This window comes from Hordeum vulgare, chromosome 6H (genome assembly GCF_904849725.1).
Source record: "Hordeum vulgare subsp. vulgare chromosome 6H, MorexV3_pseudomolecules_assembly, whole genome shotgun sequence".
In the NCBI taxonomy this organism is placed as follows: domain Eukaryota; kingdom Viridiplantae; phylum Streptophyta; class Magnoliopsida; order Poales; family Poaceae; genus Hordeum; species Hordeum vulgare.
In genome coordinates, this window is record NC_058523.1 from 437,658,733 (window position 1) to 437,730,821 (window position 72,089).

Here is a 72,089-nt window from a genome sequence, read left to right on the forward strand (position 1 = left end):
TGGGGCCGCAGCTCGCATGGGGCAACTCACTACTGGAATGGGGAGGCGCGAGCCGCCGCTACCCATGGGACAGGCCTGGCGCGCGGTGCCTAACGGGGCATTCATCCCCTCCACCCCCGTGCGGCGCAACGGGGACCATGGATGTGCTTATAGAAACCACCAGCCCAAGGGGTGGATCCACCACTACACCGCTCCTTGTATGCCTCCTTCCTGTGCTCCTCCGCTGTCCTCGAGCGAACCCGACTTTCACTCTTTACATGGCGCCCAACGGAGATACTACGAGCGCCGGAGCGCACGCGGGGCCCTAAGCATCGCTGTCGTCCCCCGGGGGCGGCGAGGTTCGGCTCCTGAGGTCAGTCCCAGTGCGCGGGTGCTGGGTCGCCAGCAATGAGTAAGTGCATCGTTGTTATCGTATGCCCTCGCAAATCCTGCTTGATCCGATGAACCCGATCGCCGAGCTTAAAGGGTGCCCGCGTCCAAGACGCCCACGGGCGGCTTGCCGGTGGCGCCACTGTGCGCGCCATCGGTTGGCGAAGCTTCTTCTTCGGTGCCTAGCCTGGCGGGGCCCGGGGGCCGTGATCCCAACCGAGACAGCGACGGAGCCCCAGGATCGCGCGACCAAAAATGGTGTGCTTGCCTGTAGGGCCTCGTGCGCGGGGCGGACGTGGCCCTCAGGGAAACCGCCGTCATCAAACGGGAGGCAATCGTGTCCCGACGCGAGTGAGGGGCCACCCAAATCGCCCGTAACCAGGAGGCAGAGCGTGAGCGCCTCGAGGCTTTGGAGAGGCGCTTATACGCTGGTGAGGGCATCGTTGTGGCGGCGCATGAGGAGGCCTTGATCGGTGCAAACATGAGGGTGGCTCGTGAGCAGTCGTACGTCCTGGAGGAGTACCACGGCGAGCTCGCCCGGTGGGAGACCTTCCTCCAACATAAGTACAACGTGCTTCATGAGGAGGTAAGTGCTTTAAGGGACCACCTGCAAGGGGCCCAAGCCGCCCTGGAAGCAGCCTCCAGAAGCGAGGGTGAGGCCAAGGAGGAGTTGAAGTCGCTCCCGGCCCAAGTTGGTGAAGCCGCTGATGGTGCCCAGGGGGCCAAGGACGACGTGGCGCACGTGCAATGCACGACAGCGCACTCGCGTCACATGGAGGAGCGGTGGGTCCAGCGGTCCGAGGAGTTGGCCCTATGAGCGGGTGCTGCGCTTCATCGCTTCATCAAGGACCCCCCGTGACACCGCGAGCTTATGGCGACGGGGACCACCCCGACTTTATCCTCACAATGGTGGAGGCCCTGGATTCGGGTGCTTCCAAGGTGGGGGGGAGGGGCGTCGAGTACGATGCGCACTACCTCCTGGGCAACGCGCTGACATGCGTCCTCTCCAGCCTAAGCCGCCATAATCTCGTGTTCGACCTCTCCCGTGCAATGGAGACAGTGCCTGCGGAGTTCCGGAGCTCCCTCAGGGACGAGGTGCGCAGGCACGTGGAATCCCTGGTCAGGTGGTTCGCCCAAGTGGTGCCTCCCAACGAGGGCGGTGGCCTCAGTGCTGCAGCCCTAAAGGACCACGGCGAGGACGACACGTCCTCCGCTTGAGCTTCCTCAGCATTCACTTACTGCACCAAAGAACCCTTGGCCACGTGGGGGCATCACACAGTTGTAACTTACTTTTGTTCGGGCGACGGTTGTCTGCCATAATTGGGATGTCTTTGTATCTTCTGCAATGCCTTCCTCTTTCCTTCTCGCATTCCCTGCGTCTCGGCTGATGAGATCCCGTTGCACACATCCCGTGAGGCCCCATTCTTGGCGTGCATCCGGGCCACGGCCCGGTAGCCCCCGAGCACTGCCCAACTTTGCGTTCCTTCGGGGCCCCCATCTCCCATGAAGTCCCCAGCAATGGTTATTCACGTGAACCTCACGAGGCCGGCACCCTCGCGAGGGTCCCATTTGAGCTGCCTGATGGCGCTGCTTCGGGAGCCCGGCTTCCCCTCCTTCGTGTCACCCTGATGTTCGCGGCGCTAGGGCCCAGCCCCCAAGCATGGGTGCGAGGGCCCCCGAAGTGCAACGCTCGGGGGCTCGCCCCCTTCACTCGGGGGGGGGGGGGGGGGGGGGCTCGCGCCTGTAGAGGCTGCTCGTGAGACACGCCTAGTGAGGCCCCTCGAGGGAAGTCCTGCAGAAAGAAAAACACCTGATCCCGACGGCGTGCACTTGCCCGCTTGCATTTTGGCGTCCCCGCTTGTATTCGGGCGTGGTGAGAGGACACAAAACCAAGGGACCTCCATGAAAAATGAGAAAACCAAGACCTCTGCTAGAAAATCGAAATCTAACTTGTTCGCGAGCCCAAAACAGGAGAGGCGCGGCTGCCGCACCCAACGTAGGCTAGCCCACCGAGCTCGCTCGCAAGTTGAAAATAGGAACGAATAAAAGCGATCGCCATGCCTAGCAGGGGCTAACCTAAAAGTAAACATGTACCCCGGGGAGTTTACTTCGTCGTCTTTCCAAGCGCGGAGCATGAGGACTGCCACTAGGACGTCGGAGGTGGCCCCCACCGCAGCCACCACGCGACTCGTCGTGGGGTTACACACAGGAGATCCCTGGGCGTATACAGCCCACTCGTTATTACGTGAGAGTGTCACATGCTTCTTCTCTAGCGCGGAGCATGAGGACTGCCACTAAGACGTGGGAGAGGCCCCCCACCACGGCCAGGACGTGGCTCGTTGTGGGATTACGGACAAGAGACCCCCGGGCGTATACAACCCACTCGTTATTACGTGAGAGTATCATAGGTTCGCCTCTGGGTGCCCGGCTCCAAGCTCCCACCTTTTGTCTGATGGAAGATGGAGGTGCTCGAGGCAGACATCACTCGGGACGGGTCTCCGAGTGGATCCGAGCTTCGCCAACTCGTCCGCCGCTTGGTTCTTCAGTCTTGGAACATGATGAAGTTCTAGACCTTCAAACTTCTTCTCCAGCTTCCTGACTGCATTGCAGTAGGTTGTCATAGTGGGGTTCCTTACGTCCCACTCTTTCATCACTTGGTTGAGCACCATGTCTGAATCACCGTAGACCATCAGGCGACGGACGCCGAGTGAGATGGCCATGCGCAATCCGTAGAGAAGAGCTTCATACTCTGCCTCATTGTTAGAGGAATCAAAGTGTATCTGAAGCACATACTTGAGCTTGTCACCCTTTGGTGATACGATCACAACACCAGCGCCGGATCCATTCAACATCTTAGACCCATCGAAGAACATTGTCCAATGAGCCGAGTAGATGTGAGTCGGTTGCTGTTGTTCTACCCATTCTGCTATAAAGTCAGCCAGGGCTTGAGACTTAATAGCTTTCTTGGCCTCGAACTTGATGTCGCAGTACAGCATCTCCATCGCCCACTTCGCCACTCGGCCTGATGCGTCCCGATTGTGGAGAATTTCCGACAACGGAGCATCAGAAACGACAGATACCGAGTGGTCTTGGAAATAATGAGCCACCTTCTTTGCAGTCATATAGATCCCATAGATAAGCTTTTGATAATGGGGATACCTCTGCTTGGAAGGTGTCAGGACTTCGGAGACGTAGTACACTGGCCGCTGAACTTTGTATGCTTTGCCTTCTTCTTCTCGCTCGACTGTAAGAACAGTACTGACGACTTGATTTGTAGCCGCGATATACAGAAGAAGGGGCTCTTTACTGAGCGGAGCAGTCAGAACCGGCTGGGTGGAAAGTAGGACTTTGAGGTCGTCGAACGCGACTTGGGCTTCGTCTGTCCACTCGAAGGTATCTGATTTCTTCATGAGTCGGTACAGAGGAAGTGCTTTTTCGCCGAGTCGACTGATGAACCTGCTCAAAGCTGCTAAGCAACCTGTGAGTCGTTGAACATCGTGTATTCTGACCGGCCTCTCCATTCGGACGATGGTCCCGATCTTTTAGGAAACGAAGAAACCGAGTAACTTTCCGCTGGGAACACCGAATGAACACTTGGCGGGATTTAGCTTGATATCGTACCTACGAAGGTTGGCGAATGTTTCTGCCAAGTCAGTCAGCAGGTCGGAACCTTTGCGGGACTTGACTACGATATCATCCATGTATGCCTCCACATTGCGACCGATCTGGTCGAGGAGACATTTTTGGATCATGCGCATAAAGGTAGCTCCTGCATTCTTCAGACCGAAAGGCATGGTGATGTAGCAGAAGCACCCAAACGGGGTGATGAAAGCTGTTTTCAACTCATCGGGACCATACAGACGGATCTGATGATAACCCGAGTAGGCATCAGGAAATGATAAACGCTCGCACCCCGCAGTCGAATCGACAATTTGATCTATGCGGGGGAGCGGAAAATGGTCTTTCGGGCAGACCTTATTGAGGTGCTTGAAGTCAATGCACATTCGGAGTGACTTGTCCTTCTTGGGCACCATGACTACATTGGCGAGCCACTCGGAGTGGTGAACCTCGCGAATGAATCTGGCAGCTAGCAGCTTAGCCACCTCTTGTCCGATTGGCTTCCTTTTGTGCGCGGCGGACCGGCGCAGGCGCTCTCGGACGGGCCGAGCAGCGGGATCCACATGCAGTCGGTGCTCAGCCAACTCCCTAGGTACACCCGGCATGTCAGATGGCTTCCATGCGAAGATGTCCCAGTTCTCACGGAGGAATTGGGTGAGCTCGGCTTCCTATTTGGGATCCAGGGTGGTGGAGATGTTCGTCGGGGCGGCAGACTCGTCCGTCGGGTGGATGCTGACCTTCTTAGTCTCTCCCGCCGACTGGAACGCGGACTGAGAAGCTGGCTTCTTTGAGCGCATTAAGTCGGCGGGGTCGACTGTCTTCTTGTACTCTTCGAGCTCGAGTACAGCCATCTGCTGGTCGGCGATCCTCGACCCCTCTTGCAGACACTCCTCGGCTCGCTGGCGGTTGCCGGTGACGGTGATAACGCCTTTTGGACCGGGCATTTTCAACTTCAAGTACACATAACACGGTCGTGCCATGAAACTCACATATGCCGGGCGGCCCAGAATTGCATGGTAAGCGCTCTGGAAGTCCACCACCTCAAACGTGAGCTTCTCCTTGCGAAGGTTCTTGTCGGAGCTGAAGATGACCTCCAATGCGATCTGGCCGAGTGATTTGGCCTTCTGCCCTGGGATGACTCCGTGGAACTGCATATTGCTCTCGCTGAGTCTAGACATCGGAATGCCCATCCCCTTGAGAGTGTCGGCGTACATAATATTCAACCCGCTGCCGCCGTCCATTAGGACTTTGCGCAATCGGACTCCTTCCACCACCGGGTGGACGACCAGAGCCTGCCTTCCTGGGGTGGGGACATGTGTTGGAAGATCCGACTGATCGAAGGTAATCACAGTCTGAGACCATTTGAGAAACTTGGGGGCAGTCGGAACGGCCATGTTGACTTCTCTGTTCACTAGCTTCAGTCGACTCTTGCTTTCGACGTCAGCGAAGATCATGAGGGTTGCATGGACTTGGGGGAATGGATCCTCCTTGTCCTCTGGACACAGTGCTGAAGCTCCACAAGACCTGTAGGGCGCTTGCACGTTCCTTCGAAGGTTCTGATGAACACTCGGGCTAGATCTGCCCAACTGTAAATGCTTGAGGGGGCCAACTGGTTCAGCCAATCTCGGGCCGAGCCGTCGAGCATCAGAGGGAGGTGCTTCATAGCGACATGGTTGTCTCCTCCTCCGATCTGGACCGCCACTCAGTAGTCGTCTAGCCATGTTTCGGGCTTGGACTCTCTTGAGAATTTACCGATTCCCGCAGCCAATCAGAAGTTGGGTGGGATATCAGCCGAGCGGATGGCTCGACTAAAACACTCGGGGCCAGATACGATGGCCCTGCTTCCACTCGGACGGTCCATATCGCGGCCATCGCGGTGGGCTCGACCCCTGTCGACTCTTCGCTGAGCAATTCGGCCCCTTGCGTCGGGTCTTGGGTCGTAAGTGTCGCCGACTGAATGCCGATCATCATGATGCCGGGACCCGCAGGGCCCACCCCGCGGAGGGGTGCGTGAGCGACGGCGATACTGATGAGATCCAGGGCTGTGAACCGATCTATGCGTGTTTGCATGGACGGAACTATTGTGGATCCGATTGTGTGACTCGGAGACTGCCGAATTCTGCTGCTGCGCCGTGCGCAACAGGGCTCCGATTTGTTCGATTCCCCTTCCTGCCTCTGAATCAGTCGGCTGGAGGGAATCAGCAATCTGGGCAGCCGCGGCAAGGTTGAGGAGAGGTGTGTGGAACACCTCCACGTTGCTCCGCCGAGTGTGTCGGCTGGCAGAACGACGAGGCGGACGACGCGCACCGGATGCTTCGCCAACTTCACCTCGGTCGGCCTGACGAGGATCTTCATGGGAGTTGGCCATGTGTACTTCTGCTGCAGGCCCACGACCCACGTACTCGGTATGAAGCTCAGTCGGAACCGAGTCCGAGCACTGGGAGCGTGCGGCTACTACAACAGACTCCAGAACTGCCACCTGAGAGGACGCGATCTGGCGCGCTCGGGCATGCTGCACCCAACGTTGGAGACGCGGACTGTGGGACCGCTTACTGCGGCGAGTGACGAGGGTGTAATCTGGAAATGGAGCCGATTGTTGGAGAAGAAGAACGCCGCGAGCGCCGGCATGGAAGTGCGTGGTCCCGCGACGGGGAAGCGCCTCGACGTCAATGGGTGCCTCCCGAAGCCACGCCGAATCGTCGACGACGAAGGAGAGAGCACCAAAGAGGATCTGGTGACCCATGGTCGAAACTCCACCGGACGACATGACGAAAGGAAGTAGTCGCAAACTCGCCGGAAGTCGCTTAGACGCCTGCCCCACGGTGGGCGCCAACTGTCGTAGGTATAAGCCTGACAGTAGATGTGTAGGGTACGAATGAGATGGGCAGAGTCCTAGCTACGGCGAGGTTGTATGAGTTCAGGCCCCTCTACGGTGGAGGTAATAGCCCTACGTCTCAGTGCTCCTGGAGCTTGTTACCGAGTGTAATATGGAGTACAATGTTTTTCTAACCCTTTTACCAGTGGGGGAGGGCGGCTTATATAGAGTGCGCTGCCCTCCACAACGGTTCCGATTCAAGGGTGGAGTAGTGGCGATTGAATGCATGCGTTACAGGTAACGTATGCTATAAATGCTAGTTAATGCACCCGGAAACGTACGGCGGTTTCCCTCCGGAGAGGTTATGACGCACCGAGTGTATCCAGTCGATAGGTCCGGTGTCCTCCGAGTCTTAGTCTCCGACTGGATGATTCAGGGCCCGTTACCGACTCGATGATGGGGGCACCTTAATACAGTCGGGCATACTTAAGGTCCTGTCCCTTGCGTGGGGTAGTCCTTGGGTAGGACCTGTAGGACAGTCCTATGACCCTACCCTAGGACTATGACCCCATCAGCGAACTCTCAATACCTTGGCGCTCGATGCCACTCCCCTGGCCCACGGGGGGCCACGTAGGGGCGCGCCCTCGTGGGCTCTCGGGCGGCTTCCCGTCGCACCGACCATGCCCGGCGGCCCCAGTCTAGAGTCCCCGAGCCCGATCCTATGGGGGTGCCCGATGTGCCCCTATGTCCGTGGGGGAGCGGGTGCCGTCTTGGGGCGTGTAGGCCACGACGCCAACGCCCGAAACAACACCCCTCTCATCCGGGGGTCATGGGCGCAGTGGCATGGTGGCGTCGATCGGGTTGCGCATGTCACAGGGGGACCCACGCAAAGTATCGTCTCGGAGATGGCCGCTGCCACCGTCGCCGCGCGGTCAGCGGACGTGGTCACCGAAGTCTCCTCTACGGTCACGTGTTGGGAAACGTAGCATGGGAAACAAAAAAATTCCTACGTGCACGCAATACCTATCCATGGTGATGATCATCTACCAGAGGGGAGAGTGAATCTACATACCCTTGTAGATCGCTAAGTGGAAGCGTATATAACGCGGTTGATGTAGTGGAACATCTTCGCGATCCAAATCACAGCCCTTCCCGCGATCTCGTCACGATACATCCCGCAATCCCATCACGATCCATCCCGATCTAGTGCCCAACGGACGGCACCTCCGCGTTCAGCACACGTATAGCTCGATGACGATCCCATCTTCTTGATCCAGCAAGAGGGCGGAGAGGTAGATGAGTTCTCTAGCACGATGGCGTGGTGGTGCTGGTGCTGAACTAATCCAGCAGTGCTTCGCCTAAGCATCGCCGAACTAAACTAGAGGAGAAAAATATCTAGAGAGAAGTAGAGGGAGCACGTGGCAATTAGGATTAGCCCTCACCTCTAAAACCTATAGTATATATAGGAGGGAGGGAGGGGAGGAGGCAGCCTCAAACCCTCAAGGTTTGGCCGAAATTGGTGGTGGAGGAGTGACGACCCACAAGTATAGGGGATCAATCGTAGTCCTTTCGATATGTAAGAGTGTCGACCCCAACGAGGATCAGAAGGCTCTGATAAACGGATTTCAGCAAGGTAATAACTGCAAGCACTGAAAGTAGCGGTAACAAGTGATCGTGCAGCGAGGTGAAACGTAGCAAGCAAAGAGTAACAAGTAACAAGTAGTAGCAACAGTGCAGCAAGTGGCCCAATCCCTTTTGCAGCAAGGGACAAGCATGAACAAAGTCTTATAGGAGGAAAAACGCACCCGAGGAGACACGGGAATTTCTGTCATGCTAGTTTCATCATGTTCATATGATTCGCGTTCATTACTTTGATAGTTTGATATGTGGGTGGACCGGCGCTTGGGTACTACCCTTACTTGGACAAGCATCCCACTTATGATTAACCTCTCTCGCAAGCATCCGCAACTACAAAATAAGAATTAATACAAAGTCTAACCATAGCATTAAACTAGTGGATCCAAATCATCCCCTCACGAAGAAACACATAGACTGGGGTTTAAGCTTCTATCACTCCAGCAACCCATCATCTACTTACTACTTTCCAATGCCTTCCTCTAGGCCCAAATATGGTGAAGTGTTATGTAGTCTACGTTCACATAACACCACTAGAGCAAAAACAACATACAGCATATCAAAATACCGAACGAATATCAAACTCACATGACTATTATTAACATGACTTATCCCATGTCCTGAGGAACAAAAGTAACTACTCACAAAACATAATCATAATCATGATCAGAGGTGTAATGAATAGCATCAAGGATCTGAACATAAACTCTTCCACCAAGTAATCCAACTAGCATCAACTACAAAGAGTAATCAACACTACTAGCAACCTTACAAGTACCAATCGGAGTTGCGAGACGAAGATTGATTACAAGAGATGAACTAGGGATTGGAGAGGAGATGGTGCTGATGAAGATGTTGATGAAGATGCCTCCCCTCCAACGAGAGGAGTGTTGGTGATGACGATGGCGACGATCTCCCCCTCCAGGAGGGAAGTTTCCCCGGCAGGATCGTCCTGCTGGAGCTCTAGATTGGATCTTCTCAAGTTCCACCTCGTGGCGGTGGCGAAACCACGAAAAAGCTCTCTTCTGATTTTTTCTCGACCAGGACGCTTCATATAGAAAAAGAGGGGGGCTAGTGGGCCGTTAGGGAGCCCACAAGCCCCTACTCCGCCACTAGGGGGTGGTGGTGTCAGGGCTTGTGGCGCCCTGGCAGCCCCCTCCGGTAGTTCTTTCGCACAGTATTTTTTATATAATCCCAAAAAATCCACGTAACTTTTCAGGGCATTTGGAGATGCGCAGAATAGTGGACTAGGATTTGCTCCTTTTCTAGTCCAGAATTCCAGCTGCCTGAATTCTCCCTCTTCAAATAAACCTTGCAAAATAAGAGAGAAAAGGCATAAATATGGTACCACAAGTAATATAACAGCCCAAAAAGCAATAAATATGAACATGAAAGCATGATGCAAAATGGACGTATCAAGGAGTCCCACTCCAATCCTACTAGGAGTAGGATTCCTCCTCTCCACTTGGAAACCCTTTCCACCTTTTCCACCTTTGGGTTTCTTTCCTTCCAAGCTCCAATCTGCCTTGGGCTTTAGTGGAGGCTTCGGCCATCCCACTAAGGGCTGGTCCAAGTCCTCCCACAGCCCATGAGACCCTTTGGGGTGGGTGGCCCCACCTGGTGGACCCCCAGAACCCATTCATCACTCCCGGTACACTGACGGAAATGCTAGAAACTTTTCCGGAGTTCAAAACCCACTTTCCTATATATCAATGTTTAACTCTAGACCATTCTGAAGCTCCTCGTGATGTCCGATATCTCATCCGGGACTCCGAACAACTTTCGGTTACCAAACTCACATAACTCAAAAATACCGAAACGTCACTGAACCTTAAGTGTGCAGACCCTGTGGGTTCGAGAACTATGCAGACAAGACCTGAGACACTCCCCGGTCAATAAAAAATAGCAGGACCTGGATGTCCTTATTGGCTCCTACATATTCTATGTAGATCTCTATCGGTTGAACCTCTATGTCAAGGATTCATTTAATCTCATATGTTGTTCCCTTTGTCCTTCGGTATGTTACTTGCCCGAGATTCGGTCGTCGGTATCTCCATACCTAGTTCAATCTCGTTATAGGAAAGTCTCTTTACTCGTTCTGTAATACAAGATACGGTAACTAACTCTTTAGTCACATTGCTTGCAAGGCTTGTTTTGATGTTGTATTACTGAGTGGGCCCCGAGATACCTCTCCGTCACACGGAGTGACAAATCCCAGTCTTGATCCATGCCAACCCAACAAAAACCTTTGGAGATACCTATAGAGCACCTTTGTAGTCACCCAGTAACGTTGCGATGTTTGATACACACAAGGTATTCCTCTGGTATCCGGGAGTTGGATGATCTCATGGTCATAGGAACACAAACATTGACATGCAGAAAACAGTAGCAATAAACTGACACGATCATATGCTACGTTTATAGTTTGGGTCTTGTCCATCACTTCATTCTCCTAATTATCTGGTCCCGTTATCAAGTGACAATACTTGCCTATGGCCAGGAAACCTTGACCATCTTTGATCAACGAGCTAGTCAACTAGAGGGTCACTAGGAACAGTGTGTTGTCTATGTATCCACACATGTATTTGAGTTTCCAATCAATACAATTCTAGCATGGATAATAAACGATTATCATGAACAAGAAAATATAATAATAACAAATTTATTATTGCCTCTTGGGCATATTTCCAACAACACGATCTCGGTGCCGATTGGTGCGCTTCCTGTTGAGGATGCTGACTGATACGTCCATTTTGCATCATGTTTTCATGTTGATATTTATCGCTTCTTGGGCTGTTATTTCACTTCACGGTACAATACTTATGCCTTTTCTCTCTTATTTTGCAAGGTTTACATGAAGAGGGAGAATGCCAGCAACTGGAATTCTGGCCTGAAAGTGGAGCAAAGTTGAGATACCTATTCTACGCAACTCCAAACGCCGCAAAAATCAACGAGGATTTTTTTCCGGATTAATAGAAAATATTGGGCCGAAGAAGCGCCAGAGGGGCGCGTGCAGGTGGACACAAGCCTGCACGGCGCGGCCACGCCTAGGCCGCGCCACGAGGGCTTGTGGGCAGCCTGCTGTTCCACTGGCCCCCCTCTTCTGCTATATGAAGGGTTTCGTCTAGAAAAAAATCAGGGAGTAGCTTTTTCGTGGATTCGCCGCCACCACGAGGCGGAACTTGAGCAGAACCAATCTAGAGCTCTGACAGGACGATCCTGCTGGGGAAACTTCCCTCCCGGAGGGGGAAATAGTCGCCATCGTCATCACTAACACTCCTCTCATCGGAGGGGACTCATCACCATCAACATCTTCATCAGCACCATCTCATCTCCAAACCCTAGTTCATCACTTGTAACCAATCTCCGTCTCGCGACACCGATTGGTACTTGTAAGGTTGCTTGTATTGTTAATTACTCTTTGTAGTTGATGCTAGTTGGATTACTTGGTGGAAGAGTTTATGTTCAGATCCTTGATGCTACTCATTACCTCTCTGGTCATGAATATGATTATGCTTTGTGAGTAGTTACTTTTGTTCGTGAGGACATGGGATAAGTCATGCTAATAATAGTCATGTGAATTTGGTATTCCTTCGATATTTTGATGTGTTGTATGTTGTTTTTCCTCTAGTGGTGTTATGTGTACGTCGACTACATAACACTTCACCATTATTTGGGCCTAGAGGAAGGCATTGGGAAGTAGTAAGTAGATGATGGGTTCCTAGAGTGACAGAAGCTTAAACCCTAGTTTATGCGTTGCTTCGTAAGGGGCTGATTTGGATCCACTAGTTTAATGCTATTGTTAGACTTTGTCTTAATTCTTCTTTCATCTTGCGAGAGGGGTTAATCATAAGTGGGATGCTTTTCCAAGTAAGGGCAGTACCCAAGCGCTGGTCCACCCAAATATCAAACTATCAAAGTAACGAACGCGAATCATATGAACATGATGAAACTAGCATGACAGAAATTCCCGTGTGTCCTCGGGAGCAATTTTCCTCCTATAAGACTTTATCTAGCCTTGTCCCTTGCTACAAAAGGGATTGGGCCACTTTGCTGCACTGTTGCTACTTTTTTTACTTGTTGCTTGCTACGAATCATCTCACCACACAATCACTTGTTACCGATAATTTCAGTGCTTGCAGATATTTCCTTGCTGAAACCCACTTTTCAGATCCTTCTGCTCCTCGTTGGGTTCGACACTCTTACTTATTGAAAGGACTAAGATTCATCCCCTATACTTGTGGGTCATTGAGACTCTTTTCTGGTGCTGTTGCCGGGGAGTGAAACGTCTTTGGTAAGTGGAACTTGGTAAGGAAACATTCATATAGTGTGCTGAAATTTATTGTCACTTGTCACTATGGATACTAATCCTTTGAGGGGCTTGTTCGGGGTATCTACACCTCGAACGAAAGCACAAATAGTTGCTCCTCAACCTGCTGCACCTACTGAAAATATTTGCTTTGAATTTCCTTCGGGTATGCTTGAGAAACTGCTGGCTAATCCTTTTACACGAGATGGAACATCACATCCAGACTTGCATCTAATCTATGTAGATGAAGTTCGTGGTTTATTTAAGCTTGCAGGTTTGCCCCGGGATGAGGCCAAGAAGAAGGTCTTTCCTTTATCTTTGAAGGATAAGGTGTGGACATGGTATAGGCTATGTGATGATACTGGATCATGGGACTACAATCGGTTGAAATTAGAATTTCATAAAAAGTTTTATCCTATGCATTTAGTACATCGTGATCGGAATTATATTTATAACTTTTGGCCTCGCGACAGAGAAAGCATCGCTCAAGCTTGGGGGAGGCTTAAATCAATGGTATATTCATGCCCCAATCATGAGCTCTCGAGAGAAATTATCATTCAGAACTTCTATGCTCGGCTTTCTCATGATGATCGCACCATGCTTGACACTTCTTGTACTGGTTCTTTTATGAAGAGAGATATTGACTTCAAATGGAATTTATTGGAGAGAATTAAATGCAACTCTGAAGATTGGGAGCTTGAAGAAGGTAAGGAGTCAGGTATGAATTTCACGTTTGATTGCGTTAAATCCTTTGTTGAGACAATTACCTTTAGTGATTTTAGCACTAAGTATGGACTTGACTCTGAGATAGTAGCTTCATTGTGTGAATCTTTTCCTGTCATATTGATACCCCCAAAGAGAAGTGGTTTAAATATCATCCTCCTTTAGAATTCAATGTAGTTAAACCCACTCCAGTTGAAGAGAGAGTCATTGCCTATAGTGATCCTGTTGTTCCCAGTGCTTACATTGAGAAACCACCTTTCCCTGTTAGGATAAAGGATCATTCTAAAGCTTCAACTATGATATGTAGAGGCTACATTAGAACACCTTCACGCCCTGAGAAAATTAGAGTTGAGCCTAGAATTTTTATTATCAAAGATCTTCTGTCCGACGATGTTGAGGGACATAATATTCACTTCTGTGAAGATGCTGCTAGAATTGCTAAACCTCACACTAGAGACAAACATAGGCATGTTGTTGGCATGCATGTTGTTTCTGTTAAGATAGGAGATCATTGTTATCATGGCATATGTGACGTGGGTGCTAGTATTAGTGCAATACACCAATCCTTATATGATGAAATCAAAGATGAGATTGCACCTGGTGAGATAGAGCCTATTGATGTCACTATTCAACTTGCCAATAGAGATACTATTTGCCCTGTGGGAATTGTTAGGGATGTCGAAGTCTTGTGTGGTAAAACAAAGTATCCTGCTGATTTCCTCGTTCTTGCTACTGCACAAGATAGCTTTTGTCCCATCATAGTTGGCAGACCTTTTCTCAATACTGTCAATGCTCATGTTGATTGTGAGAAGCAAACTGTCACTATTGGCTTTGAAGGTGTGTCACATGAGTTCATTTTCTCCAAGTTTGGTAGACAACCTCATGAAAAAGAGTCGCCTAGTAAGGATGAAACTATTGCCTTAGCTTCTATTGCCGTGCCTCCTACTGATCCCTTAGAGCAATACTTGCTTGAGCATGAAAATGATATGCATATGGTTGAAAGGGATGAAATAGATAGAGTTGTCTTGGAAAAATATCCTATCCTTAAGAATAACTTGCCTACTGAACTGCTAGGGGATCCACCTCCACCAAAGGGTGATCATGTGTTCGAGCTTCAACAGTTTCCTGATACTCTTAAGTATGCCTATCTTGATGAAAAAGAGATATATCCTGTTATAGTTAGTGCGAGCCTCTCAGAGCATGAAGAAAATAAGTTACTAAAAACTCTGAGAAAGCACCGTGCTGCTATTGGATATACTCTTGATGATCTTAAGGGCATTAGTTCTACCCTATGCTAGCACAAGATTAAAACTGATCCTGATTTCAAACCAGATGCTCATCATCAAAGGAGATTGAATCCTAAAATGAAAGAAGTAGTAAGAAAAGAAATACTAAAGCTCCTGGAAGCGGGTATTATCTATCATGTTGCTCATACGATTGGGTGAGTCCGGTGCATTCCGTCCCTAAGAAGGGAGGCATTACCGTTGTCCCTAATGATAAGGCTGAATTGACCCCACAGAGGATTATTACTGGCTATAGGATGGTGATTGATTTTAGGAAATTGAACAAAGCTACTAGGAAATATCATTAACCTTTGCCTTTTATCGACCAAATGCTAGAAAGGCTTTCCAAACACACACACTTTTGCTTTCTAGATGGTTATTCTAGTTTCTCTCAAATACCAGTTGCACAATCTGATCAGGAGAAAACCACTTTCACCTGCCCTTTCGGTACCTTTGCTTATAGACGTATGCCTTTTGTCTTATGTAATGCACCTGCCACCTTTCAAAGATGTATGATGGCTATATTCTCTGACTTCTGTTAAAAGATTATTGAGGTTTTCATGGATGACTTCTCCGTTTATGGGTCTTCCTTTGATGATTGCCTCAGCAACCTTGATCGAGTCTTTCAGAGATGTAAAGACACCAATCTTGTCTTGAATTGGGAGAAGTGCCACTTTATGTTAATGAAGGCATCGTCTTAGGACATAAAATTTCTGAAAGAGGTATTGAAGTCGATAAGGCTAAGGTTGATGCCATCGAGAAAATGCCATACCCCATAAATATCAAAGGGATAAGAAGTTTCCTTCGTCATGCTGCTTTCTATAGAAGGTTCATTAAAGACTTCTCTAAGATTTCTAGGCCTCTTACCAATCTCTTGCAAAAGGATATTCCTTTTGTTTTTTATGAGGATTGTGAGGAAGCCTTCGAAATACTTAAGAGGGCTTTGATAACTACACCTATTGTTCAACCATCTCATTGGAACTTACCTTTTGAAATCATGTGTGATGCTAGTGATTATGCTGTTGGTGTTGTCCTAGGACAAAGAGTTGATAAGAAGTTGAATGTTATTCACTATGCTAGTAAAACTCTAGACAGTGCCCAGAGAAACTATGCTACTACGGAGAAGGAGTTTTTAGCAGTCGTGTTTGCATGTGAAAAGTTCAGGTCATACATAGTTGAATCCAAAGTCACTATTCACACTGATCATGCTGCTATTAAGTACCTCATGGAGAAGAAAGACGCTAAACCTAGACTTATCAGATGGGTTCTCTTGCTACAAGAATTTGATTTGCATGTTGCCGATAGATAGGGTGCTGATAACTGCTACGGCAACACACAACAGCGCCAGAAATTGACACGTTGATGGAGTCTGGGCTTGCGTTGGTTTTTCCATTGAAGAGGAAAGGGTGATGCAGCACAGGAGCAGTAAGTATTTCCCTCGGTTTGAGAACCAAGGTATCGATCCAAAAGGAGGGTCTCGTCAAGTCCAGAGTACCTTCAATATTGTTTGCAAAGTGAGATCTGAAGGCGGGAAGTGCAACAAAGTAAAATGTGTAAGGCTGAAAATATGGTGTGGAGTAGACCCGGAGGCCATAGTGTTCACTAGAGGCTTCTCTCAAAATAGCAAATATCACAGTGGGTGAACAAATTACTGTCGAGCAATTGATAGAACCGCGCAAAGTCATGACGATATCTAAGGCAATGATCATACATCTAGGCATCACGTCCGAGACAAGTAGACCGATACTTTCTGCATCTACTACTATTACTCCACACATCGACCGCTATCCAGCATGCATCTAGTGTATTGAGTTAATGACGAACAGAGTAACGCCTTAAGCAAGATGACATGATGTAGAGGGATAATCTCAAACCAATGATGAAAACCCCATCTTTTTACCCTTGATGGCAACAACACGATGCGTGCCTCGCTACCCCTTCTGTCACTGGGTGAGGTCACCGCACGGTATGAACCCAAAACCAAGCACTTCTCCCATTGAAAGAATCATGGATCTAGTTGGCCAAACAAAACCCACAACTCATAGAGAATTACAAGGATATGGAATCATGCATAAGAGAGATCAGAAGAAACTCAAATAAGATTCATAGATAATCTGATCATAAATCCACAATTCATCGGATCTCGACAACCACACCGCAAAAGAAGATTACATCGGATAGATCTCCATGAAGATCATGGAGAACTTTGTATTGAAGATCCAAGAGAGAGAAGAAGCCATCTAGTTACTAGCTATGGACCCGTAGGTCTATGGTGAACTACTCACGCATCATCGGAGAGGTCATGGTGTTGATGAAGAAGCCCTCCGTGTCCGAATCCCCCCTCCGGCAGGGCACCAGAACGTGCCCCTGATGGGATCTTGTGGAGACAGAAGCTTGCGGCGGCGGAAAAGTACTTTCGATGATCTCCTGATTTTTTTGGCATTTTCAAGGAATATATAGGAGCAACCCCTAGGGCAGAGGGCGCCGAGGGGGCCCACAAGCCTGTGGGCCGCGGCCTCCCCACTGGTCGCGGGGTGGGGGCTTGTTTGGCCCCTGAGGCCCTCCTGCCTTGGCTCTCAAGCTTCCCGATCTTCTTCCGTTACGAAAAAAAATCTTTTCGGGGATTTTCTTCCGTTTGGACTCTGTTTCAAAATCTCCTCTGAAAGGGGTAAAAAACATGGGAAAAACAAGAACTGGCACTTGGCACTGACTTAATAATTTAGTCCCAAAAAATATATAAAAGGCATGCAAAACATCCAAAGTTTGACAAGATAATAGCATGAAACCATCAAAAATAATAGATACGTTGGAGACGTATCAAGCATCCCCAAGCTTAACTCCTGCTCGTTCTCGAGTAGGGAAGTGATAAAGAATGAATTTTTGATGTGGAATGCCGCCTAGCATAGTTGTCCTTTGCAACTTCTTTCATGTGACATGAATGCTCAGATTTGTAAGATTCGAAACAATAGTTTGCTATTGACATGAAAACAATAATACTTCAAGCAAACTTGCAAGGTAATCATGAACTTTCAAAATAACAAGGCCAATGAAAGTTATCCCTACAAAATCATATTGTCTGATTATGCTCCATCATCCTCACACAACTAATGTAAATCATCCACAACCCCAGTATTGGCCAAGTAATTGTTTTCGCACTCTTACTTTCTCAAACTTTTTATAACTATCACGCAATACATGAGCGTGATCCATGGATATAGCACTACAGGTGGAATAGAGTGTGGTGGTGGTTGTGAGAAAAAAGGGAGGAGATAGTCACATTGACTCGGCGTATCAAAGGGTTATGGAGATGCCCATTAATAGATATCAATGTGAATGAGTAGGGATTTCCATACAAGAGATGCACTAGAGCTATAAGTATGTGAAAGCTCAAAAGGAGAACTAGTGGGTGTGCATCCAACTTGCTTTCTCACGAAGACCTAGGGCAATTTTGAGGAAGCCCATCATTGGAATATACAAGCCAAGTTATATAATGAAGATTCCCACTAGCATATGGTAGTGACAAAGCAAGAAGCTCTCAATCATGAAGAACATGGTGCTATCATGAAGCACAAGTGTGGAAAAAGATAGTAGCATTGTCCCTTCTCTCTTTTTCTCTCTCTTTTTTTCATTTGGGCTCCTAGGCCTCTCTTTTATTCTTTTATCTTCTCTTTTTTTTGTCTCTTTGGCCTCTCTTTGTTTTTCCTCACATGGGACAATGCTCTAATAATGATGATCATCACACTTTTATTTACTCACAACACAAAACTCTAAATGATGACTCCATAGGAAATGCCTCCGGAAGTGTACCGGGATGTGCAACGATTTAGCATGGCGTATGACGTTGAAACATCCCGCTAGCTATCTTACGATCATGCAATGGCAATATGAGAGTGACGACACAAGTCACGAGACAGAACGGTGGGAGTTGCATGGCAATATATCTCGGAATGGCTATGAAAATGACATAGTAGGTAGGTATGGTGGCTATTTTGAGGAAGGAATATGGTGGGTTTGTGCACCGGCGAGACTTGCGCGGCACTAGAGAGGCTAGCAATTGTGGAAGGTGAAAGTGCATCCATACCATGGACTCACATTAGTCATGAAGAACTCGCATACTTGTTGCAAAAGTTTTTATTAGTAATCGAAACAAAGTGCTAAACGCATACTCCGAGGGGAAGGGTTGGTAGGTGTTAACCATCGCGCGATCCCGACCTCAACACAAAGGATGACAATCAATAGATCAATTATGCTCCGATTTCCTAACATAGCGGTTCACCATACGTGCATGCTACGGGAATCACTAACTTCAACACAAGTATTTCTAGATTCACAACACCCTACTAACATAGCTCTTAATATTACCAAATCCGCGTCTCAAAACTAATTGAGAGGAATCAAAACTTCTCTTTCTACTCAATGCACATGAAAATGGAGGTTTTTGCATCCTCTTTGGGTACCTATCACATTTGGGACTACTTTCATAGCATAAGCCAACTACCAAGTCATGCATCGCCATGCTCTAAAAGATATAAGTGAAGCACTAGAGCAAAAGTATCTAGCTCAAAAGATATAAGTGAAGCACTATGAGCATTCTAGCAAAATCACGATGAGTGCATGTCTATCTCTCTCAAAAAGGTGTGCAGCAAGGATGATTGTGACACAACAAAAGGAAAAGACTCCTACGATACAGGACGCTCCAAGAAAAACACATATCATGTGGTGAATAAAAATATAGCTCCAAGTAATGTTATCGATGGATTGAAGACGAAAGAGGGGATGCCTTCCCGGGACATCCCCAAGCTTAGGCTTTTTGGTGTACTTGAATTTGTCTTGGGATGCCTTCGGCATCCCCAAGCTTGATCTCTTTACACTCCTTATCTCTTTGTCCATGAAAACATCACCCAAAACATGAAAACTTCACAACACAAAACTTAAACAAAAACTCGTGATAACATTAGCACAAGAAAACCAACTACCACTTCTTTTGGTACTGTAGCAAACTTGTCCATGGCTAGTACCCCCCGATACTAACCATAGTTTCATCAAAACAAGCAACCAACTCAACAAAAACAGAATCTGTCAAAAACAGACCAGTCTGTAGTAATCTGTATACTTTGTATACTTCTGGTACCTCAAAAAATCTGAAAATTTACGACGGCCTGGGCAAAAGGCATATCAACCAGCAGAAAAAAGAATCAACTCAAAAGCTCTTTCTGAATAAAAATGAAAAATCATCTCGTGAGCGAAAATTTTCTGTCTTTTTCTAGCAGGATCAAACAACCATTACCAAGACTAGTCATAAAGGTTTTGCTTGGCTCAAACACAAGAAGAAACACAAAAAACACAATCACAATAGAATTGTGATGGCGTGGACGCAAAAAAACAGAAAGAAAAATATAAATTCATTGGGTTGTCTCCCAACAAGCGCTATTGTTTAACGCCCTTAGCTAGGCATAAAAGCGATAGAATCACGTATCGTCGTCTTTGGTGCTCAAACCATAAGTGACCCTCATCATGGATTCATAAGGCAATCTTATTTTCTTTCTAGGAAAGTGTTCCATGCCCGTCCTTAAATGAAATTGAAATCTAATATTCCCTTCCTTCATATCGATGATAGCACCTATAGTCCTTAGGAAAGGTCTACCAAGAATAATAGGGCATGTAGGATTGCAATCAATGTCAAGCACAATGAAATCCACGGGTACATAGTTCCTATTTGCAATAATAAGAAAATCATTGATCCTTCCCATGGGTTTCTTGACAGTAGAATCAGCAAGATGCAAATTAAGAGAACACTCTTCAATCTCATTAAAACCTAGAACATCACATAAAGACTTTAGAATCGTAGAAACACTAGCACCCAAATCACACAAAGCATTGCATTCATAGTTTTTTATTTTAATTTTGATGGTAGGTTCCCACTCATCATGAAGCTTTCTAGGGATATAGACTTCCAATTCAAGTTTCTCTTCAAGAGATTTTATCATAGCTTCGACGATATGATCGGTAAAAGCCTTGTTTTGGCTATAAGCGTGTGGAGAGTTTAACATGGATTGCATCAAGGAAATGCATTCAATCAGGGAGGAACTATCATAATTAAATTCCTTGAAATCCACGGTAGTAATTTCATTACTACTCAAAGTTTTAACATATTCTACTCCACTTTCAATGCTTTTAGCATCAAGATAGATGGACTCCGAACCATTGGGGTGCTTTTCAACCAAAGTGGATTCATATCCAGCCCCAAAATCATTAGGTTTGACACAAGAAAACAAAGATTCAATGGGAGTCACACCAAGCACTTTAAGATCTTCGTGATTCTCATCACGAGTTTCAGGTTTAGCATCCATTTATTGACTAAAGTAGCCTGCTTATCAGAAATCTGGCCTACCAACTTTTCAAGACGAGCAAACTGAGAATTTAGCGCAAGGAATTCTTTGGCCATATCATCAACTTATCTACTCATAAAAGCCAGAAAAGAATTTTGTTCCTTCATCTCACTAGGAAAGTAACTGTTGTATTCAAACTGTGTAGACATGAAGCCTTTAACACTAGTTTCAATCTCTTCTAACTTCGCATAGTGAGCATCAAAATCCCTTGGTTTGGCCATTCGGGTTTTAGCAGGAAGGCAAGCGGGCAAAGAGAAACGAGAAAAAGGGCGAACGAAAAGGAAAACAAAAAAGGCAAACGAAAAAAGTCAAATTGGTGAAGTGGGGAAGAGGAAAACAAAGTAAATGCAAGAGATGAGTTTGCGACACCTACTTGGATGAGTTCTTGACTTGATCTTCCTCCCCGGCAACGGCGCCAGAAATTCTTCTACTACGGCAACAGACAACAGCGCCAGAAATTGACACGTTGACAGAGACTGGGCTTGCATTGGTTTTTCCCTTGAAGAGGAAAGGGTGATGCAACACAGGAGAAGTAAGTATTTCCCTCAGTTTGAGAACCAAGGTATCGATCCATAAGGAGGGTCTCGTCAAGTCCACAGTAAATGCGCAAACACAAACAAGCTTGCACCCAACGCTTGAAAGGGGTTGTCAATCCCTTCAAGATTGTTTGCAAAGTGACATCTGAAGGTGGAAAGTGCAACGAAGTAAAAAGTGTAAGGCTGAAAATATGGTGTGGAGTAGACCCGGGGGCCATTGTGTTCACTAGAGGCTTCTCTCAAAATAGCAAATATCACGGTGGGTGAACAAATTACTATCGAGCAATTGATAGAACCGCGCAAAGTCATGACGATATCTAAGGCAATGATCATACATATAGGCATCACGTCCGAGACAAGTAGACCGATTCTTTCTGCATCTACTACTATTACTCCACACATCGACCGCTATCCAGCATGCATCTAGTGTATTGAGTTCATGACGAACAGATTAACGCCTTAAGCAAGATGACATGATGTAGAGGGATAATCTCAAACCAATGATGAAAACCCCATCTTTTTACCCTTGATGGCAACAACACGATGCGTGCCTCACTACCCCTTCTGTCACTGGGTGAGGTCACCGCATGGTATGTACCCAAAACCAACCACTTCTCCCATTGAAAGAATCATTGATCTAGTTGGCCAAACAAAACCCACAACTCGTAGAGAATTACAAGGATATGAAATCATGCATAAGAGAGATCAGAAGAAACTCAAATAAGATTCATAGATAATCTGATCATAAATCCGCAATTCATCGGATCTCGACAAACACACCACAAAAGAAGAGTACATCGGATAGATCTCCATGAAGATCATGGAGAACTTTGTATCGAAGATCCAAGAGAGAGAAGAAGCCATCTAGTTTCTAGCTATGGACCCGTAGGTCTATGGTGAACTACTCATGCATCATCAGAGACGTCATGGTGTTGATGAAGAAGCCCTCCGTGTCCAAACCCCCCTCCGACAGGGCACCAGAACGTGTCCTAGATAGGATCTTGCGGAGACAGAAGTTTGTGGCGGCGGAAAAGTACTTTTGATGATCTCCTGATTTTTTTGGGATTTTTAGGGAATATATAGGCGCAACCCCTAGGGCAGAGGGCGCCCAGGGGGGCCCACAAGCCCATGGGCCGCGGGGTGGGGGCTTGTGGGGCCCTTGAGGCCCCCCTTCCTTGGCTCTCAAGCTTCCCGATCTTCTTCCGTTACGAAAAAAATCTTTTCGGGGATTATCTTCCGTTTGGACTCTGTTTCAAAATCTCCTCTGAAAGGGGTAAAAAAAATGGAAAAAACAGGAACTGGCACTTGGCACTGAGTTAATAAGTTAGTCCCAAAAAATATATAAAAGGCATGCAAAACATCCAAAGTTCGACAAGATAATAGCATGAAACCATCAAAAATTATAGATACGTTGGAGACGTATCAATAACCCAGTGGCAGATAACTTGTCTAGGTTGGAGAACGTTCTTGATGACCCACAACCTATAGATGATAGCTTTCCCGATGAGCAACTGAATGTCATCAATGCTTCAATTAGTGCACCGTGGTATGCTGATTATGCAAACTATATTGTTGCCAAATATATACCACTTAGTTTCACATACAACAAAAGAAGAAATTCTTCTTTGACTTGAGACACTACTTTTGGGACGACCCTCACCTTTATAAGGAAGGAGTAGATGGTGTTATTAGATGTTGTGTACCTGAACATGAACAGGGACAGATCCTACAGAAGTGTCACTCCGAGGCCTACGGAGGACACGATGCGGGAGATAGAACTGCATACAAGGTATTGCAATCAGGTTTTTATTGGCCCACTCTCTTCAAGGATGTCTGTAAGTTTGTCTTGTCTTGTGACGAATGTCAAAGAATAGGTAATATTAGCAAATGTCAGGAAATGCCTATGAACTATTCACTTGTCATTGAACCATTTGATGTTTGGGGCTTTGATTATATGGGACTTTTTCCAAAATCCAATGGGTATACTCACATCCTAGTTGATGTTGATAACATCACTAAGTGGGTAGAAGCTACCCCCACTAGTAGTACTGATCACAACACCTCTATCAGGATGCTGAAAGAAGTTATCTTCCCTAGATTTGGAGTCCCTAGATATCTAATGACCGACGGTGGCTCACACTTTATTCATGGTGCTTTCCGTAAAACGCTTGCTAAGTACGATGTCAACCATAGAATTGCATCTCCCTAGCACCCTCAGTCCAGTGGTCAAGTAGATCTAAGTAACAGAGAGATTAAACTGATTCTGCAAAAGACTGTCAACAAGTCTAGAAAGAATTGGTATAAGAAGCTCGATGATGCACTGTGGGCTTATAGAACTGCCTATAAGAATCCCATGGGCATGTCTCCGTACAAAATGGTGTACGGTAAAGCATGTCATTTACCTCTTGAGCTAGAGCATAAAGCTTATTGGGCAATCAAAGATCTCAACTTTGATTTCAAACTTGCCGGTGAGAAGAGGTTATTTGATATTAGCTCGCTTGATGAGTGGACAACTCAGGCATATGAGAATGTCAAGCTGTTCAAAGAGAAGATTAAGAGGTGGCATGATAAGAGGATACAAAAGCGTGAGTTCAATGTAGGTGATTATGTCTTGCTATATAACTCTCGTTTAAGATTCTTTGCAGGCAAGCTTTCTCTAAATGGGAAGGTCCCTATGTTGTTGAGGAAGTATATCGTTCCGGTGCTATCAAGATCAACAACACGGAAGGTAATTGTCCGAGAGTGGTAAATGGGCAGAGAATCAAGCATTATATCTCAGGTACTCCCATAAATGTTGAAAGCAATATCATCAATACCATAACTCCGGAAGAATACCTAAGGGATATTTATCAGCTTGTTTCAGACTCCGAAAACGAAGAGGTATGTCATTCGGTAAGAAAACAGAGTCCAAAACTTTTCCAGTAGGAAATTTTCTCCGTTTTGGAATATTTGAAAAAATACAAAAATTGGAAGTAGTCCAGAAAGTGTGCGAGGAGGCGACAAGCCTGCACGGCGCGGGCCCACCCCCTGGCCGCGCCGTGAGGGCTTGTGGCCACCTCGTGTGCCACCCGGACTCCGTTTTCGTGCGGGGTACTCCTTGTGGTATGAAATAAAACATTATATATACTCCCGTTTGGCCTGACCCCTGCATCACGCAGATTTCCTCTGTTTTTCGTTTCGAGCCTGTTTTCAGCCGCAGATTTAGAGCAAGATGTCGTCCCAGGAATGTGTGGGGGAGAACAATCTTCGTCAAGTCTATGGAGAAGTGCATGCTGATCTGAAAAGGATGGAGGTCATGGAGGCTAAGGAAAGGCTACCTAAAGAAACCAAGGGCAAAGCTGAGGAGAAGAATCAGGCATGGGACGAGGTGCAATCTGTGCTCAACAAGGAAGAACTTGAAGAAGTGGATTTCCCCTAACCCTACCTCCACCTGCTGTCTCCATCCTTGATTGAACTCTTGAGGTTTTTGAAACAACTCGTGCTCGCAATACTTGTCTCAGTCGTGAAGTTGTTTTGCTAGAAAAACATATCGCAGATCTCCAAGGTATAAATCAAAGATTAATGGCCCTCTTGGAGTCAAAGATTGCAACAACTCCACCACTGTCACCACCAAAGGAAGACAATTGAGCATTGGTATGGGCAATCCCCTTGGCTTGTGCCAAGCTTGGGGGAGTTGCCTCGGTATCGTATCACCATCACATATTTTGCCTTTACCTTTGTTTTAGTTTTCTCTTTCTCTAGTAGATTAAAAGTCTTAGTGTTTTAGTCTTGAGTTTTGCTTTGTGTCACCCCCGATGTATTCAAGCTCGTGAGCCATATAATAAAGAGTGTCTTAGTTTAAGGGCTTTCCCTCTTGCCATGATCAAAAGAGTGAGAATAGAACAACAGCATGAAAGATCATATAATGATCTTATGGGAAGTGATGGCTTCACATATAAAAAGAATGAGGATTGAAACTTGTTGAGGGTAGGCAAACGTAGACCTTGGTCATTGTTGCAATTGATAGGAAGTGATAAGCAAGGACAGGTTCACATATAAATATATCATCTTTGACACCATCTATGATTGTGAACACTAACTAAACTATTGCATGCCTAGAAGTAGATGTTGGACACGGAAGACAACATAATGAATTGTGTTTGATTGGTTCCGAACAATGTTATATGATTAGAAATCCCTTAGAATGTGACGATTGCTTCCACCTCATATTAGCCAGAGATACTACTTGTGCATCCATAAACCATCAAACCAGTTTTGCCATGAGTGTCCACCATACCAACCTATGGATTGAGTAAGATCCCTCAAGTAAGTTGTCATCGGTGCAAGCAATAAAAATTTCTCTCTAATATGTATGATCTATTAGTGTGTGGAAAATAAGCTTTATACAAACTTGTGATGAGGAAGACATAAAATCAACAGACTACATAATAAAGTTCTTTATCACAGGAGGCAATATAAAGTGACATTCCTCCGCACTAAGAGGACACGCATCCAAAACTCAAAAGCGCATGACAACCTCTGCTTCCCTCTGCGAAGGGCCTATCTTGTATCTTTACTTTTTGCCCTTGAAAGAGTCATGGTGATCTTCACCAATTCCTTATCTCGCCTTTATCTTGACTAACGTCATATGCTTCGGAAAGATCTATATTCATATGTCAACTTGGAGGTAAGTATTCATGAATAATTATTGTTGACATTACCCTTGAGGTAAGCAGTTGGGAGGCAAAACTGTAAGCCCCTATCTTTCTTTGTGGCCAGCTGAAACTTTGATCTCATGAGTACCACGTGAGTTGTACCAATTCCTTATCTCGCCTTTATCTTGACTAACGTCATATGCTTCGGAAAGATCTATATTCATATGTCAACTTGGAGGTAAGTATTCATGAATAATTATTGTTGACATTACCCTTGAGGTAAGCAGTTGGGAGGCAAAACTGTAAGCCCCTATCTTTCTTTGTGGCCAGCTGAAACTTTGATCTCATGAGTACCACGTGAGTTGTAGCAATTGTAGAGAACGAAAGAATGATTGAGTATGTGGATTTGCTTTATAAGCTCTTATTTGACTCTTTCTGATGTTGTGATAAATTGCTATTGCTTCAATGACTAAAGGCTATCGCTTGTTACTTCTCGGTAAGGTTCTTGATCCATGATTTACTTTGTGAAGGAATTATCACTTTAGCATGAGAGATTATATGTTGTTATTGATGTTCTGATCACGATCATGATGCATGCATGTTCGTATCTTGTTTTGTCGACACCTCTATCCCTAAACATGTGGACATATTTATTGAGCTCGGCTTTCGCTTGAGGACAAGCGAGGTCTAAGCTTGGGGGAGTTGATACGTCCATTTTGCATCATGTTTTCATGTTGATATTTATCGCTTCTGGGGCTGTTATTTCACTTCACGGTACAATACTTATGCCTTTTCTCTCTTATTTTGCAAGGTTTACATGAAGAGGGAGAATGCCGGCAACTGGAATTCTGGCCTGAAAGTGGAGCAAAGTTGAGATACCTATTCTACACAACTCCAAATGCCGCAAAAATCAACCAGGTTTTTTTCCGGATTTATAAAAAATAATGGGCCGAAGAAGCGCGAGAGGGGTGCGTGCAGGTGTCCACAAGCCTGCACGGCGCGGCCACCCCCCCCTCCCCAGGCCGCGCCATGAGGGCGTGTCGGCAGCCTGCTGGCCCACTTCCCCCCCCCCCCCCCCCCTTCTGCTATACGAAGGGTTTCGTCTGGAAAAAAAATCAGGGAGGAGCTTTTTTGTGGATTCGCCGCCACCACGAGGCGGAACTTGAGCAGAACCAATCTAGAGCTCCGGCAGGACGATCCTGCCGGGGAAACTTCCCTCCCAAACGGGGAAATCGTCGCCATCGTCATCACCAACTATCCTCTCATCGGAGGGGACTCATCACCATCAACATCTTCATCAGCACCATCTCATCTCCAAACCCTAGTTCATCACTTGTAACCAATCTCCGTCTCGCGACCCCGATTGTTACTTGTAAGGTTGCTAGTAGTGTTAATTACTCTTTGTAGTTGATGCTAGTTGGATTACTTGGTGGAAGAGTTTATGTTCAGATCCCTGATGCTACTCATTACCTCTCTGTTCATGAATATGATTATGCTTTGTGAGTAGTTACTTTTGTTCCTGAGGACATGGGATAAGTCATGCTAATAGTAGTCATGTGAATTTGGTATATGTTCGATATTTTGATGTGTTGTATGTTGTTTTTCCTCTAGTGGTGTTATGTGAACATCAACTACATAACACTTCACCATTATTTGGGCCTAGAGGAAGGCATTGGGAAGTAGTAAGTAGATGATGCGTTGCTAGAGTGACAGAAGCTTAAACCCTAGTTTATGCGTTGCTTCATAAGGGGCTGATTTGGATCCACTAGTTTAATGCTATGGTTAGACTTTGTCTTAATTCTTCTTTCGTAGTTGTGTATGCTTGCGAGAGGGGTTAATCATAAGTGGGATGCTTGTCCAAGTAAGGGCAATACCCACGCGTTGGTCCACCCAAATATTAAACTATCAAAGTAACGAACGCGAATTATATGAACATGATGAAATTAGCATGACAGAAATTCCCGTGTGTCCTCGGGAGCATTTTTCCTCCTATAAGACTTTGTCCAGGCTTGTCCCTTGCTACAAAAGGGAGTGGGCCACTTTGCTGCACCGTTGCTACTTTTGTTACTTGTTGCTTGCTACGAATCATCTCACCACACAATCACTTGTTACTGATAATTTTAGTGCTTGCTGATATTTCCTTGCTGAAAACCACTTGTAGATCTTTCTGCTCCTCGTTGGGTTCGACACTCTTACTTATCGAAAGGACTACGATTGATCCCCTATACTTGTGGGTCATCACTGACCGTCTCACGTTCCTCTGTGTTGTGGGTGTGCATGTTGTGGTGGGCCTACAACTTGCCGCCAGCCTCATGAGATGTGTCGCCACAGGGAACCAACAGAGGTCCGAATCTGGTCCCCGGGACCCTGAGGAGCAAGAGCACGGCATGAGGAGGGGCCTCCTGGGGCCCCTCAGGCTGCGGGATGAGCGAGCTGCCACGCGGGGGTAGCTCGCTGGTCGAGCCAACTACCTCCGACGGCGGGGGTCAAAGCGGGGCGTAGGGCGCCAAGGCCCTCCTAGTGATGACGATGAGTTCGGCGACATGGTCCACCCATGCGTCGTATCCTCCATCTGTCGGGCAGTGGCAAAGTAGTTCGCTTGCCATGAGCAGCGCATCCTACGCGTTCACGTCCCCCATGTGAACGCAAGCCGAGGCAGAGGCCGCAGGGGACGCAGCAGGGCAACCTCCTTGATGCGCTGGTGGCCATAGGAAGCCCTGCTGCCCGTGTGTGGCATGGGCGAAGATGGTGGTGGCCACAACGCTGGCAGGCCGGTAACGGCCGTCCGGCGCCGACCTCCCGGGGTGCATGCAGTGAGCGTCAACCATGGGGTCGGTGATGCTTGCCCAAAACTGGAGCGGGAGAGCGACTGCGCACTCCTACCTGGCACACCAAATGTCGGAATCGGGCTCCGCAGACCCAAGGAAAGGTTTGAATGAAACTAACCCGGACTGACGTTGTTTTCAGCAGAGATGTTTGTTTGGTTTTCTTGTGCGCAGGAAAATGGATATTTAGATGTCCCAGGAAATTCCCATAAAAAATAGAGAAACTCCACGCACCGAAAGGAACCATGGGCCAGAAGATGGGCCAGAGGGGAGCCACAGGGCCCCCAGGCGACCTATGGGCGCGGCCTGCCCCCTCGCCACGCTGGTAGGCTGCCTCGGTGGGGCCCACCATGTTTGGTGCCCTACTTTGGCTCCTATTTTTACCCATGACGCAGAAATCTCACAACAAAAGTCGTTTTGCAAGTTCTCGACGCGGAGCCGCCGCCACCCTCGGTTCTTCTTCGGGAGAGCTAATCTGGAGGCTGTTTTGGCCTACGGAGAGGGAAAATCGTTGCCATCGTCATCACCATCACCACTCCACCATCCTTCCATGGCTTCTCCCATCATGTGTGAGTAATTCCCTGCTGTAGGTGAAGGGGATGGGAGAGATTGGATGAGTTAGATCATCTAATAGTTCGTCGGATTGTTAGGGGCATATTGCCTATCATCTACTATGGTGTTTATCATCTTTGCTACTACTTGTTACTCTTAATACTTGTCACTTTGGGCCCGAGTGCCATGATTTCAGATCTGAATACCTTATGTTTTCATGAATATAGTTGTGTTCTAGATCCTGTCTATGAGTAGTATGCACCTATTATAGTCGGGAACCGGCGATCCCAATGGTGACAGCTTGGGACACCAAAGGGGATGGACTGTAGTTTGAGGATTCCATGTATCCATTAATTGTTAATGCTTTGTTCCGGAGCTCTTTGACACGAGCACCTTAATCTCCATAAGTTCCTTTTGGCCTCGTTGATAGCGGGATGGTATTACAAAAGATGTTGTTCAAGTTCTTATTGCAAGCACGCACGACTACCTTGGGATACATGCCTAATGTTCGATATATGCCTAGATGATTATTACTTTTCTATGTGCCTTGCCCCAAGTTAAATACATGATATCTCTTATCCATGACCAACCATCCATCTCCCTAGCCTACAGTGTTTTAATCCTGCTGGTCACAAATTGCTTTACTTTCATTTTTTTACTTTTGTTGCTTTGCCACTATTATTTATGTTGCCACCATCACTTCCATATCACCGTTGCTACTAATATTTCGTTCCAAGCAAGTATCTTTCAAGTGCGGTTGAATTGACAACTCAACTCTTAAAGCTTTTAAATATTCTTTGGCTCCCCTTGTGCCGAATCAATAGATTGGGTTATCTTACTCGCAAAAACTGTTGCGATCCCCTACACTTGTGGGTTATCACACGCGCGCTCGGGCATAGCCCCAGGGATTCTGCACCCTCCACCTGGGCGAGCCTTCCGGTCGAAGGGTGCAGGGGGCTCCCCCCTTGCTCGAGGGCTCACTTAGGGCAGGCCACGCTACGCCGCTACAAGCCCGGGGACCGCGAGCGCGGTGCACGCCCATGGGGCATGGAGCCCACAAAGCATCCCCGGGCCCCGCATCAACCCGTAGCACCTCAGCGCAGCCCCCGCGACGCCCCAGCGCCACCACTGCATCGACACTTCTTCATCCTTCAATTCTTCCGGAACCTACTTCTACCCGTGACACTCTCACGTAATAACGTGCCGAGGCTGTATATGTCCAGGGCCCCATGAGGACGCGGAAGGGGCCCACACCATGCCTAGTGGAGAAGACGAAGGAATCAACGCAGTCCCCCAGTGACTTCCGGAATCAGGCGCCTAATGCCTCGGGGGTAGGGACACTCACGAGGCCAAAGCGTCCTCACGATCTCCCATATACACCCCCACCGTGACACTCTCATGTAATAACGAGTCGAGGTTGTATACGCCCAGGCCCCCCCGAGGACGTGGAAGGGGTCCACCCCACGCCTAGTGGAAGCCCTATGCTCAGCGCTGGGGGAAACAGAGGTGGTGAATAGCTAGGATGCCGGACGTGGCTTTTTTATCATTTCTTCATTGTGTTTTAAGTTCAGGCCCACTAGGGCCTTTCCTTTTCTGTTGTATCCCGAGCTGTCAAGGGCTCGCAGGTTTCTGTGCGTCATGTTTTCAAAAGAAAAGACGGGTGGGGATCTTGTTTTTATATTCTCTCGTTTCGCTGAACTCGTGTTGTCTTTTCCCCTTTGCTCTGATTGGTATTTCGCGGGAACCTCGGGAGGTCTCCAGTTCTCCGGAGGCAATCGCAAAAAGGGGCAGAATGCGGAATCTCTCGAGTGCCAGAAAGGGGGCTCCTGGGCCCTGCCTTAGGAGCCTTACCGGTCATAATGCCACTCACCACTATCGGTGATGTCCGAGAGATCCGGTCAGCGCCGGGAGTGGTGGGGTGCTACGACAACAGACAACAGCGCCAGAAATTGACACGTTGACAGAGACAGGGCTTGCGTTGGTTTTTCCCTTGCAGAGGAAAGGGTGATGCAGCACAGGAGCACTAAGTATTTCCCTCAGTTTGAGAACCAAGGTATCGATCCATAAGGAGGGTCTCGTCAAGTCCAGAGTACGTGCCAAACACAAACAAGCTTGCACGCAACGCTTCAAAGGGGTTGTCAATCCCTTCAAGATTGTTTGCAAAGTGAGATCTGAAGGCGGAAAGTGCAACGAAATAAAAAGTGTAAAGCTAAAATATGGTGTGGAGTAGACCCGGGGGCCATAGTGTTCACTAGAGGCTTCTCTCAAAATAGCAAATATCACGGTGGGTGAACAACTTACTATCGAGCAATTGATAGAACCGCGCAAAGTCATGGCGATATCTAAGGCAATGATCATACATATAGGCATTTACATTAGTCAAGTCCGAGACAAGTAGACCGATACTTTCTGCATCTACTACTATTACTCCACACATCGACCGCTATCCAGCATGCATCTAGTGTATTGAGTTCATGACGAACAGAGTAACGCCTTAAGCAAGATGACATGATGTACAGGGATAATCTCAAACCAATGATGAAAACCCCATCTTTTTACCCTTGATGGCAACAACACGATGCGTGCCTTGCTACCCCTTCTGTCATTGGGTGAGGTCACCGCACGGTATGAACCCAAAACCAAGCACTTCTCCCATTGCAAGAATCATAGATCTATTTGGCCAAACAAAACCCACAACTCGAGGAGAATTACAAGGATATGAAATCATGCATAAGAGAGATCAGAAGAAACTCAAATAATATTCATAGATAATCTGATCATAAATCCACAATTCATCGGATCTCGACAAACACACCACAAAAGAAGATTACGTTGGATAGATCTCCATGAAGATCATGGAGAACTTTGTATTGAAGATCCAAGAGAGAGAAGAAGCCATCTAGTTACTAGCTATGGACCCGTAGGTCTATGGTGAACTACTCACGCATCATCGAACAGGTCATGGTGTTGATGAAGAAGCCCTCCGTGTCCGAATCCCCCCTCCAGCAGGGCACCAAAACGTGCCCCAGATGGGATCTTGCGGAGACAGAACCTTGAGGCGGCGGAAAAGTACTTTCGATGATCTCCTCGTTTTTTTGGGATTTTTAGGGAATATATAGGTGCAACCCTTAGGGTAGAGGGCGCCCAGGGGGGCCACAAGCCTGTGGGCCACGGCCTCCCCCCTAGCCACAGGGTGGGGGCTTGTGGGGCCCCTGAGGCCCCCTGCCTTGGCTCTCAAGCTTCCCGATCTTCTTCCGTTATGGAAAAAATCTTTTTTTTCCATTTGGACTCTGTTTCAAAATCTCCTCTGAAAGGTGTCAAAAACAAGGAAAAACAGGAACTGGCACTTGGCACTGAGTTAATAAGTTAGTCACAAAAAATATATAAAAGGCTTGCGAAACATCCAAAGTTTGACAAGATAATAGCATGAAACCATCAAAAATTATAGATACGTTGGAGACGTATCAAGCATCCCCAAACTTAACTCCTGCTCGTCCTCGAGTAGGGAAGTGATAAAGAATGAATTTTTGATGTGGAATGCTACCTAGCATAGTTGTCCTTTGCAACTTCTTTCACGTGACATGAATGTTCAGATCCGTAAGATTCGAAACAATAGTTTGCTATTGACATGAAAACAATAATACTTCAAGCAAACTAGCAAGGTAATCATAAACTTTCAAAATGACAAGGCCAATGAATTTATCCCTACAAAATCATATAGTCTGGCTATGCTCCATCATCCTCACACAACTAATGTAAATCATGCACAACCCCGGTATTGGCCAAGTAATTGTTTCTGCACTCTTACTTTCTCAAACTTTTTATAACTATCACGCAGTACCTGAGCGTGAGCCATGGATATAGCACTATAGGTGCAATAGAGTGTGGTGGTGTTTGTGAGACAAAAAGGGAGGAGACAGTCGCATTGACTCGGCGTATCAAAGGGTTATGGAGATGACCATTAATAGATATCAATGTGAATGAGTAGGGATTGCCATACAAGAGATGCACTAGAGCTATAAGTATGTGAAAGCTCAAAAGGAGAACTAGTGGGTGTGCATCCAACTTGCTTGCTCACGAAGACCTAGGGCAATTTTGAGGAAGCCCGTCATTGGAATATACAAGCCAAGTTATATAATGAAGATTCCCACTAGCATATGGTAGTGACAAAGCAAGAAGCTCTCAATCATGAAGAATATGGTGCTATCATGAAGCACAAGTGTGGAAAAAGATAGTAGCATTGTCCCTTCTCTTTTTTTCTCTCTTTTCTTTTTTTCATTTGTGCTCTTAGGCCTCTTTTTTTATCTTTTTTTGTTTTTGGGCTCTTTGGCCTCTTTTCTTTATTTCCTCACATGGGACAATGCTCTAATAATGATGATCAACACACATTTATTTGCTCACAGCTCAAAACTCACAATGATAACTCCATAGGAGATGCCTCCGGCAGTGTACCGGGATGTGCAACGATCTAGCATGGCGTATGATGTTGAAACATCTCGCTAGCTATCTCACGATCATGGAATGGAAATATGAGAGTGACGGCACAAGTCATGAGACGGAATGGTGGGAGTTGCATGGCAATATATCTCGGAATGGCTATGAAAATGCCATAGTAGGTAGGTATGTTGGCTGTTTTGAGGAAGGAATATGGTGGGTTTGTGCACCGGCGAGAATTGCGCGGCACTAGAGAGGCTAGCAATGGTGGAAGGTGAAATGCATCTATACTATGGACTCACATTAGTCATGAAGAACTCGCATACTTGTTGCGAAATTTTTTATTAGTAATCAAAACAAAGTGCTAAACGCATACTCCGAGGGGAAGGGTTGGTAGGTGTTAACCATCGCGCGATCCCGACCTCAACACAAAGGATGACAATCAATAGATCAATTATGCTCCGATTTCCTAACATAGCGGTTCACCATACGTGCATGCTACGGGAATCACTAACTTCAACACAAGTATTTCTAGATTCACAACACCCTACTAACATAGCTCTTAATATTACCAAATCCGCGTCTCAAAACTAATTGAGAGGAATCAAAACTTCTCTTTCTACTCAATGCACATGAAAATGGAGGTTTTTGCATCCTCTTTGGGTACCTATCACATTTGGGACTACTTTCATAGCATAAGCCAACTACCAAGTCATGCATCGCCGTGCTCTAAAAGATATAAGTGAAGCACTAGAGCAAAAGTATCTAGCTCAAAAGATATAAGTGAAGCACTATGAGCATTCTAGCAAAATCACGATGAGTGCATGTCTCTCTCTCTCAAAAAGGTGTGTGATACGTCTCCAACGTATCTATAATTTTTGATGGTTCCATGTTATTATCGTGTCAACTTTGGATGTTTTATATGCATGAATATGCTATTTTATATCTTTTTTGGGACTAACCTATTAATTCAGTGCCAAGTGTCAGTTTCTGTTTTTTTCGTGATTTTGACCCTTTTTCAGACGGAGTCCAAATGGAATGAAACTTTACGATGATTTTTTGGACCAAAAGAGACCCCCGAAGCTTTGGAAGAAGGCCAGAAGAGCCACGAGGGAGTCACAAGCCCATGGGGCGCGACCTACCCCCCTGGTCGCACCGTGCAGGCTTTTGACCTCCTCGTGGGCCCAACTGACGCAATTCCACCGCCATAAATTCCTATAAATTCAGAAACCCCCAGAAAGAAACCTAGATCGGGAGTTCCGCCGCCGCAAGCCTCTGTTGCCACCAAAAACCAATCTGGAGCCCGTTCCGGCACCCTGTCGGAGGGGGAATCCATCTCCGGTGGCCATCTTCATCATCCTGGCGATCTACATGACGAGGAGGGAGTAGTTCTCCCTCGGGGCTGAGGGTATGTACCAGTAGCTATGTGTTTGATCTCTCTCTCTCGTGTTCTTGAGATGTCTTGATCTCGATGTATCGTGGGCTTTTCTACTATAGTTGGATCTTATTATGTTCTTCCCCCTCTCCCTTCTTGTAATGAATTGAGTTTCCCCTTTGAAGTTATCTTATCGGATTGAGTCTTTGAGAACACTTGATGTATGTCTTGCATGTGTCTATCTGTTGTGATCAACTTGCGGGTTTGTGACAATTGGGAACCTATGCATATGGGTTGGCACACGTGGATTCATGTGAATACTCGATGTATGTTTTGGTGATCAACTTGCGGGTTCGTGACATTGGGAACCTATGCATAGGGGTTGGCACATGTTCTGACTCTCCGGTAGAAACTTTGGGGCACTCTTTGAAGTTCTATGTGTTGGTTGAATAGATGATTCTGAGATTGTGTGATGCATATCGTATAATCATGCCCACGGATACTTGAGGTGACAATGGAGTACCTAGATGACATTAGGGTCTTGGTTGATATGTATCTTAAGGTCTTATTCTAGTATGAACTCTATGATGGATCGATCAGAAAGAATAACTTTGTGGTGGTTTCGTACCCAACAATAATCTCTTCGTTTGTTCTCCGCTATTAGTGACTTTGGAGTGACTTTTTGTTGCATGTTGAGGGCTAGTTATATGATCCAATTATGTTATCATTGTTGAGAGAACTTCCACTAGTGAAAGTATGAACCCTAGGCCTTGTTTCCACGCATTGCAATACCGTTCGTGCTCACTTTTACCATTTGTTACCTTGATATTTTTTAATTTCAGAATACAAAAACCTATATCTACCCTCCATATTGAACTTGTTTCACCATCTCTTCGCCGAACTAGTGCACCTATACAACTTACCATTGTATTGGGTGTGTTGGGGACACAAGAGACTCTCTGTTATTTGGTTGCAGGGTTGCTTGAGAGAGACCATCTTCATCCTACGCCTCCTGGGGATTGATAAACCTTAGGTCACCCACTTGAGGGAAAATTGCTACTCTCCTACAAACCTCTGCACTTGGAGGCCCAACAACGTCTACAAGAAGAAGGTTGCGTAGTAGACATCAAGCATTTTTCTGGCGCCGTTGCCGGGGAGGCTAGGAAAGCGGCACTAACATCCCGTCAACAAAGCATTTTTCTGGCGTCGTTGCCGGGGAGGTTAGCGCTTGAATCTATATCTTTAGATCTTGCATTTGAATCTTTTTGTTTCTTGTTCTTTCGCTAGAAAACTACAAAAAAATGGAATTGAGGATGCCTCATATGCTCCATCTTTTCAATGTCTTTCGTGAGCATGATGGGAAGGAAAATTGTGCTCAAGTGTTGAAAGAAGAATTACATAGAATGCTTGGCATAGAATATGTGAATGATGAGCACGATTGCAATGTTGTTAGCATAAATTGTTTGAATACCCATGACGCTAATGATATGCAAAGTCACAAGCTTGGGGCTGCTATATTTGATGAAGATGATCTTTTTAGTTCTTCCACTTTGAATGATCAAAATCATTTTGATGAAAGCATGCCTCCTATCTATGATGATTATTGTGAGGATACTTATGCTTTGAAGAAGAGGGATGATAAAACTTGTCATACTTTCGAAAACCCCTTTGCTAAACCTTGCTTTTTCATTGTGTACACAATTTCTAGTGCTCAAGTCTTTTATGATACTCCCACTACTATTCTTGAGAATAGATTTCCTGATGTGGAGAGTAGTAAAATTCCTATGCATGTAGATCATGAAAAGAAAGCCTTAGGTGCTGGTTATATTGTTGAATTCATTCATGATGCTACTGAAAATTACTATGAGAGAGGATCGTATGCTTCTACTTATTGCAATAGTATCAAGCTTCCTCTCCATGTGTTGAAATTTTTGAAGCTATGCTTGTTTTGCCTTCCTATGCTAGTTGATTCTTGCTCCAATAAATTGTTTGATCACAAAATCCCTATGCATAGGAAGTGGGTTAGACTTAAATGTGCTAGCCATATGCTCCATGATGCTCTCGTTGTGTTTCAATCCTTACCTTTTTTGTGAGCATCATTGAAATCAATGCCTAGCTAAGGGCGTTAAACGATAGCGCTTGTTGGGAGGCAACCCAATGAATTTATTTTTGTTTTTTTCTTTCTGTTTTGCTTTTTCCACACCATCATAATTCTGTTGTGATTGTGTTTTTTGTGTTTCTTTTTGCGTTTGTGCCAAGTAAAGCCTTTATCATAGCTTGGGTGATAGTTGTTTGATCATGCTGGAAAAAGACAGAAACTTTCTTCTCACGAAATTATTTTTCATTTCTATCCAGAAAGATATTTTGAGTTGATTCGTTTTGATGCTGATTTATATGAAAATTTCCCTTACTTTCATAATTTTTCAGATTTTTTGAGGTACCAGAAGTATACGAAGTATACAGATTGCTACAGACTGGTCTATTTTTGACAGATTCTGTTTTTGTTGAGTTGGTTGCTTGTTTTGATGAAACTATGGTTAGTATCGGGAGGTACTAGCCATGGAAAAGTGAGAATATAGTAGCCCAACATAAATATAGGTAGAATTCAAGATTGCTACAGTACCAAGGGAAGGGGTAGTTTGTTTTCTTGTGCTAATGTTATCACGAATTTCTGTTTAAGTTTTGTGTTGTGAAGTTTTCAAGTTTTGGGTGATGTTCTCATGGACGATGAGATAAGGAGTGGAAAGAGCTCAAGCTTGGGGATGCCCAAGGCATCCCAAGCCAAATTTAAGGCATCCCAAGCCAAATTCAAGGACACCAAAAAGCCTAAGCTTGGGGACGCCCCGGGAAGGCATCCCCTCTTTCGTCTTCAATCCATCGGTAACATTACTTGGAGCTATATTTTTATTCACCACATGATTCATATACTTCTGGTACCAAGTAATGTTACCGATGGATTGAAGACGAAAGAGGGGATGCCTTCCCGGGGCATCCCCAAACTTAGGCTTTTTGGTGTCCTTGAATTTGGATTGGGATGCCTTGGGCATCCCCAAGCTTGAGCTCTTTCCACTCATGATCTCTTTGTCCATGAGAACATCACCCAAAACTTGAAAACTTCACAACACAAAACTTAAACAGAAACTCGTGATAACATTAGCACAAGAAAACAAACTACCACTTCTTTTGGTACTGTAGAAAACTTGAACTCCATCTATATTGGTGTTGGGCTACTATACTCTCACTTTTCCATGACTAGTACCCCCTGATACTAACCATAGTTTCATCAAAACAAGTAACCAACTCAACAAAAACAGAATCTGTTAAGAACAGACTAGTCTGTAGCAATATGTATACTTCGTATACTTCTGGTACCTCAAAAAATCTGAAAAACTACGACAACCTGGGAAAAAGGCATATCAACCAGCATAAAAAAGAATCAACTCAAAATCTCTTTCTGAATAAAAATGAAAAATAATATCGGGAGCGAAAAGTTTATGTGTTTTTCCAGCAGGATCAAACAACCATTACCAAGACTAGTCATAAAGGTTTTTCTTGGCTCAAACACAAGAAGAAACACGAAAAACACAATCATAACAGAATTGTGATGGTGTGGATGCAACAAAACAGAAAGAGAAACATAAATTCATTGGGCTGCCTTCCAACAAGCGCTATTGTTTAATGCCCTTAGCTAGGCATAAAAGCGATAGAATCACGTATCGTCGTCTTTCGTGCTCAAACCATAAGTGGCCCTCATCATGGATTCATAAGGCAATCTTATTTTCTTTCTAGGAAAGTGTTCCATGCCCTTCCTTAAAGGAAATTGAAATCTAATATTCCATTCCTTCATATCGATGATAGCACCGATAGTCCTTAGGAAAGGTCTACCAAGAATAATAGGGCATGTAGGATTGCAATCAATGTCAAGCACAATGAAATCCACGGGTACATAGTTCCTATTTTCAATAATAAGAACATCATTGATCCCTCCCATGGGTTTATTGACAATAGAATCAGCAAGATGCAAATTAAGAGAACACTCTTCAATCTCGTTAAAACCCCGAACATCACATAAAGACTTTGGAATCGCAGAAACACTAGCACCCAAATCACACAAAGCATTGCATTCATAGTTTTTGATTTTGATTTTGATGGTAGGCTCCCACTCATCATGAAGCTTTCTAGGGATATAGACTTCCAATTCAAGTTTCTCTTCAAGAGATTTTATCATAGCTTCGACGATATGGTCGGTAAAGGCCTTGTTTTGGCTATAAGCATGTGGAGAGTTTAACATGGATTGCATCAAGGAAATGCATTCAATCAAGGACAAACTATCATAATTAAATTCCTTGAAATCCACGGTAGTAATTTCATTACTACTCAAAGTTTTAACATCTTCTACTCCACTTTCAATGCTTTTAGCATCAAGATAGATGGACTCCGAATCATTGGGGCCCTTTTCAACCAAAGTGGATACATATCCAGCCCCAAAATCATTAGGTTTGACACAAGAAAACAAAGATTCAATGGGAGTCACACCAAGCACTTTGAGATCTTTGTGATTCTCATCACGAGAACACGCCTTTTTAAGCCATTCATGTCTAGCACGAATTTGGGCGCTTCTTTCTTGGCTCTCAATCATGGAAACACGCATAGCTTTCAAAGTTTCATCCATGTTGATTTTGGGAGGAGCACATCTAACTTTCAAAGCATCAACATCACTAGACATTCTATCAACGCTCTTAGCCAAATCATCAATTTTGAGTAGCTTTTCCTCTATGGACGCATTGAAAATCTTTTTAGAGTTGATGAACTCTTTGATATTACTCTCTAGATCAGAGGGTAATCTATTCCAATTTCCATGAGTATTGTTGTAGGAGTTGCCAAAGTTATTAGAGGAGTTACTAGGAAAAGGCCTAGGAACATAGTTTCCTCTAAAAGCATTGTTGTTGCCAAAGTTATTCCTACCAACGAAATTAACGTCCAAGCTAGCGTTGCTACTGTTAATCAAAGAAGACAAGGGCATATCATGAGGATCCAAAGGAGCACTTCTACTAGCAACCAAATTCATTAACTCGTCCATCTTAGCACTCAACGAGTTAATTTCTCCTATAGTGTGTACCTTCTTACTAGTAGGTGACCTTTCAGTGTGCCACTGAGAGTAGTTCGTCATGATTTTGTCTAAGAGCTTCGTGGCTTCCCCTAACGTGATTTCTATGAACGTTCCACCTGAGGTGGGGTCCAAGATATTTCTAGAAGCGAAATTCAAGCCTGCGTAAAAGATTTGAATAATCATCCAAAGACTCAAGCCATGAGCGGGACAATTTATAATCATTAATTTCATTCTCTCCCAAGATTCACTACAAGAAATATGCTCATACATGACGTTTTTTAAGACGTCGTTGATAAATTCGTCATAAATCTATGATGATTTCATCCGAGATTGTCGTAAACCGTTTGAGGGGATCAAATCTACATATAAATTACGAGATGTGAGTCAAAAACGTCGTAACCACATAAGATGAGATCGTCATAACTTTTACGACGATTATAAAATGTTGTAACACTCAGAACCCTTCCCACGATCGATGACATGGCGTCCATCCATCCATCTCTCCATCCCAGATCCATCCATCCACCTATCTACAAGGAAAAAACAGGAAAAAAAGATAACCCCACCCACAGCCCAAAACCCTAGCTCACATCCCCCATCCCACTCTTCCTTCCTCGTCCCCATGTCCTCGCAGCCGCCGCCGCCTCCTCCCCGTCCCCTCCCCCTCCCGATCCCCACCTCCTCCCTATGAAGAGACCCCTCCTCCTCCACCGCCGCCATTCCTCCCCTCCCTTCTCCTTCCTCGTCGTCGCAGCCCCTCTTCCTCCTCCTCCTCCACCCGTGGCCGCCGAGACCATCCCGCCACCCGCATCTCCTCCTCCCTATCCGATCCCGCCCACATCGACCCTCCACATCCACACCCACAGCCACCCGCAGCGGTTGCTCATCCGCCGCGTCCTTCAACGGCTGGGCCGACCTCCCGGCCGCCGACGACGGCCCGTGGGCCTCCCCTTCCTCCGCATCACGCAGCAGTCCCTCGCCGCCGCCCCGCTACTCCTCCTCATCCCGGTCTGGACCTTGCAGCCTGCGACAAGGTGGTCGTCGGTGTTGCGGTGGCCGCGGCCTGGCGCTGCTTCGGGGCCGGCGGACTCAACACCCTCGTCAACTGCTCCTCCTACGACAGTATGCACACATACACACATACACATGCTGCTAACAGACACCATGATACACATGCCCAATTTTATTTGTGACAGAATCACAAATGCACAAGCCCGACCCATCATCGTCCTAATCGATTCTTCAGAACTTCAGATCTTCTCTCCATCTCCCAGTCAGCTTAGCTGACCATCCACCTATACCATCCATGAACATCTTTGAACCATGAATGTTTTGCTTGCCTACTGTATATGAGCAGGGGAAGTGCAAGACTACATCAGCGTATCTGAAGATGAGTACAACAGTACCATGAAAGTCAATGTAATCACAACTTGGCTTCTGATAAAGGCGATGGCGAAGCGGTTCCGGGACGCGTAGTCCGGCGGTTCCATCGTGTGCTTGACCCAGATCATCGGCGCCGAGAGAGGATTGTATCCAGGAGCTGCGGCATACGACACGAGTTTAGGCGCCATTCATCAGCTTGTCAGAGTAAGCCTTCTTCCCTGTAATACCAACCTGAATGCCCACATAAATCCTGAATACTTGCACAAGTAACATAATGACAATGCTCTTCATTGTTCCTTCAGCTGTCGGCGATGGAGCTCGGCTAGCACAAGATCAGGGTGAACGCCGTCTGCCGCGGCCTGAACCTGGGGGACAAGTTCCCTGTCTCTGTTGGGGAGGAGAAGGCCGAGAAGGCGACTGGGGAGGTGATGCCGCTGCGGCGGTGGCTGGACCCAGACAAGGACCTGGTGTCCATGGTGTTGTACCTGGTCGGCGACGAAGAGAGTAGTTTTTTTTCTTCTTTTAAAAAATACATGTTGCAACATTACTGCCTTTGTGGTGTGGGGTATAAGCACTGCTGTGTAGTTGCACTGTCATGTTGGTAAAATGAAAATGATAAACATCTATTCCAATTCTGTTACTACAAACATATTTCTCTCCAAACATCACTGATTAGAGATACACAAGAGAAATTATTTGACCCCTTTCATGTCACCAAAAGGCACTTCAGCTTTAATAGATACTCAGGCCTATTGTCGTTTGTTTGATGGATGATATATGAATATGGTGCACCTGGTACTGGAGCAGCTTCTAATTACCATTGCTATACACCTGTATCTGTGTGTTGGCGCCAGTAGTTGACCGACGTGCGGTTACCTGACTTGTTACTCGATCAGACATTCTTGATTTTTCATTTTCATTATTACTCCTAGCTTCTTGGGTGACGACGTTCGTATTATAAGCTGTTGATAGCCCAGTAAATTGCAAGATTTTTTTTCAAAGTAACCTTCCTTTAGGCATCTGTACACTCAGCCATATGATAGAGAATTCGAGTTGCTACATATGCATCTTCAACTCCAGTTCCATGGTTGACATGACTTCAATCTGAACCAAGCATATGTTCCTTTTAACTCCCCATTTAAATATCTGATTGTTGGTGCTTTCCCAGGTCGGTCTCTATTGTGTATACCATGATCGGGGACGTCTGCCTGTACATTGTTGGCAAGGATGAATATGATGAGCTTGCTCATGAGTGTCATTGAGTTTCAGACATTGGTCGTGAGATCGTTTGGCAGGTAATCTTCCAGCTATTTTTCTTTGCCAGGACCTCAATTTTGAACCAACTGAATCATTCTCTTTGCCATTGTTGTATGCCTGTATTTTGACCTGAGTTAACCATGGTATTGTGTTCTAGAGGTGGTGGCAGCAGCAGGGGCAGGCGACAGCGCAGGGGTGAGGATTTGGTTCATCCTGTGAAGGTTAGCCTTGAGGAGTTGTATAATGGAACATCGAAGAAACTCTCTCTTGCCCGCAATGTGCTCTGCTCAAAGTGCAATGGGTATGTTGTCTTGTCCCTTGTGTGTGCAACCTAGCATTTAGCGTCTGCTTTTAACCATCTTCCATTTGTCCTGCAGCAAGGGTTCAAAGTCTGGGGCTTCCATGAAGTGTGTCGGCTGCCAAGGTGTTGGTTACAAGGTCCAGATCAGGCAGCTGGGACCAGGAATGATCCAGCAAATGCAACAGCCCTGCAATGAGACCAGGGGAAGTGATGAGACCATCAGTGATAAGGACCGTTGCGGGCAATGCAAGGGTGAGAAGGTGGTTCACGAGAAGAAAGTCCTGGAGGTGGTGGTCAAGAAGGGTATGCAGCATGGACAGAAGATCACCTTCCCCGGTGAGGCAGATGAAGCGGTACGGGTCAAACTTCTGTTCTATGTTACATTTTGCTCTCTGTTGTGCATCTTCCATTGTCTGATCTATTGCTTGTGTTGTGTGCAGCCTAATACCATCACTGGAGACATAATCTTCGTCCTCCAGCAGAAGGAGCACCCCAAATTTAAGCGGAAGGCCGACGACCTCTTCTATGAGCACACCCTGACCCTGACAAAGGCCATGTGCGGCTTCCAATATGTCTTGGCTCATTTGGATTGCAGACAGCTTCTCATCAAGTCCAACCCCGGGGAAGTTGTCAAGCGTGGTAAGTGTTGATGACTTAACCTGGAAGGAAGTACTTAGGTTGGTTTCGGTATTCAAACTGACGTTGATTGACAATTGTTTGTGTAGATTCATTCAAGGCAATCAACGACGAGGGCATGCCCATGTACCAGAGGCCCTTCACGAAGGGCAAGCTCTACATGCACTCTAAAAGAACCCAGAGAAGATTAATCTGCAGCAGTTTTCTCGCCAACTTTGGTAACGAGAGTATATCTGTTACTTCATGTTACTGAAGATCTGAACATTTTCTTTTATTTCTGCCTCATATTTTGTTTAAACCTGAGATGATATTTTGTTCTTCGAAAGACGTTTTACAATTTAGCATTGCCATCTAGTTCCTGCGCCTCAACAATACATTACTTTGTTTGGATGCAGGTATACTAGAGCCCATAAAAGCTGGTATCAGGGATGCAAAACTAGGAGTGGGGAAGCAAGAGGAGGATGACTTCTTCACATCGAGTGCTAATTTCTGTATTTTCTTTTGAGATTCTTCAGGGTTGATGCTTCAGCTGTGAAAACTGGTATCTGATTGTCAACTGTGAATCAGATGAGTTATTGTGTTATGTAAACCTGGGAGATGTATTATGTGATGTTATATGATGGTTGATTTTAATTCGACTTGTATTTTTCTTGATTTGAATATGAAATAGTGTTGCATTTAATATTGGACAAATAATTGGTTGAAAAGGCCAATAAATAGAAATGAAATCAAGTTCTGGAAAAAAAGTTGCTGAATTCAAAAATGAAAAAAGGCCAAAACTCAAACTGGACCAAATGTATTTGGGCACTAAAAGGCCAGGGCCCAAATAAAAAATTCGAAAAAGAAAAATTAAAAGTGGCTATAAATGGGCTAAGGCCCAAAAAGAAGCCCAATAAGAAAAATCCCAAAAAAATAAATCCAGCCCATGTGATCAATTGAAATGGTTTCGGCTTATTTCAACCATGACGTTTTGATTTCGTCGTAATTTTGCCACATAGGACTGGGTTAGATTGCCAACGACGATTTAGGATCATCGTAAAGTTTACGACAATCCAGGAATCGTTGTAAAGGTTACGACGATTTTGATCAAAACGTCGCTGCTGTTCATTTGTGACGCTCCGTTTTCGATGCTTGGTTTTTCGTCGTGAGATCGTCGTAAACTAAAAACCATGACGATGTAGCGACGAAAATATAGCGTCGTGTATTAGCATATTCCTTGTAGTGATTGTGCAACATGTTCATTATCAAGTTGCTTGAAATTCATGATATCATTACGGAGAGAGATAATCTTAGCCGACGGAAAATACTTGGATATGTTAGCATCTTTGCACTTATCCCAAGAATCGATACTATTTTTGGGCAAAGAAGAAAACCAAGTTTTTGCATGATCTCGCAACGAGAAAGGAAAAAAGCTTCAATTTAATCACGTCATTATCCACATCTCTCTTCTTTTGCATATCGCAAATCTCGATGAAGGTATTGAGATGGGATGTGGCATCTTCACTAGGAAGGCCAGAGAATTGCACTTTCATAACAAGAGTCAGCAAAGCGGCATTGATTTCGTATGACTCTGCACTAGTGGCGGGAGCAATCAGAGTACTAATAAAATCATTATAATTAGTATTCGAGAAGTCACAAAGTTTGGTGTTTTCATTCATGGTGACTTCGGCAAGCAAGCAAGCACACAAGCGAACAAAGAGCAAGCGAGAAAAAAGGGCGAACGAAAATGGCGAACAAAAAAGGCAAATTGGTGAAGTGGGGGAGAGGAAAACGAGAGGCAACTGGCAAACAAAGTAAATGCAAGAGATGAGTTTGGGACACCTACTTGGATGACTTCTTGACGTGATCTTCCTCCCCGACAACGGCGCCAGAAATTCTTCTACTAAGGCAACAGACAACAGCGCCGGAAATTGACACGTTGACGGAGACTAGGCTTGCGTTGGTTTTTCCCTTGAAGAGGAAAGGGTGATGCAGCATGATACGTCTCCAACGTATCTATAATTTTTTATGGTTTCGTGCTTTTATCTTGTCAAACTTTGTATGTTTTGCATGCCTTTTATTTATTTTCTGGAACTAACTTATTAACTCAGTGCCAAGTGCGAGTTCTAGTTTTTTACATGTTTTGACCCCTTTCAGCGGAGATTTTGAAATGGAGTCCAAACGGAAGAAAATCCCCGAAAAGATTTTTTCTGGAACAGAAGAAGATCGGAAAACTTGGGAGCCAAGCCAGAAGAGCCCCAGGGGCCCCACAAGCCCCCACCCCGCGGCCAGGGGGGCGCGCCATCCAGGCTTGTGGGCCCCCTGGAGGTCCCCTGACCTAGATCTTGCGCCTATATATTCCCAAAAACTCAAGAGACGATCGCAATTACTTTTCCGCCGCCGCAAGCTTCTGTCTCCGCAAGATCCCATCTGGGGCACGTCCTGGTGCCCTACCGGAGGGGGGATTCGGACACGGAGGGCTTCTCCATCAACACCATGACCTTTCCGATGATGCGTGAGTAGTTCACCATAGACCTACGGGTCCATAGCTAGTAAACAGATGGCTTCTTCTCTCTCTTGGATCTTCAATACAAAGTTCTGTATGATCTTCATGGATATCTATTCGATGTAATATTCTTTTGCGGTGTGTTGGTTGAGATCTGATGAATTGTGGATTTATGATCAGATTATCTATGAATCTTATTTGAGTTTCTTCTGATCTCTCTTATGCATGATTTCATATCCTTGTAATTCTCTTCGAGTTGTGGGTTTTGTTTGGCCAACTAGATCTATGATTCTTGCAATGGGATAAGTGCTTGGTTTTGGGTTATTACTGTGCGGTGACCTCACCTAGTGACAGAAGGGGTAGCGACGCACGAATCGTGTTGTTGCCATCAAGGGTAAAAAGATGGGGTTTTCATCATTGGTTTGAGATTATCCCTCTACATCATGTCATCTTGCATAAATTGTTACTCTGTTCGTCATGAACTCAATACACTAGTTGCATGCTCGATAGTGGTCGATGTGTGGAGTAATAGTAGTAGATGCAGAAAGTATCGGTCTACTTCTCTCGGACGTGATGCCTATATGCTAGATCATTGCCTTAGATATCGTCATGACTTCGCGCGGTTCTATCAATTGCTCGACAGTAATTTGTTCACCCACCGTGATATTTGCTATTATGAGAGAAGCCTCTAGTGAACACTATGGCCCCAGGGTCTACTCCACACCATATTTTCAGCCTTACACTTTTTACTTCCTTGCTCTTTCCACCTTCAGATCTCACTTTGCAAACAATCTTGAAGGGATTGCCAACCCCTTTGAAGCATTGGGTGCAAGCTTGTTTGTGTTTGCGCAGGTATTTTGGACTTGACGAGGCCCTCCTTTTGGATCGATACCTTGGTTCTCAAACTGAGGGAAATACTTACTGCTCCTGTGCTGCATCACCCTTTCCTCTTCAAGGGAAAAACCGACTCAAACCAGAGAAGTAACAAGAAGAATTCCTACGCACGAGGGACGGACTTTTGTTGCTGTAGCACAGCACAGGAGCAGTAAGTATTTCCGTCAGTTTGAGAACCAAGGTATCAATCCAGAAGGAGGGTCTCGTCAAGTCCAGAGTACCTACGCAAACACAAACAAGCTTGCACCCAACGCTTCAAAGGGGTTGTCAATCCCTTCAAGATTGTTTGCAAAGTGAGATCTGAAGGCGGAAAGTGCAATGAAGTAAAAAGTGTAAGGCTGAAAATATGGTGTGGAGTAGACCCGGGGGCCATAGTGTTCACCAGAGGATTCTCTCAAAATAGCAAATATCACGGTGGGTGAACAAATTACTGTCGAGCAATTGATAGAACCGCGCAAAGTCATGACGATATCTAAGGCAATGATCATACATATAGGCATCATGCCCGAGACAAGTAGACCGATACTTTCTGCACCTACTTCTATTACTCGACACATCTACCGCTATCCAGCATGCATCTAGTGTATTGAGTTCATGAAGAACAGAGTAACGCCTTAAGCAAGATGACATGATGTGGAGAGATAATCTCAAACCAATGATGAAAACCCCATCTTTTTACCCTTGATGGCAACAACATGATGCATGCCTCGCTGCCCCTTTAGTCACTGGGTGAGGTCACCGCACGGTATGAACCCAAAACCAAGAACTTCTCCCATTGCAAGAATCATAGATCTAGTTGGCCAAACAAAACCCACAACTCGAAGAGAATTACAAGGATATGAAATCACGCATAACAGAGATCGGAAGAAACTCAAATAAGATTCATAGATAATCTGATCATAAATTCACAATTCATCGGATCTCGACAAACACACCGCAAAAGAAGATTACATCGGATAGATCTCCATGAAGATCATGGAGATCTTTGTATTGAAGATCCAAGAGAGAGAAGAAGCCATCTAGTTACTAGCTATGGACCCGTAGGTCTATGGTGAACTACTCACGCATCATCGGAGAGGTCATGGTGTTGATGAAGAAGCCCTCCGTGTCCGAATCCCCCCTCCGGCAGGGCACCAGAACGTGCCCCAGATGGGATCTTGCGGAGACTGAAGCTTGCGGTGGCGGTAAAGTACTTTCGATGATCTCCTGATTTTTTTGGGATTTTTAGGGAATATATAGGCGCAACCCTTAGGGAAGAGGGCGCCCAGGGGGCCCACAAGCCTGTGGGCCGCGGCCTCCTGCCTGGCCGCGGGGTGGGGGCTTGTGGGGGCCCTGAGGGCCCCTGCCTTGGCTCTCAAGCTCCCCGATCTTCTTCCGTTACGGAAAAAATCTTTTCGGGGATTTTCTTCTGTTTGGACTCTGTTTCAAAATCTCCTCTGAAAGGTTCAAAAACATGGAAAAAACAGGAACTGGCACTTGGCACTGAGTTAATAAGTTAGTCCCAAAATATATTTAAAAGGCATGCAAAACATCCAAAGTTTCACAAGATAATAGCATGAAACCATAAAAATTATAGATACGTTGGAGACGTATCACGGCGCCCCACCCTGTGAAGTGCGAGCTCCGCAGTGGCAGGGAAATGTGGGGACTTGAGCCTAACGATGTGCAGCGGCTTGAGTGTCAAAGTGGGCTCCTGAGCAACACGCGTCAGGGGCCTCACTAGTCACAATGCCACTCGACCCCCCAGGGCGCCGGGGTTTGCCATGTGAGGAGTAACCTTGGTAATGGGTTGCACCGCGCGGCGGCAGGGAGATGTGCGGGACCGGGACCTGTAGACACAGAGTGCCAAAAAGGTCTTCAAACCGCCCCAAAAGCAGGAAGGAGACACCACGAACAAGCCCACGCTCGCGGGACAAATCATTAGCATGGCGACATCACAAGCTGGCGACAGTCGCGGTCAGAATGGAAGCGCCGCGCGTACCTCGACACCAGGGAACACGTCAAAAGGTACCCACCACACATGAACTGGCTGATGTTAAACTTAATACATGAACCTATCAGGAGGACAAGGCTGAGGATCATGAGGATGCGTCGTCATCGGAGCCCATGCTGCAACACTGTGGAGCGAGCCTTGACCGCAGGTCTTCCACGTGAACCTCGACCCATTCAGCCAGGGCGGCGCGGATCATCTCTGGCACCGGATCCAGCACCGAAGCAAAGTCAAAGTTGGGGTCGAGGCAAAGAAGGTGGATGAAGACGTCTGAGGCGGCTTGACCCAAAAGGTCGCGACTCTTCTCCTCCGCAAGCGCAAGGTTCTTCTCGACGCTCGCCTCGAGATGCTCCACGACGCGGTAGAAAAAGCCCAATTACCCGGAGTCGTTAGGAATCAGGGGAACGCATACGCCTTCTCCATAGATGTCGCTAAGGACGTGGGCATCCCTCTGCTCAAGGGACCGGAACATCCTGGAGCGCTCAAGTTGGAGGTTGCGAGCGCGGGCGTCCTCATCGGAATCCTCTCCAACCAGGGAAGATGCGCCTTTCACTTGTTTGCAGATATTAGACAGCTTACCCTCGACAATGGCCTGTGCATCCAACGCGGCCTGTCAGCTTTCCACTTCCTGATCCACCCTTCTCCGGAGGGCACTGGCCTCATTTTACAGGCAATCACGGCGCTTGAGGAAGTTGGACTTCTGGAGCCTCAACTTCGCACGGTAATCAAGAAGAAGGGAACATCGAGCCTCCGCCACCCCCTGTCCATCTCCTCCTAAAGCTTTGCTTCACTAAAGGTAAGGGATTCCTTGGCAAGCGACAGGAGATGCTCCCGTGTCTTTAGACGCTCCTCCTCCAAGCACTGCTCCACTTCTGCAAGCACCAGCGATTCGGCGGATGCTCGAGGACCGACGAGGAAGAACTCCGTCGGCGGGCCCCCCAGGGAGGCCCTCGGCGGAGCTTGCTCTTCAAATGAGCGATGAGGGTGCAAAGCTCCTTGTGGCGGTCCTCGGAGGCCCTGCGTTGACAATCAGCCTCGTGAGCCTCGGCGAGGGCGCGCTGATACGTCTCCATCGTATCTACTTTTCCAAACCCTTTTGCCCTTGTTTTGGACTCTAATTTGCACGATTTGAATGGAACTAACCTCGACTGACGCTGTTTTCAGCAGAATTGCCTTGGTGTTATTTTTGTGCAGAAATCAAAGTTTTCCAAACATCCTGAAAATTTACGGGGAGCATTTTTGGAAAATATGAAAAATATCTGCGCCAAGTTCCACCTAAGGGGGTGGGCCAGTGGGCTATAAGCCCTGGCTCCGCCACCCCCCTGGTGGCGGTGGGCAGGCTTGTGAGGACCACACGGCTCTGCCGCCCCCAATTCCAGGTCTATAAGTTCACTTTCGTCCCAGAAAAAATAAAAAGAGAAGTTTTCGTCGCATTTGCGATACGGAGGCGCCGCCACCACCTATTCTTCATCTGGAGGGCAGATCTCGAGTCCGTCTTGGGCTCCGGAGAGGGGAAATCATCGCCATCGTCATCATCAACCTTCTTCCCTCTCCAATTCCATGAAGCTCTTCGTCGTTCGTGAGTAATCTATTCGTAGGCTCGCTGGGCGGTGATGAGTAGGATGAGATCTATCATGTAATCGAGTTAGTTTTGATGGGGATAGATCCCTAGTATCCACTATGTTCTGAGATTGATGTTGCTACTACTTTGCCATGCTTAATTCTTGTCACTAGGGCCCGAGTGCCATGATTTCAGATCTGAAATTATTATGTTGTCACCAATATATGTGTGTTTTAGATCCGATCTTGCAAGTTGTAGTTACCTACTATGTGTTATGATCCGGCAACCCTGGAGTGACAATAACCGGAACCACTTCCGGTGATGACCATAGTTTGAGGAGTTCATGTCTTCACCAAGTGCTAATGCGTTGGTACGGTTCTTTATTAAAGGGAGAACCTTAATATCCCGTAGTTTTCTTTTGGACCCCGCTGCCACGGGAGGGATGGACAATAGATGTCATGCAAGTTCTTTTCCTTAAGCACGTATGACAACACACGGAATGCATGCCTACATCACATTGACGAACGGGATCTAGCCACATATCTCTCTGTGTTATAACTGTTGCATGATGAATATCATCCAAACAAATCACCGACCCATTGTCCTACTGCTGCTGTTACTACTATTTCTACTGTTGTTACTTGTCTTGCTCTGCTGCTGTTACTTGTCTTGCTCTACTACTGTTACTTGTCTTGCTCTGCTACTACTGTTGCAACTATTGTCGCTTGCTACTGTTGCTACTTGCTACTGCTGTCACTACTGTTGCTCCTTGCCACTGTCGTTACTCGCTACTTTGTTGTTACTACTTTGCTTGCAGATACTAATCTTTCAGGTGTGGTTGAATCTGACCCATTCAGCTGCTAATACTCGAGAGTATTCTCTCACCTCCTGTTTGGTGAATCAACAAATTTGGGTCGAATACTCTACCCTCGAAAACTGCTACGATCCCACGCGCTGGTGGGCCGTCAACAACATTCTTCTAGTTTCGATTGCTGGAGAGTGCTAGCAGCATTCTTCTGGTGTCGTTGCAAGGGGAAGCATAGCTGACATCAAGCATTTTTCTGGCGTCGTTGCCCGGGAGGTATTGCTATATTCTCTGAGTCACTTGGGATTTATATCTACTGATCACTATGAAGAATCTGAAGGATCCGAAGACCAAAGTCTTGCCCTCAACTACGTGGGGAGGTAAGGAATTGCCATCTAGCTGTGCACTTGATTCACCTTCAGTTATGAGTAAGTTTGCAACATCACCTCCTGCTAGAAATCTTGATATTTCGCCTGTGCTTGATGATGCTTATGATGCTACTGCTAGAGATGCTATGCTTGATACTATGCCTGATGATACTATACCTGATACTGCTTTGCCTGATATTGCTAGAGATGCTATGCTTGATACTGCTATAGATGCTATGCCTGATGATGATATGCTTGATACTGCCAGATATACTCCTTTGCCTGATGTTCCACTAGGGGTGTTCCTTGATGCTCAAATTGCTAGAGTTACTACCAATGCTCGTGATGCTTCTGAAACTACCGATACTATTGAGATAGAACCTGCTTTTGCTCCTTCTAGATCTAGCTCTCCTAGATATGAATTGCCTGATATACCTCAGGGTTACGTTATGGAGGGAGAGATAACTTAGGGTTTTCTGGCGTGTAAGGATGCCTATGACGCTGAGAAATTACTTCTCAAGTGGAAGGAAAAATCTCTGAAAGCTAGGATGAAATACAGTTCGAAGTTTGCCACTTCACCTATCTTTATCATCGATAAGGATTATGAATTATCTGTCGATCCTGAGATAATCTCTCTAGTCGAATCTGATCCTTTTCACGGTTATGAGTCTGAGACGGTCGTAGCCCATCTTGCCAAACTACACGATATAGCCACCCTTTTCACTAATGAGGAGAAGATCCGTCACTACTATATCCTTAAGTTGTTTCCTTTCTCCCTAAAGGATGATGCTAAAGTCTGCTTCACCTCTCTTGCTCCTGGATGTGTGAGTAGTCCCCGGGATATGGTCTATTACTTCTGTGAGAAATATTTCCCTGCCCATAAGAAGCAAGCTGCTTTGCAGGAAATATACAACTTTGCTCAACTCCAAGAAGAGAGTCTTCCACAAGCGTGAGGGAGGCTCGTCCATCTACAAAATGCTTTGCATGATCACCCTCTTAAGAAGAACGAGATACTTGATGTCCTCTATAACGGACTTACCGATGCCTCTAGAGACCACCTAGATAGTTGTGTCGGTTGTGTTTTTAGGGAACAAACTGTAGAACAAGCTGAGACCCTACTGAATAACATCTTGATCAACGATAATGCTTGGACTATTCATGAACCACCTCCTAAGCCAACTCCTAAGAAAAGAGGTATTCTATTCCTCAGTCTCGAAGATATGCAAGAAGCCAAGAAATCTATGCAAGAGAAAGGCATTAGATCTGAAGATGTCAAAAATCTACCACCTATCGAAGAGATCCATGGTCTCGATAACCCGATTCAGGTAGTGGAAGTGAATTCTCTACGTAGGTTTGATGAGAGTGATATTCCTTTTGATAAACCTGCTAGCCTATGCTTTGATGAATTTGACAACTTTGTTGCCAAACAATAGAGTTTCAATGATTATGTTAGCAGACATTTGGAACAAAGTACTCATATGCTTAGCCATTTAAGTGCTTGTGTGGACAGAAATGTCAATGATCTGAAGCTTCTGAGTAAACATGCCTCTATGATTACTACTCAGGTAGAACAAGTACTTAAAGCTCAGAATGACCTGCTCAATGAATTAAATGAAAACTCTGTCAGAGTCATTACTAGAGGAGGCAAAATGACTCAGGAACCTTTGTATCCTGAAGGTCATCCTAAGAGAATTGATCAAGATTCTCAAGGAATCAATGCTGATACACCTAGTCATCCTAAGGAGAAGAAGAAGGATGATAGAAGCTTGCATGCCAGTTCACCAAATAGTATCACACCTGAAGAACCTAATGATATTCTGCGTCTGATGCAGAAACACAATCTGGTGATGAACATGAACCTGGTGACAATATGGACAGTGATGTTCATAATAATGCTCAACCTATCAATGATGAGGATGTGGAGATTGAACCTACGGTTAATCCTGATAACCCACAGCCTAAGAGATACGATAAGAATGACTTCACTGCTAGGAAGCATGGTAAAGAAAGGGAACCATGGGTTCAGAGATGTATGCCCTTTCCTCCTAAGCCATCCAAGAAAAAGGATGATGAGGATTTTGAGCGCTTCGTTGAGATGATAAGACCCATCTTTCTGCAGATGCGGTTAACTGATATGCTCAAGATGTCTATGTATGCCAAGTACATGAAAGATATCGTGACTAATAAACGGAAGATACCAGATCTTGAGATCTCCACCATGCTTGCCAACTACACTTTTAAAGGTGGAACTCCCCACTATACCTTGCTCCATTAAAGGAAACTACGTAAGAACTGCCTTATGTGACCTTGGAGCCGGTGTTAGTGTTATGTTGCTCTCTCTTTATCGTAGACTTGAATTGGATAAGTTGACACCCACTGAAATTTCTCTGCAAATGGCCGACAAATCAACTGCTTTCCCTATCGGCATTTGCGAGGATGTGCCTGTTGTGGTTGCTAACACCACTATCTTAACAGACTTTGTTATCTTGGATATTCCCGAGGACGATGCCATGGCTGTCATCCTGGGAAGACCCTTTTTAAACACGACAGGGGCTGTTATATATTGCAACAAAGGCAATGTCACTTTCCACGTCAATGGTAATGAGCACACAGTGCACTTTCCAAAGAAACGATATCAAGTACATTGCATCAATGCTATCGAAAAGACTTCATCGATTCTCATTGGGAGCTTTGAATGCCCTATTCCTTGTGTCAAGATGAACTATGATTTGCTTGTTGGGGAGATACATATCCCCATTGAGGTGACTTAGTGACTATTCGAAAATTCTACGTTCTCTCTTGCGATTTGAGAAGGTTTTGTCATAAGGATTTGATCAACCCCATTGACGGATTTCTTTCGATGGCCATGAAACGGACGAATCAAAGGGTCACATACCTCTGTTTTGAGTTTTCATTTTCTGTTGCTTAGAAGAAAAATGATAGAATTAGTTTAGCTTTTCCTGTTTTCTGTTTTAGCGTCCCGGAGAAAAATACCTCGAAAATAAAAGTTCTCCGATGGTCCTCAAAATTTAGTATGATTTTTTCTGGAATTTTTGAAAATTACTGGGCCTGAGAGCTGGCCTGCGGGCCAGACCAGTGGGCCACAAGCCCTGCCACCGCCACCCACCCCCTGGTGGCGGAGTGCAAGCTTGTGGGGCCCACAGGGACCCCCTCCACTCATTCCAGCTCCCAGCCTCTTCTTCCACCTCCAGAAAAAATAGTTTCGCAGCTCAAACTCGTGTTCTTGCTCATTTGGCTGTGATTTTCGACCTCCTTCCTCAAAGCACCATTCTCCGAACCGTTTTGGGGAAATTACTCCTTGGTAAGTGACTCCTCCATTGGTCCAATTAGTTTTTGCTCTAGTGATTTATCCTTCATGAATTCTTGCTACCTTGGTGACCCTGTTCTTGAGCTGGAAATCTTGATTTTAGATGGTCCCAAGTAGTTTTAGCACGTGATATGGTCTCTAGGCACTAGTAGGAGTAGTTGATACAAGGTGTGGTGGGTCTTCATTCACTTTTCTCTTGAACTTCAAAAATTTCAGCAAAAGGAAATTATGTTCAGGAGGAAGTTTCATGGTGGTTCCTCAAGTAAGAAGGGTCCTCGTCTTTCTTTCCGGGAGCCCGAACCTTTTCAACTAAGGGACACACCGGTACAACCATGTGAATGTCCTTCCGATGAGTTCATGATCGAAGCAGGTTTCAAGGACGAGTTTGATACACTTGTCCGCAATGCCGGGTTAGAAGAATTCCTCTCAGATAAATGTGAACAGTATGCTATGCTCACTGCCTCTTTCGTGCGTAGATTTAAATTTTCAGTTGGTCGTGACTCATCCATACTGTTTGATCTGTACGATAAATCCTATACCGTGGATTTGGAGGATTTCAATAGGATTTGCAAGATACCCGATGGGGGTAGTATTAATGATCCTTCTAAGTCTTCGGTCAGAGACTTTGTCTCCAGTATAACTGTTGGAGAAACCAGAGATATCACGCAAGCCACCATAGGAAGCATCCATTTCCCTGCCTTGAACTACCTTGCCCTCTTCATAGGTAGGTGCATTAACGGCAAGGGTGCACATTGTCACCTATGCGCTTCCGACCTTAGTATCCTTAAGAGCGCAGTAACAAGTGACAGGAGCTTCAATATGGGAGCTATAATAGCAAGGAGGTTGAATAAAAATGACAGTGAGGGGGATTTCTTTGGTGGAGTTTATGCTACACGCTTAGCAAATTTTCTTGGAGTATCCATCCGTCCAGAAGACCCTCCTCTTCGTACAGCCTACCTTGATCGTGTCGCTCTAACACGCTACCAGTTCCTTGAGAGAGATCATGGATCCCTCCTATACCGCTTGAAATTTAATCGGTACCGTGTTTTCCATGCTACCCTTCCTGCTCCTGCTTTCTTTGACTTTCAGGTAAAATGAAGATACTACATAACCATAGGAGAGGCAGAGGAGTATGAGAGGGAGGCGACTGTTGCTCGACTTTGTGAGGCAGCTATTCAGGCAGTGGCTGCAGCACTCCCGTATAACACCCATTATGACTTTGGGTTTCGCCAGGACCATCCATGGGAGTAGACCAAGCTAGGCCAAAAGCCTAAGCTTGGGGGAGTACGTGTTCTCACTGACTTTACATTCATGCTTATGCTTTCACTTTGTTAGCCCGTGTTTACACTTTGCCACTGTATTATCCATGCTAGTTTATTTTCGTTTTCTTGTTTTGTGTCCTTTTAAGAAAATCCAAAAAGATTTTTCTTTCTTCTTTTGCTTGTTGGGAACTTTCCCGTGTAAATAGTTTTCTTTTTTCTTTGGGTCAAGGTAGAAGATATTGGTTACAATGTTTAGTGGTTCTTGCATGCATACCTATTTAGCTTTCAAAGAGCCATATTACTTTGTCTTCTCCTTTGTGTTTGCCAGCAGATTCAGCCTAGTTCAATGCACGAGCACTCTTATTATTGTTCACATCGTTTGATCGTGCAAATGAAAGGCAATAATGATGATATATGATGAAGTGACTGAGACTGAAAAGCTGGTATGAACTCTATCTATTTTGTTTTTGTAAATATGACTAGCTTGTCGACCCAGATTTAAGCTTTGTTGTGAGAGAACCATGTTTGCAATGACAAATTAGAGATCATAGTTTCTGATGCCATGCTTAGTTAGCTGAGAGTTTATAATGGTTTGTCTTGAATGCCAACATAGATTTTGAGATGACTATGATGTAGTATGATAGGATGGTATTCTCCTTTGAATGTTTGAAGTGGCTTGACTTGGCACATGTTCATGCATGTAGTTGAAACAAAATCAACATAGCCTCTATGATGTTCGTGTTCATGGTGATTTATATCTTGTTCATGCTTGCATTCAATGTTAGTCAAACTCATTGCATCTTGATGACTGTTGTCGCTCTCTAGTTGGTCGCTTCCCAGTCTTTTGCTAGCCTTCACTTGTACTAAGAGGAATATTGCTTGTGCATCCACTTCCATAAACCCAAAAGTTTTTCCATGAGAGTCCACCATACCTACCTATTTGCGGTATCTACCTGCCGTTCCAAGTAAATTTGCATGTGCCACTCTCTAAACCTTCAAGAAATAATCTGTTTTGCATGCTCGAACCGCTCATGTCGTGACAAGGGGCTATTGGTATCTTCCATGCTAGGAGTGTTATCCTCGACATGTGTTTATTCATTGTCATTCACGAGAAAGGGGCCGGTAATTGGAATGCCCAGTTCCATGCTTAAATCAAAAACATACCTGTAAAACAAGACTCCCCCCGGATTGATGATAGTATCGATGGTACCCGAGGATTCGGCTAGCCGTGGAGTGTGATTGATTGGTGGTGGGGGCGTTAAAACTTTACTTTTCTATTTGGGAACCGCCTATAGCATGAGTAGCATGGAAGATATTGAGAACTCTTGGTCATTGCGTTGACAATGAAAGCATGCCACCCAAAATTATTATCTCTATTTTCAAAGCTTGAGCTCTGGCACCTCTGCAAATCAATGCTTCCCTCTGCGAAGGGCCTGTCTATTTATTTTCCTGTTGAGTCATCCTCTTCTTTTATAAGCACCAATTAGAGAGCACCTCTGTCATTTTTATGCTTTGCTTTTGATTGATATTGAGTATGACTATGACTGGATCTTAGTTGCTATGAATTACAATATTTAGTCACCCTTGATCTTTGAAAGTGCTCTGCATTTATGTTTTGCGGTCTCAAAAAGAGCTAACGAGATACCACCTATTCATATTGCTTGCTACTTGTTTTGATTGAAGTGTTGGTATTTGAAACTCATTATTATTTGCTCGTTAGCTGATTATGCCATTGATATTAGTTTACCGTGAGACCTTTGTGTCACTTGCTTTTGTGGTTAACTTGTGATCTTGCTGAAATTCTGGTTATGAGTTAGACATAGTTGCAACAACAAGATCAAATAGAGTTTGTCAAAGTTTCTCTTTGTCTCTCAGTTTGTGAACTGAGTTGCCTGAGGACAAGCAAGGTTTTAAGCTTGAGGGAGCTGATACGTCTCCATCGTATCTACTTTTCCAAACTCTTTTGCCCTTGTTTTGGACTCTAATTTGTATTATTTGAATGGAACTAACCCGGACTGACGTTATTTTCAGCAGAATTGCCATGGTGTTGTTTTTGCACAGAAATGAAAGCTCTCGGAATGACCTGGAAATTTACGAGGATTTTTTGTGGAATATAAAAAAATACTGGTGCAAGAATTACCTGGAGGGGTGGAGCTAGGAGCCCACAAGCCCAGGAGGCGCCCCCCTGGCCGCGCCTGGCAGGCTTGTGAGGCCCTCGTGGCTCCGCCGCCTCCAACTCCAGCTCTATTTAGTCTCTCTCGCCTAGAAAAAAATTAAGAGAGAAGAGTTCATCGCATTTCACGACACGGAGCTGCCGCCACCACCTGTTCTTCCTCCGGAGGGCAGATCTGGAGTCCGTTCTGGGCTCCCGAGAGGGGAGATCGTCGCCATCGTCATCACCAACCATCCTTCATCGCCAATTCCATGATGCTCTTCACCGTTCGTGAGTAATCTCATCATAGGCTTGCTAGACGGTGATGGGTTGGATGAGATCTATCATGTAATCGAGTTAGTTTTGATGGGGTTTGATCCCTAGTATCCACTATGTTCTGAGATTGATGTTGCTACTACTTTGCTATACTTAATGCTTGTCACTAGGGCCCGAGTGCCATGATTTCAGATCTGAACCTATTATGTTTTCATCAATATATGTGTGTTCTTGATCCTATCTTGCAAGTTGTAGTCACCTACTATGTATTATGACCCGGCAACCCCGGAGTGACAATAGCCGGAACCACTCCCGGAGATGACCATAGTATGAGGAGATCATGTATTCACTAAGTGTTAATGCTTTGTTCCGGTTCTCTATTAAAAGGAGACCTTAATATCCCTAAGTTTCCATTAGGACCCCGCTGCCACGGGAGGGATGGACAATAGATGTCATGCAAGTGCTTTTCCGTAAGCACGTATGACTATATACGAAATATATGCCTACATTACATTGACAAACTGGAGCTAGCTACAAATCACCCCGTGTTATAACTGATACATGATGAATGTCATCTAACATAATCATCCATCACCGATCCAATGCCTACGAGTTTTTCCTACTGGTCCTTGCTACATTACTTTACCGCTACTGGTGTCACTTCTGCTACTGTTACCGCTACTGTTGTCACTTCTGCTACTGTTATCGTTGCTACCATTGCTATCACACTACTTTGCTACTGAAACTTTGCTACAGATACTAAGCCTTTCAGGTGTGGTTTAATTGACAACTCAACTGCTAGTACTCGAGAATATTCTTTGGCTTCCCCTTGTGTCGAATCAACAAATTTGGGTTGAATACTCTACCCTCGAAAACTGTTGCCATCCCCTATACTTGTGGGTTATCAAGACTATTTTCTGGCGCCGTTGCCGGGGAGGCCTAGCTCTATTCTCTGAGTCACTTGGGATTTACGTCTGTTGATCACTAATAGGAATCCAAGAGATCCAAAAACTAAAGTCTTGCCCTCAACTATGAGGACAGGTAAGGAACTACCATCTAGCTCTGCACTTGATTCAGCTTCAGTTATGAGTAAGTTTGCGACACCACCACCTACTAGAAATTCTGATGTGTCGCCTGTGCTTGATGATGCTGCTTCTGCTATCCATGATGCTTTGCTTGATACTGCTTTGCCACTGGGTGCATTCCTTGATGCACAAATTGCTAGAGTTACTACTGAATGTCATGATACTTCTCAGACTGATGAAATTATCGAAGTGGAACCTGTTGTTTCACCTGTTAGACCTAGATCTCCTAGATATGAATTGCCAGATATACCTAAGGGTTATGTTATGGAGGGAGAGGTAGCTGTCGTGGTTTTGTCATGGCAGATGTCCTCGTGAAAGGACTTAGTGTTGGAGCCATCACACCTTGGTGGCGACTCAAAGGGGTTATGTGGGAACGAGACACAGATTTACCCAGGTTCGGCCCCTCGTGCAGAGGTAAAGGCCTACGCCCTTCTTGGTGTTTGTATTGATGGTGTTTTCGATTACAAGGGGGCGTAACTCGCCTGACCTAGCACTCGATGATTTCTAACCTCTCCTCTCCTTCCCTGAGACCCGCCCTTATATACAGGTCGAGCCCTTATGGTTTACAAGAGTCCTTTCCTTTACACAAATCGTGATTCTTCCTATCTCTAAGTCGCCATCTTTCCAAGACTTGGAGATCTTCCCAACAATGGACTTTTCCCGAAGGTCCCGAATCATCATCCGACTCCCGGCCCCGCTAGGCCAAGGCCGGAACCACTTAGAGATGAGTCGCCAAGTTGGGTGACCCGGCCCAACTAGGGCGGGTTACCCAACAAATAATACCCCCAACATTAGGCCCCAGATTGACTTGAATTTTTTCAAGACAATGTCCTCACTTAGTTAGGGGCGATTCATCTCACTCTTCTTATGCACCATGCACTTCAACCGCCATCCGTTGCGGAAAAACTCAAGTCGCCAAACCACTTCTTGTTAGCGCCTTCTTATCCCTTTTTTTCTCGAAAGAGATGACGACGTAATCTCCAACGGATACTTCGGTACCGATATCCCGAAAATTTTGGGCGCCATCATGGCGAATCTTTATCTTTTGGCAGTTCCCGCTCATGGCGCCTCAATCTCGGCGCCTGACCCAATAAATGGGCGGGAGGAGGGGGCAGGGCGCATTTCCACCTACCCGTCTTGTCGCCCCCTTCTTCCTCGCCATCGTACCGAGAACCTCGTCACCACCCGAGAGCTTCGTCGTCGCCCAAGCACTTCGTCGCCGCCCGAGAGCTCCGCTGCTTCTCGAGAACTTCGTCGCCGCCCGAAAGCTTCGTCGTCGTCCGAGCACTTCGTCGCCGCCCGAGAGCTTCGCCACCACTTCGAGAACTTCGTCACCGTCCGAGATCTTCGCCGCCGTCCGGGAGCTGCTGAACGTGCGACGCTCGCCGCGAATCTTTCTTCGGACGCCTCCAGCCGCATTTACCAGGTTACCCTCCCGCCATTGAAGGCAGATCTAAGCTTCTCGAGGTTCATGTCCACCATTTCTTTAGAACATCTCGAACAGCTTTGTAATTCCCGGCTAGTTGGTGGTGACGATAGTGAGTACGACAACATTCTCCATACCCTTAGTTGCTTAGCCTTGATTTGAAGACTTTGAAAGGATTTCACCAGATCAACTGTACTGTTTTCATCTTAGTCATAGGCTGTTTTACCCAGACCTTTCGCATTCATTTCTGCATGTTCTGTAGATACACATATTACCGCCTGTCGCGTGAAACCTGTTTATAGATTCATACTTCGCCATCTTGGCAGACACTTCTGAAGCTCTGAACCATTTTTCCTTTAAGTAGTAAGAATTTCATAAGTCGCCCTGGTATTCTGACCCGGCCCTTTATTGGCGAGTCAAAAACTCCCTCAGCTATCAGGAAAATTGTTTGGCGAGTCAAATGAATCTGTTTCACCATTTAGTAGGGGCTTGGCGAATTAATTTATCCGTAATTTTTCCCTTTGTAGCATGGGCACCGTTTTCAAAAATGATTGGCTCCCGACCAAGGTTGATGATACTCTCCTTAACAACTGTGTGAAAACGGGGAATCTGGACCCTCAAGAGGTTACCGGTTGGCGTTCCGGGTTAGGAGAGGAGATCCCCAACCCGAAGGAAGGGGAAATAGTTGTTTTTGTTGAACACCTTGAACGGGGTTTTAAACCGCCCGGATCAAAATTCCTCAGAGATGCCATGACCTTCATGAATGTCCGCCTCTAGGACTTAGGACCCAACTCGATAAGCAATTTATGTCAGTTCCAAGTGTTCTGTGAGGCCTACTTGCGGATGGAACCTTCAGTTCCTTTATTTTGGTATTTCTTCCATTTGAATCGCCAGACAGAATTTTCCAATGGTCCTAGCTTGGAGCTTGGAGGTGTCAATGTTCAACGCCGTAGGGATAGTTCATTCCCGTCACTCGCCATGCCAAGCCATCCCAAAGGCTGGGGCGAGTCCTGGTTTTACTGCCAGGAAACTTCGCCTGAGGGTAAAAACAAGATTCTTGGCTATAGGAAGGAGCATCTTCCAACAAATTTCAGACTCCCAGACAAGCTCACCGAAGAGGAGGAGTCAGATTTTATCCTAGTACTGTCCGAGTTAAGATCTCTGACAAACAACGACCTTACTGGGGTTGACTTAATCCATTGCTGGGTCGAATGGCGTATCCTCCCCTTAAGTCGCCGGGACGGATTAATGTGTGATTTTGACGGTACCTTGCATCACCCCCAGTGCTATTTCCACACAGCACTAACAAAAAATGATATTGTAACCATCATCAAGAAATTGACCGGCGAGCCCATGGCCAAGTGCGGCCAAATAGGTCTTAAGCCGTTCTGCAAGATCAACCCGGCACCAAAGGTAAATAACTTAACCCGCTTTTACCTTATTCCTTCCGTCTTACTTGAGCTATGACCTCTTATAATAAAAAATGCCTTTTCAGAAAGGTGAAAAATTCTGGTCCAGGAGGCCAAAAAAGATGGCCTTGAAGCAAGCCAAGACGGCTCCAAAAAAGAAATCCAAGGGCAAGGGCAGAGCCGTCGTTACTGAGCCATCTGACGCCGACGAATCCCAAGTCGGCGACGTACTTTCAGAGGTAAAAATCCATCTTCTTTAACTCGCCATTCATTGTTGATAATTTTGTGTTTACGCCTCTTGTATCTCTTGTGTAGAATGAGGACAATGAAAGCCAGGAAGACTCGTAGAGGTAATTTTTGTTTCCTCCGACTCATCTTCTCGTCCACCTAAGCCGGCCAAGCGAATTTGTGGGAAAGTTCCCTTCTCACACCCACATGCTTGTTTGGATCCAAATTTCCTTTTGAAGAAAGCGCAACATGCTTCCAATCGGAAAACTCGAAGTCATTCTGGAGACTTGGTGTCCGAGTTACCAACAAAAACCAAGAAAAGGCAAAATGAGGTATCTTCTAACAGCACCTCTTCATTTCCTTTTGGATTACGTTTATAACTCGCTCACATCTTGAAGTGTTTGTTTTGCAGAGTTCTCCTCCTTCATCAGGCGACTCAGTAATGTCAGCACTTCCACCGATGATCCGCGTCCCCGGGTAAGTATTTTATAACACTTACCTTATTCTGATGATGGTAATGTCTGTTTCTTTAAGCGCACTCCCTTTTCCTTTTAGGGCTCAGGCGAAGAAAAGGAAAACTGGCGGGTCAGCTCCCATTACAGCTTCGGAGCCTATTGAAAAATCGGCGCCGATCCAAGATAACCCGGCCCAAGATAAACCTGAAAATCAAATGGATCTCCCAAGCTCGCCCAAGGAAACCATGGCAACGCCTAATCCGCCAAGTCCATTAAAAACAGCAAAAGACCCAGACGTTGTGGTCATCACCGGCACTCGCTTTTCTAAGCCGGCCTCAGCAGTTTTCTCAAAGCATGTATCATCATCAGCTCAACCTGCTATTGAGTATGAACTCTCCAAGGATAAGCTCTCCCAGTATGAAAATCTTGAATTCAGAGAACTTTGCTCGGGCTTTGCGAGTCGCCTGGAGGCGAGTTATGAAATGGAAAAAAGTCTGCTTCTTATGCTGAAGAACAAACATGAGGTACGTCTTATTGCATACCGTATTATCCTTATTAACCCCCAAGGGGCGGGTCATCTACGAAAAGATGAGCCGGGTCTTAATAGTAAAATGAGTCTGTCCACCTGTAACCCCCAAGGGCCGGGTCATCTGTAAAAAGATGAGTCGGGTCTTGATAATTGAAGAAAACTTTTGACTTGTAACCCCCCAGGGCCGGGTCATCCGTAAAAATATGAGCCAGGTCTTGATAATTGAAGGAAACTTTCGACCTGTAACACCCAAGGGCCGGGTCATCTGTAAAAATATGAGTCGGGTCTTGATATTGTATAATTTTTCTAAAAAATTATACATTAGCCCCCAAGTGTCAGGGATGTTGCTTGCAATAATTCTGAGACTTGCCCCTTGACCATATATTTTGACACGAATCACTTACCCAAGCTGAATCAGCATTTGGCGATTTGAAGAAAAATTTAACCGATCAGCAGGATGCCCGGGCAAAATCAGAAGAGAAGTGTCAACTTATCTTATCTGAGATGGAGAAGCTAAAAGCCGACTTAAAAAAGGCTCAAGCTGATCAAGATGCCCTGATAAAGCGAGCAGAAAAAGCCGAAGCTAAGTTGGATACTGTACAACAAGAGCTGGCCGGCTTAAAGCGACATATGTCCAACATGGCACAAGCCGTCTTTGGTAAAAAACCAAACCCTGACCTTGTATTTTGTAAATAAATAACTTAGTATGTAGAAATTACTGACCATCATTACTCCTTGTGCAGGTCCGAGAGCCGCCAATCTTCAGAATAATTGTATCCTGATGCTGAAGGCGATTTACACGTTAACGGAGCAGCTATATACCGGAAGTGTGCTGACCGTGAAAGCAGTGATGGGTGCCAATGAACCCATAACATCCATAAATAAAATGCTTGACTGCTTATCTACTCTTCCTCCTCAAATTGGTGAGCTAACTCGGTCTGCTGCCCGAAAAGGAGCACTGACTACTCTGAGTTGGTGTCTGGCGTATGCTCCAAAAATAAACCCTGAAGAGGTAGCGGCAGGCTTTCCCCAGCTCAAGGATGACGGGTCAGAATTCGCTGAAGAAGATTACGAGCGTGTTGTCAAAGAATCCCGTTTGGCAGCAACTCAGCTTGCAGCAAGCTTGGATTTATCAAAATACCAAGCCGCCTATGACAACAAGAACAAGAAAGTCAACCCGCCAACCTTTGTGACAACCAGCTTAACTCCGCGTCGACCCAAGAATCCTTTTGACTTGGAGGTGCATCTCTCATCAGTGTTGAACGATGAAGATGAGTTCGCCGCGTTATCCAAGTGTAACTAGGTACTGGGCGACTTGCAAACTGAAGTCGGCCAGAGCTCGCAGCAGGCTGACCCGAGGACATCAATAGAATAATCCTTTATGGATTTGGACATAAGAGCCATGTAATAAGTCCTTTATAGAGATCAAACTGCTTCTGTGATGTCTTGAAAAAACCTTATGTCGCCTTTAAGGCGCCTTAGAATGCTTGATCCGCCCTCAAGGCGTCTTTTTATGATGCTTGACCCGTCGTGGCTATAATGATTTTGATCATCAACCTGTTAGGCTTAAAGACACATATCAAATCATCTCAGTGAGTAATGGATGATAATAAATAATAACCGACCCAAAATATTTGAGGCGAGTCAGAAAAAAGTCTGAAAGACCTTGTGGCAGTGCCAAGAAGGTAAAAAATAGCAATTTCGTCGGCTCATCAGGTCGCGACAGGATAGGACGAGTTATATAAACTCAAGTGCTACCCTTGGGGGACTTTTTGTATAAAAAGCTCAAGTATTTAGACCGGCTGATCAGGCGCGAGTCAAGCTTCAGTGAAGCGGGTTCAGTGAACCAATGGTTTCTCTATTTTCCATGTGAGGCGCTAACCGGTACCAGACATGTTTTAACCTAGGCGAGTTCAGGGTCCATAAGCGGAGTAACTCGCCAAGAGTTCATGGGTCCATATGGCGATTCGGCCAACACACAGTCTAGTATAACCATTTGTAATGCGGTAATTTTTCGCAGGCCAAATGGGTAGTAAGGCTGATCTCAGTGAGAGGAAGCCCCCAAGTGACCTATGATTAAGGGAAAGACCGTCATAGGATTGTAAAAGCGTATACGCTATTACCACAAAATGACTTGAGAACAAACTGCCCTCAAGTAAGCCGGCCTAATCCACAGAATCATATAAGGCGCCTATGTTTGAATCGCGCGCTTGTAGCGACTTTCGATCCTCTTTGGCTTATCAATACCGAGTTTTGTAATAAGCGCAGCGTGGCGACTTAAGCTCTTTGGTATAGATAGCGTCCATGCTTGGGCGACTTGTTGAAGAATAAAAATAAAGATCCATACTTCCAATAAGATGAATTAGCAGGAAAACCCCCAAGCTGGGAGGCATCAACTTTATTGCTTCATAAGAAATGAAAAACTTACAAAAGGCACAGCTAATAGCTCAAGTGTAATAAGGCCGCAAGTGGGCTATGTTCCAGGGGCGAGTTGACTCTGCCTCCGTGGTTGGCCGATCAGGCCGTAGGTCCACGAGATAGTAGGACCCGTTGCGAAGGCTTTTGCTGATGACGAACGGTCCTTCCCATGGTGGTGATAACTTATGCATGCCGGTACGATCTTGTATCAATCGAAGCACTAAGTCACCCTCCTGAAAAGTTCGGCTCTTGACCCGGCGGCTGTGATAACGCCATTAGTCCTGCTGATAAATGGCCGGTCGGGTTGCAGCCAAATCGCGTGCTCCCTCCAAAGCGTCCAAAGAATCTTGACGCGCCAACTCGTTGTCATGTTCCACATAAGCGGCAACTCTGGGCGAGTCATGCCTAATGTCAGTGGGAAGAACGGCTTCTTCTCCATATACCAGAAAGAAGGGAGTAAAACCCGTAGAACGGTTCGGGGTGGTCCGGATGCTCCATAGTACTGAAGGCAACTCCTCAACCCAACACCCCGGGGTACGTTCCAGGGGAACCATGAGTCGGGGTTTGATTCCTCGCAACACTTCCTGATTCGCCCACTCGGCCTGTCCATTAGATTGCGGATGAGCTACTGCAGAAACATCAAGCCGGATGTGCTCACGATGGCAAAACTCCTGCATCGCTCCTTGAGACAGATTAGTCCCATTGTCAGTAATAATGTTGTGTGGATATCCGAACCGAAAGATCAATTTTTTCAAGAATTTGACCGATGTCTCCGAATCGCAAGCTCCAACGGGTTCTGCTTCAACCCACTTGGTAAACTTATCAACCGCCACCAGCAGATGAGTTTTTTTGTTGGACGACATCTTAAAGGGGCCAACCATGTCTAACCCCCACACCGCGAAAGGCCAAGTTATGGGTATCATCCTTAGTTCTTGAGCCGACACATGGGCCTGTCGTCCATAACGCTGGCATCCGTCACATCGACGAACTATCTCCTCTGCATCTGCATGGGCCGTCAACCAGAAGAAACCATGACGGAACGCTTTTGAAACCAAGGAACATGACCCGGCGTGATGCCCACAATCTCCGGAATTAATGTCGTTTAGAATTACGCATCCTTCTTCAGAGGAAACACATCTTTGGAAAACCCCGGAAGTGCTTCGTTTATATAATTCGCCATTGATGATCACCATGGATTTGCTTCACCGAACGATTTGGTGAGCCAATACTTCATCCGAAGGTAACTCACCTCGGGCGAGATAGGCCAGATAAGGAATAACCCAATCCGGCGTAACATGGAGAGCCGCCACAAACTGAGACTCAGGGTCTGGTATTGCCAACTCCTCCTCCGAGGGTAACCTTACGGAAGGATTATGCAGAGTATCCAGAAAGTCATTGGGGGGAACCGGCTTACGCTGCGAACCGAGACGTGAAAGGGCATCAGCTGATTCGTTAAGGCGCCGGTCGATATGATCAACCTGATAGCCATGGAAGTGACCCGCCACGTCAGACACAGCCCTCCTGTAAGCCGCCATCAGGGGGTCCCGAGAATCCCAAGTACCTGAAACTTGTTGAGCCACCAAATCAGAATGGCCAAAACATCTGACCCGCATAAGGTTCATCTCCTTGGCGAGTCGCAAGCCATGAAGTAAATCTTTGTATTCCGCAGCTCTGTTGGTACATGGAAACATGAGTCGGAGGACATAGAAGAATTTGTCTCCTTGAGGCGATATCAGCACCACACCAGCCCCCGAGCCTTCCAAATATCTAGACCCGTCAAAATAAATAGTCCAGTATGTAAGGTCGGGCCTATCTTCCGGGATCTGTAACTCGGTCCAATCGTTGACGAAATCAACCAGGGCTTGAGATTTGATAGCCGTGCGAGGGGTGTATCGCACATGGTGCGGCCCAAGTTCGATCGCCCGCTTAGCGATTCGCCCCGTTGCTTCCCGGTTCTCGATGATGTCCCTGAGGGGGCGGAGCTAACCATCGTGATGGGATGCTCCTGGAAATAGTGTTTGAGCTTTCGGCTTGCCATAAAGACCCCATAAACTAACTTCTTCCAGTGTGGGTATCGCTGCTTGGAGAGAGTTAGCACCTCGCTAATGAAATATACTGGGCGTTGCACTGGATATTCCTTCCCTTCTTCCTTTCTTTCGACGACCACTGCCACACTCACCGCTTTGGAGTTTGCCGCAATGTACAGAAGCATAGGCTCTTTCTCAGTCGGGGCGGCCAAAACCGGCGGGTTGACCAGCTGCTATTTTAAGGCCTCGAAAGCTTCATTGGCTTCGTCTGTCCAAACAAAATGGTCAGATTTTTTAAGCAATTGATAAAGGGGAATAGCCTTTTCACCCAGACAGCTTATGAAGCGACTTAAGGCCGCAATACGACCCGCCATCCATTGAACTTGATTAATATTCGCTGGTTTCCCAAGGGAAGTAACCGCCTCGATTTTGTTCGGGTTAGCTTCAATGTCGCGCTCAGATACCAGGAAACCCAACAATTTTCCTGCAGGAACACCAAAGACACACTTGGTGGGATTAAGCTTCATTTGGTATACCCGCATATTATCAAAAGTTTCCTTTAGGTCTCCCAGTAGTGTTTCCTTCCTGTGAGTTTTAACCACAATGTCATCAACGTAAGCATGAACGTTGCGTCCGATTTGGCCACGGAGGCAATTTTGGATGCAGCGCTGGTAAGTCGCCCCTGCACTCCTGAGTCCAAATGGCATGGACACATAGCAAAAAGCCCCGAAGGGGGTTATAAAAGCTGTTTTCTCCTCATCTTCCACGACCATCTTGATTTGGTGATATCCGGAATAAGCGTCCAGGAAGCACAAACGTTCGCATCCCGCCACCGAATCAATAATTTGATCGATGCGGGGAAGGGCGAAAGGATCCTTTGGACAAGCTCTGTTAAGATCCATGTACTCAATGCACATGCGGAAGGTACCGTTCTTCTTGAGCACCAGGACCGGGTTAGCCAACCATTTGGGGTGGAAAACCTCTACGATGAATCCGGCGGCCAAGAGGCGGGCAACTTCTTCCCCAATTGCCTTGCGTCGTTCCTCATTGAACCTGCGAAGATATTGCTGAATTGGTTTTGCCTTTGGGTCAACATTAAGATGGTGCTCATCGAATTCTCTCGGCACACCAGACATGTCAGAAGGTTTCCATGCGAAGATGTCCCGATTCTCACGGATGAATTCGATGAGCATGCTTTCCTATTTGGGGTCTAAACCCGCCCCGATAGTGAACTGCTTGGTTGAGTCGCCAGGGACGAAATCCACTGTCTTAGTGTCGTCTGTTGGTTTGAACTTGAGGGGCGGCTTAGCGTCTGTCATTGGCTTCTTTAAAGGTGACATGTCAGCCGGATCAACATTGGCCTGGTGATATTTAAGCTCTTCCGCAGCACAGGCGACTTCTGCGTAAGCAACATCCCCTTCTTCACACTCTCTTGCAATCCTCCTATCACCATCAACTGTGATGGGTCCTTTAGGGCCAGGCATCTTGAGTTTAAGGTAAACATAGCAGGGGCGAGCCATGAATCGGGAGTAAGCCGGCCGCCCAAACAGTGCATGATAGGGCTTTTTAACTTGACCACCTCAAACATGAGCGGCTCACTTCTGTAGTTAGACGCTGTTCGAAATGCGACGGTGAGCCTAATTCGGCCTATGGGGTACGCCGATTTACCTGGGACAATCCCGTGGAATACCGTGGTTGAGGGCATCAAATCTTTCTCCAACAGGTTCATCCTTTGAAATGTGTCGAAGTATAATATGTTGATGCTGCTACAACCATCCATTAGTACCTTTGATAAGGTATATCCTCCAACTTGAGGAGCCACGACCAACGCTAAGTCGCCGGGATTGTCAACTCTCGGCGGGTGATCCTCCCTACTCCATGATATAGTCTGCTCGGACCAATGGAGATATCTAGGGAGTGCCGGCTCAGATACACTATACGCTCGGTGACTCACCTTTTTTATCACGCCTGCAGGCATTGGTGGTGAAAACGTGGTACTGTCCGTTGCTTAACTGCTTGGGGTTGTTGCGGAAGCCACCATTGTCATCCTACCCCTGCGGAGCCCCCTGTGGGGGTGGTTGTTGAAAGACTCCCGGCGGGTTATACCGCCGTTGGTGGTGCACCGGATACTGGCCACTGCTTGGCTGCGGGCCGCCCTGTGCCCCGGGTTCGGGGAAGCCGCCAAAGGGGTTCTGGCGTTGATTAGACGCGCCAAACTGTTCCTGCCGTTGGTCCGGGTCGCCTCCTTGCCCTTTTTTTATCGCCTCCGCCCGAAACTCCCGCATCACGTAACAGTCCTTCCAGGAATGAGTCGCTGGCCCGTCTGCCATGGCGTGATGCGGGCAGGGGCCCTTGAGTAACTCATTATAATTGCGTGGCTTTTTCCCAGTGTAACCCCTATTCTTCTTCTGGCGGTGTTTTCCATTGTTGGCGTTGGTGTTGGCGACTAGGTCCGAAGACTCTTCCTGCTGCCTTCTTTTGCCATTCGCTCCATGATTATGGCGGGCGCGTCCCTGGAACAGGGTGTGGTTTTTGGATGACTCGCCTTTCCTAGGCGAGTTGGCCTTACCACCATCTTCTCCTGGATCTTTGGTGTCGTCCGCCTCAGCGTACCTAGTGAGGGTGTCCATTAGCTCCCCCATATCTTGCACCTTTCGCTTGAGTCGTCCCAACTTCTGCACCAATGGCTCATAGTGGCAGTTCTGCTCCAGGATTAGCACAGCCTAAGCCGCTGTGATACCATCCGACGAATGAATGATTTCCGTGACCCGCCGCGTCCAGCGGTGGGCCGACTCATCCAGGCGTTGAACGCAGTGCTGTAAATCGACTATTGTCATCGGGCGCTTGCAGGTCCCTTGGAAATTTTTGACGAAACGCTCTTTTAATTCGGCCCAAGACTGGATGGAGTTGGGGGGCAAGTTCTTTAACCAAGTACACGCCGTCCGTTCGAGCATCATTGTGAAGTATCTGGCGTAGACTGCTTCGCTTACATCGAGCATGTCCATGGCGATTTCGTAACTCTCGACCCATGACGCCGGCTCAAGATCCGGAGTGTAGTTAGGCACCTTTCTTGGTCCTTTAAAATCCTTGGGCATTCGCTCGTTGCGAAGGGCGGGGGCCAAGCATGGCACCCCCACTTGTCTGCTGCTTCCAACAAGAGGCGCTGGGGCGACTTGTGTGTCCGGGTGATCTCGACCTGGCAGGTCT

The 72,089-nt window shown here is 46.1% G+C and overlaps 1 protein-coding gene and 1 pseudogene across 1 annotated transcript; both read left to right on the forward strand.

Annotated features, from left to right (window-relative positions):
* Window positions 1-7,482: 7,482 nt before the first annotated feature.
* LOC123405568 lies at window positions 7,483-43,184 on the forward strand (annotated as a pseudogene).
* A 33-nt stretch (window positions 43,185-43,217) lies between these two features.
* On the forward strand, window positions 43,218-44,437 carry LOC123405569 (dnaJ protein homolog 2-like). Its single transcript, XM_045099213.1, has 5 exons — window positions 43,218-43,285; window positions 43,405-43,548; window positions 43,625-43,901; window positions 43,989-44,187; window positions 44,274-44,437. The coding sequence occupies exons 1-5, from the start codon at window positions 43,218-43,220 to the stop codon at window positions 44,435-44,437; spliced, it is 852 nt and encodes a 283-aa protein (XP_044955148.1).
* The last annotated feature ends 27,652 nt before the right edge of the window (window positions 44,438-72,089 follow it).

Coding starts and splice junctions, on each gene's coding strand:
- LOC123405569 (XM_045099213.1), top strand. CDS start 43,218: ATGAATATGATGAGCTTGCTCATGAGTGTCATTGAGTTTCAGACATTG. Junction 43,286..43,404: donor GTCGTGAGATCGTTTGGCAG/GTAATCTTCCAG, acceptor ATTGTGTTCTAG/AGGTGGTGGCAGCAGCAGGG. Junction 43,902..43,988: donor CCGGTGAGGCAGATGAAGCG/GTACGGGTCAAA, acceptor TGTTGTGTGCAG/CCTAATACCATCACTGGAGA.